This window comes from Dermacentor silvarum, chromosome 5 (genome assembly GCF_013339745.2).
Source record: "Dermacentor silvarum isolate Dsil-2018 chromosome 5, BIME_Dsil_1.4, whole genome shotgun sequence".
NCBI classification, from domain to species: domain Eukaryota; kingdom Metazoa; phylum Arthropoda; class Arachnida; order Ixodida; family Ixodidae; genus Dermacentor; species Dermacentor silvarum.
The window spans coordinates 118,244,143-118,316,231 of NC_051158.1; the positions used below are offsets into that span (position 1 = coordinate 118,244,143).

The 72,089-nt window shown below is 45.2% G+C and overlaps 1 protein-coding gene across 1 annotated transcript; it reads left to right on the forward strand.

Moving 5' to 3' along the window:
* The first annotated feature begins 2,809 nt into the window (after positions 1 to 2,809).
* LOC119454368 (sorcin-like) lies at positions 2,810 to 29,293 on the forward strand. Its single transcript, XM_037716321.2, has 2 exons — positions 2,810 to 3,181; positions 29,180 to 29,293. The coding sequence occupies exons 1-2, from the start codon at positions 2,870 to 2,872 to the stop codon at positions 29,234 to 29,236; spliced, it is 369 nt and encodes a 122-aa protein (XP_037572249.1). The 5' UTR covers positions 2,810 to 2,869; the 3' UTR covers positions 29,237 to 29,293.
* Positions 29,294 to 72,089: the final 42,796 nt, after the last annotated feature.

Here is a 72,089-nt window from a genome sequence, read left to right on the forward strand (position 1 = left end):
TGTAATTTAGTGGTGAAAAATATTGCCACGTTTAAAGATGGGAATGACCTTCGTGAATTTCCAGTCTTGGGAAAGCTTTCCTGTCGATAGCGATTGCCGGAATATATGAGACAATATTAAACTCGAGACTTATATAGTGTTTTTTTTTTAGTTTCTTTGAGTTTATATCGTCAACGCCTGCTGATGTGGACACTTTCAGATTATTTATAATGGATGCGATGCCATGGTCAGTGATGTTGATGATCTGTAAAAAAGGTAGTCAAGATCAGCCACCTCACGCACGTTTGAATTGTCTTTTATGGTGTATACTGACGAAAAGAATGAATTGAACGCGTTAGGACAGTGATGGTCTGGAATTGGAATGCGGTCGTTAACATGCAAGATGAGGTTGCTGTCGTGTCGCTCCAAACACATTGATTCCCAAAAATGTGTTGTGTGTTGTGAGTAGGGATGACAAATAGTGGGGAAAATACCTATCTCGGGCAGCGCCTACTCCAGAGCAGTAGCTTTTCAAGAAGTAGCTGTATTTTTCCAAAGATATCGGAGTGCACGCGCGTTTTGCGGCCGCGTACAATCGCTTCTTTTTACTTGGCAAGCGCAACGACAAAACCACAAATTTCGGTGGTAACAGAAAGAAATGCGAGGGGCTGATTATACGGCCTTAAAGACAGTGGCACATATTCACGCACGTAGTTTGCCCAAAGGAAAACACGTACGTATGTACTAAAGGAAGCGAAATACACCCGGCGACAAAAACAAATCTGACAAGAATACCCTCCAGCTCAAGATACGAAATCTCTTTATTTCTGAGCAGTATCGAGGTTATTAACCACTTTAAAAAGTCACAGGGCCCTTTAACGTGAAAAAAGGAAGGTCGCGCCATGCTCGTTAGTTGGGAAACTATAGCGATACGAAGGCTACGCAGATGCGCCTCTAAACGTTTTCGGCATGAAAGACTTAAAAACCCCACAGATCGGCGGAACACATCGCTGTATGACATCGAGGGCGCACACAGCGATCACGTGAATTGTCTGGAAAATTCACGTGAGCGCTGTGTGCACCCTAGATTGAATGCATATATGTTTTGCGCAGATTAACTCTGACGTTTCCGAAAAATAAAACCAGTTGTTAGAAAGCGCTTGTCCTTTTGTATTCTTTTTGTGTCCCTGTTTGTTCAGCGCAAGCTTTCGCCATAAATATGAGTACCCTAGCGTTTTTCTAGTTTTTCGATAGAAAATTTCCTGAAAATGCAAGATTTCTCCCTCTGAGTGTAGAACAGGCCCCCCCAAGCAGCAAGTGCGCGCACGAAGACGTTCCAAGAATTTCTCCAAAAAGATGGTCGTGATTGTTGGACTACCCCCTTCACCTTCCCCCCGGTAGAAAATTTATTGTTGCCACAGCCAAACGCTCCCCGTGTTGTGGGTGTGTTCAAGGTTCGGGGGCGGTAACGGCGAAACAGTTGAATAGGGACAATAGTTTGGTGTTCTGGTGTTAAGTGGAGAGTACTTTCGTTACAAAATAACTTTCTGGCGGATCCGTAGCCAAATTAATGCACGTGGCCACTTTAACCAGCAAAGTACACAAACTTTACACTCATGCAAATTTTATATTTATGTGCTGCACCTATTAAACATATGCCGAAACGCAATCTTTTAATCACGCGTACGCGCAGTGTGAGATAATGTTATAACTGCAGTGTTCTTCTTATCATTTCTAAGATGATGTTGACAGCTACACGTGCCATTGTAGGTGCATATCTTTTGTTTTCTTACTTTGTTTCCCTTCCCCTCCTTCCTTAACCTGTATTTATATTTCCACGTGCACTGAAAATAAACGCCCATTCTTCCAGCTTGTCAGCTTGTGTCTGCCTCGCCTGCGTCAAGCGCACTGTCCGACCTACGATGTAACAGTGGCGACGAGAAACAGAAAGCAAAACCCCTGGCGAAACCTTGAGGCACAGGAAGGCAGCTACGCTACGGGGCGACGACTCGGGCAGTTGCTGGTGTGCCAGCAACTGCCCGACTTCGACGACGAAACATTTCCTCACATTTACCTCCCGCGTCGATTTGAGCGTCCAAATGAGCATGCTATCCTTCATGTCTTCATCTGTCGTCCCTTGCTTAACAGCCAGTACTCTGCCGCGAAATCCCCGGGCTCCTTCTCGAGTTCATTATTATTTCGGGTTTTATTATTTTTTCCGGCATGTGCTTTGGAGATGGCCGCTTCCACGTCGCTTTCAGTTCGTTTTTTCACGCTTATTTTATTCAAAGTCCGATATACTTAGAGACCGATAGATATGTACCCTTGAAATTCGAAAAGTAGATAATGACCCGAGAAAAAGCAAGTTAGTGCTGACTCAACCCTATACTAATGGGCAGTGGCACACACGCAGATCACTGCCAGGGCGCACACCCGGTCTATTGTTGCCGTCCTTTATCCCTGTTTGGTTCCACCATACAAGTACAACTGTCAACTGCAGATGAAAGGCCTTCCATGAAACTCTTTTGTTCTGTTAAGAATGTGAGACTTAGCACGGGAACGTATTGAAGTGCCCCATTGAACACGTGATCTGCCCGGCTCTCGGTCAGCTCGTGGCCGGTTCGTCTGAACGTGACGTGGGGGGGGGGGGAAGGGGGAGGCTGCGAAGCATAGGCATTCTTACTGAGAGAGTGCGAAAGAATGAAAGAGATAAAGAAATGAAAAGAAGTATCCCCCGCGTGGTTCAGAGGAACACCATTGTGTACTCTTGCATGCGTACATGGTGCACACGTATAAAATGTGGAGTGACATTTTCGAATTGTCACTCGACTCGCTGGTTAGAGGCATACGCTTGTCTGCCCGGCTACCCACCAAAGCCCTCCCGGTCGCCATGGATGCTCTCCAGATGTATAAATCCCTGTCGCAGCTCAACGAGTGGCCCACGCAACGCCCAATCTCGCGTCTGACGGCGAAATTCGTGCTGGACTACGTCCTTACCAGCGGGATTTCTGATGATGTTGAACTGGTCTCCCTCGCCTACAGAGCCATCGAGTGCTGGGCATCCGTGTTCCAGCATTTCGATCCAGAGGACCACGGGTGGATCTCGAGTGATGTCTTCCACGAAGCGCTGTCGGCCTCCGGTTACAACGTGAGCAAGTACTACGTGAGATGCCTTCTTCGAGCGTCTGAACGCTTAGGCCAGGTGTCCTTCGACAACTTCGTCAAGGCGTGCGCTACAACTGCAAAGGTGCATCCGTGACTACATCGCATTGCTTGACTTTTTGCAACGACATTTTCGAACACAGGACCACTCTCGTAGTCGTCTTCAAGATCAAGATTTTATGTTTCTACGTGACTGTGCCTGTCATGAAGCCATTGCAACCGCCACGTGATGCTTTTTCCTCTGCATGGAGATTACCTCTGACCGGTATATGTGCGAGCATCTTTGTGAACCGCTTTCATGACCTATGCTAATTTCATGCTCTAGTTATGAAATAAAACTGGGTTTATGCGACGAAAACAGTTTGTGTGTGGAACTTTATTGGGCTTAGGAGTGGGCTGGGGTTGTTTAGCGACTGCTATACACGTTTCTGTCGCAATTTTCGTACATCGCTTTAACGATGCCGCTGAAGTAAAGCAGAAACGCTATCTCATTGCATTTTTTTCATGCACGGTACAACCTAAACATTTCAATAATGTGAAAATCCATTTTTTTTTTATTTACGGGTGCTGCACATTGCCTCACTCTGCTGAAAACGTTTGGAACGTTGCCGGAGTCTAAGCCGAGTGAGTTGTGTACTTGCATCGAGTGTTTCATGTTCCTCGATTGTGCGTTGCCAGGACGCAGTCGATTATTAATTACTTCTACGTAGGTCTGAGCGACTACTGGCTGACACTCCCTGAGCGGGATTTGTCTGCCAGCGCAGCTGCTTTGAAATTTGTAGCTGTTGATTTCTACACGCGAAGCACTCCATGTTTTAATTAATTTTGCCGCTTGTATACACATATGGCATGTTCGCGTCGAGAAGCAATAAAGCGCAGCTTTCCGCGATGCAACAAATACATATTTGCGAGCAGGATGAGTTAACATCTATAATTCTGGTAGATGGTTCTCACTTTTCGTTAACGTAATCTTAATTGGAGTGCGCATGTTCCTAGGGGACTTACTCTAAACTGGGCGCGTAACCGCTCGTTTATAGACATCAGTTTTCTCGTTAATGTCGTTGGCTTACACCATGGGCACTGAGCGAGGCGGTGTGGTTTACGCTGCTCTACTGAAGGTACCGTCACTAGCTCCGGTTATACATAAGAGCTAACTAGCAGGGTGTTGAATGAAAAAAAAAAGCACTAGTTCGGGTCAGGATTCGCGCGCTACGATTTCGTTCCTATTCGGATATATAAAAATATTTAATAGTTCGCGAATCGGTTCGCAATACTAAGCCGGTTCAGCAGAGTAAACTTTATTCTGCTCTATGGCGAAACGCCGCATAGTGCTATTGACTTGTCAGCATGGCGCAGGCTTTGTCAGGAAGTGGGACAAGTGGGCTTTCTAGTAGATGAGAGATATGTTTCTTAGATAAATTCTTAGATAGTTCAATGTTCCCCAGGTATAGCAACCATACACATAAAGACGGTCATCTTAGGCAGTGTCGATCGAAGCAAGAATGTGGAGCGATTCGACGCATCTTCGCTCATTCCCGCGATTCCTTGTATTGGCATCTTTACTAAGTTGGGGCATAATAATTGAAAATTGTAGGGTGTTTGAATACCAAAGCTTTCGAATCGAATCACGATTATGAGTATTTGAGAAAAACGAGCGTTCGAAATCGAATAGAGTATTTCTATTCTTTCGTAAAGTGGACGGAAACATTATGGGAACAGGATATCGCAAATGCATGTAGCAGAGTACTAATAAATGTATTGCACTTTGTGACCCGAAATACCAAAGTTCAATACTACCATGCCATGCATCAGTTGGAAACAATCCAAACGTGATGAGATTGGATAAACAATGAGCTTATTTGTCCAGACTGGAACCGGCGTTTTCACTGGCTGCCTAAGACGCGACATGCTTAATCAATGGCTGGTAGCAGTTAGGCATAAGCGACATCCTCTGAGTGTTTGCTGAAAAACTCGATCGTCTGCAGAAACGAATATTTGACAGCTGCGAATACCACCATTTTCGATTGAAGACTATTCGTATTCCAAATTTCGAATATTTACACACCCCTACTAAGAAATACTAGTCTTGCGATACGTATATGAGCACGGATTTGTAAACGCAAATTCTCACGGTCACATGGAATTATCGCAAGGTTTCTTTCTAAATGTATCATTTTAATTTAGTGACATAACATAGCAAGCATAAAGAAAAAGAAAACTTGGTCGAGAATATATCCTAAATAAAAGGCGTCGTTAAGTATAATATACTATTGTGTTACACGCGCAATGATTGCAAGCGACAATATTCATGTAATTTAAAGCAAGCTAGTCTAAAACATACAGCAAACATGCTTTATGTGCATCGCAATGTGCATAAGTCAACTATGAAAATTTGCATATAATCTGCATGCTGCGCTGTCATCAAGAGGAATTTATGCAATGAAAGCCGGCTATGGCCACTATATTTTTCAATCAATGTTGCCATTGTTTGCAGTGGAGGCCACAAATTCGACAAACGCCCTTGGACTCTCCCCTCCATCGGCTGGTGCAAAGCACCCAGGGCCTCCATCCCGTCCAGTCGGACTGTTTTCCACTGTTGATGGACAGTGGAAGCCAACGTTTGCTTTCACTGTGTCTCCATAGACATGCCTTCGAATGGAATATCCTGAAAAGAGTTCGCGATATCTTCAATGATTATTGGCACACACAAGGAATGTGAATTTACTGCTTAAACACTGTTGACTCCGAATAAGAGCGCATTTCGGCCTCAAGAAAAGTCGGACTCCACCGCCGTGGTTGCTTAGTGCAGTGCACGCCTGTGAAAGCGGTGTGCCGACAAATATAGTGATACAGTGGGAGAACTGCGGCGGAACAATGCATTGACTCCGAATTCGTCATGCAAATGAGAATGTCTGCGGGCTAGCAGTGGTCTCGCAATGACTCAATTCATTATTCAGCAAACGTCAAGGGTGTTGAAAAGATCGCAGTTGCGATTACAGTGTGAGTTGACGTATTTAAAGCGGACTCTGTATAGGCGTAAGGTAGATACTGTGTATCTGTTACTCGTTTAATAAATCCGCGAATAGATTACTGTGAATAATTTATTGTGAAGCGCTTTCACGGAGTGATAAGAGGTACTGTGAAGTTCGGGCCGAATTCTTAATGCTTTTGGGTCATCGGCCGGCCGAAAATACTGGGTGTACGAAAAAAAAAAAACGTCCCCGGAAGAAATATCCCCGGTAGGTACGCCATCTAGGAAAGAAAGTCTCCAGGTGGAAAATTAACCGAAGAACGAATTATGTGCGAAATCGCTTGACAAAGTTCTGCACTTTTCATTCGACACTTGGCCTAATTTTCGGCCACCTGGGATTCGAAAAAGAACGAAGTTGAAACCGAATCGTTTGCCCAATAGCCCTCAGGAAATCTTCAATTATCCTCGCCCCGGCAGTGTAGTATTCACATTGGTTGTGAACACGCTGCTGGAACTTCTCATGAACACGGCGCCCCCTCTTAATGAGCTGGGAAGTAAAAGAGTGTGAACAGTTTTATTGATCACAACAGTTGGTCACTACAATGCGGATGCTTCTGAATTTTTGCGAACCAATTACGCAGTTTTCATTCCTTGCCGCAGGTGGGAGACTGAAAGACAATCGTCGTCAAATGGGACCATTCCCTCGCATGATTCATTGAGGGAGCACTCATATGTGTCGAAATGCCGCAGCAGCCATCTTGACAAAGCATTCCCGATTTGAAGATAACTGCCCGGGAATTTGAAAACTTCCAGCGAGATTGCGTCTGTTGGGCCACAGAGATGTGTTAGGTGTGACTGATTCAATTCGTTCACCACGTTTTCAGCATTGGCAATGTGATGTATTGCTCAGGCGAGTGCGGTTTCACCAATTTCTTTTGTGATTTTGTGATCTTTAGGCAAACTTTCTTTCTCAAACCTCAAACGAGTTTTTGTGCGGAATGGTGCGGGGTACCCGCGCGTCTGTTGAATATGTTGGAGTACTTGAGGGTTTGTTAACGTGTTTGTAAACTCCCAAAGTGTCACAGTGCGAAAACGCGGTCTCCCCGCCTCTATACTTACCTTTGGGCATCTAAACAGAGCTGAGAGGAATAAATGTTGTCTACCTATCAGACTCAATAATCTGTTCGATAAAACATTTACGAGAGATTTGGAGAATGGTACTAGGTGCATTTCATGAAATATTGCGGTATAGTAATAACGCAGTATCTCAAAGCGGTCGTAGTGAGACACGCATTTATGGTATTAGATATTTTAGCAATGTTTCTGTAAGAAGTCTGTAATGGAAAATGTTAGGATTCTTCCTGTTTTCTTTTTTTTCAAATAAAAACACAATAAATGCTTTAAATTGACAGGCCTATCAGAAACATGGACGTATACATCTGAAACAATAAGTGATAAGCGAAATGAGACATTTAGTTGGCGTATCTCCGTAATAATTTGAAGATTTCGTCATGCCTCCTGTTACCTAAGGTTGCTTTAATTTTGATTGGACGCGTCATTATATATACAATTATTATGAGTGTGCAGGTGGCTTTCGGTGATTGTGAATATTCGCCCTACGCCGTATCTTGTTGACTACTTGGATAACCACGGACATGTCTTTTTCGGTTACATGATCCCCCCAAATGCCATTTTATCCTTGAACCTTAGTAAAGGGTTCTGCAGTACTTTGCAAATAAAAAAAATATACTGCCTACAAATTTTTGTATAAGTTATGCCACACAATGTACTTAAACACGTTCAGTACTTAAACCAAATGTAAGCTCGGTGTGACGTAGAATGCCTTCACAACACTTGCAAAAATTCCGGGGAACAGCCGTATATATATATATATATATATATATATATATATATATAACGATTTCTTGCATTTGATGAAGGAATTATCTTACAGGGGCTGTAATTGAACCACACAAATCTACCTTCACACTCTGATATGTAGCATTGTTCTGGGTATATTACCTATATCCACTTTTGGTGGCACTTGTACTTCTCCCAGGGCGTCGTGCTAAATTATGGGCCGTTTATAACAATAAACAAGCTTATAATGCGTAAAGCGTATAAATAGGCAATTACTTGCAAATCCCTATTTAAAGTACACACTTTGCACATTGCAGCAGATCCTTCCTAACGTGCCCCTTAAATTCGCCAAAAGTAAATAGCGTTAATGGTTGAATTCAACGATGGCGCCGGCAATATCTAATGCGGAACCATTGTTTTCAGCACAGGACCAAACTGCTATCGCTCTTAATTTTTTAAATATTCCACTTACACTACAGTTAAAGAGGCCTTGCAAAGCGCCAGGGAAAGTTTGTCGTACGGCACCGTTGGCATCACCTCGATGCGGCGTTATTGTGCACTTCGTAGACAGCACGTGACGAAAGAGGGCGCCTCGTATGATGATTGGTGACAATTTTAATGCGCGATTTACGTTCGCACGATACTGTGAGTGTACTGCGCAAAAATCTACTGCGTTACGTTTTGCAACTAATTTACTTGTTGCAGAGATGCGGGGGAAGTTTTACAACCGCGGGAACGACGCATCACGCGCCAAATACTTACGCGCGACCACGGACGCCTCGCGGAACCTGTTGAAACCGTAAAAGTGATTCCATGGCCTCCTTAATTTGTACCGCGCTGCGCCCAATCACGGAAGCCATAACAACGCCATGGAACGTCATCAACAGGATAGAAAACCATGGCGCGCCGACTTCGGCTAATGGTCTGCTGCTCAACGTTTATAGATACCTTGCTGCTTCTATCGGGTGGCACCTTATGGCATCACGGGAGAGTGAAACGTGCCCTTTAATGTCGCGAAAAGTTCAGTGGATGGTAGCTCTCATTTGCTTGTATTTTGAAATGTCTGCCCCTTTCTGGGGTTTTACGTGCCAAAGCAAGTTCTTATTGTCAGGCATGCCGTAGTGGAATTAAAAAGGTTAAGTTTCACCCCGTGGATTTCGTTAACCTGCACTACAACGCAAGCACACGGGCATTTTTGCATGTCGCCTCCATCGAAATGCGGTCGCCGCGGCCGGGATTCGATCCCGCAATCTCCTGCTCAGCAGCGCAACGCCTTAACTGACTGAGCCACTACAGCGGGTATTTTTTAAAATTTCTCTCACCGATAACTTGGGTGTGTGGGGGTTAATTTTCCTAATTTATTTTGCTCTGTGTTATGTGACACGCTGAGAATAGTTATAGATCCAACATGGTTATCCGAAAGCGGGTCACAGGGCCCTTGACAGTCACAGATAATTTATTTTATTGTGCGAAATGTAGGACTACTAGTATGGGCTTCCTACCACTCTCGATTGAGGCGCCACGAGGGATGGATGGATGGATTCCATATGATGATGATTTATTGGTCTCCTCTTTGAAACGGGACGGTGACAAATAGTCACCTAGCGAGCATGAGTTAATCAGGTAAGCTATACATGTTTTTTATCTAGCATTTTGGTATACAATTCATTATTTTATTTTCCCCTCAATATCTACCTTGTACCTCTTCTTATGACTAAAAGATCAAATCAGGTCGTACCAATCTTTTCCGGCTTTTTTTCCCCACCAATAATCTAAACGTGGCTTGCTTAAATCGACTGCTGACCGGTTGATGCTTCCGTCCACTTTAAACCCAAGCGCTTCTGGAAGGTGTACGTTACCTACTGTTCTCACTGGGTGAATGCCTTCACATTCCTCTAGGATGTGTTGAGTTGTCTCCGGTTCTTTGCTGCAGCATACACATGCCTCATCTAGTTCGAAATAATAATTTGCTCCGGTTGCTTTTGGTCCTTAGGCAACCGGCTCGAGCCCAAATAGCAATGCACTGCCCTTTGTGTTATCGTACGGATTTTCCCTTGTAATTTCTTTCTTCCAGTTCTTTTAAATATCCATTCTCCTTTTTGTTTCCATTGTTTGCATCCAATTTACTGTGTCTATTTCTCTCGCTTTCTTTCTGATGATTCCTGGCAGTCTATTTACAGTTTGAATGTTTCTGTACTTTGTTACCAACATTCTTGATCTCTTCCTGCATTCTGTGCCCACGCTTTTCAGATACAGATACTTGTACACTTCAGCCGTCTTTTATGTTAACCCATGTTCCTGGGTCTTTAAAAACTAATTTTGTGTTGTGCTTCTCTGACTTCAAAGGAGGCCCAAGCCATGGCACCTTGCACGGTCTCATTTGTAGTTTTACCGATCGCTCCCAAGGCCAACCTACTGATCGTTGGTTAGCTTCCAGCCGCGACAGGATATCCGATTGTAAGCACGGAATGGCATTTGTAAACGTTAGCGCTGGCACCATTACTACTTTCCAGATTCCACTCACCACCTAATACTCATTTTGCCCCCCCCGTGCTCCCTGTTTCATTATTGCTGCATTCCGCTTCCCCTTTAGTTTCAGAATATCTTGGTGGGTGCTTGAGTAAGTCTATCCTTCGTTTAAGTATCCGCCGAGGTACTTATATTACTTGACTATGGGTACGACTTGTCAAATTGACACCACGTAATTACTCGTCTTTTCACTAAAGATCGTAATTCATGATTTATGTGAGCTAAAGTTCAGGCCTAGATTTCTCACTGCGTCGCCACAGATATACGCAAGTGTTTGTAAATCTCTTGTATTGTCCGCTAGTAGCACTATGTCGTCCGCATACATGAGTCCAGGGACCTTCTTTTGCACCATTTGTCCACTATGAATAAGTCAAACCCTAACTCGCTGTTTTACAGTCATCTTTCTATGTCATTAACATAAAGCGTGAACAATGGAGAAAGAGGGCATATTTGCTTCAGTCGTGGGCGAATTCCCACCTCTTCATTAGCTTTTCGACCTTCCCATACAACTTGCACTCGGTTTTCTCTATTATCTCCCTCAGCAGCTCCACGAAATCGTCATCTATGCCTTTATGCCTTAGTGCTTAAGAGTATCCCATAACAATTCCCTATCTACGTTGTCATAGGCTCTTTTAATGTCTTAAAAATGCTATCAATAAAGGTCTATATGAGCTATTGAAATCTCTATGCACTGAGTTAGTATTAACATATTATCCTGAAAGCGTCTGTCTGGCCTGAACCCATTCTGTAGTTCACCCAGCACATCATTTTTCTGCACCCACTTCGACAGGTCTAATTTTATGGCTTCCATTGCAATTCTGTATCTCACCGATGTGACTGCAACTGACCTGTACGAGCTCGTCTTATCCAAATTACCTTTGCCCCGGTAGATGAGGTAACGTTCACCTTGCTTTCGCGCCATCCAACTGGAATTTTCTTCAGTCTAATCACTAATCTATGCCACTAGTCAGCAGTGCCTTGCTCTTTGAACCGAGGTTTTTCATTAGCTGTATAGGGATTTCATCGGGTCCTGCTGCTGTCTTCTTAGCGACATTTCTGCTGCCTTATTGAATACAAGCTTTCTATGCTAAATTTTTATGTCAGGCTTCTCTGTTGTTGCTGGATCTGTTGTCTGAACTACTATTTCTTTTGTGCCGAAGTGATACCTAATAACGTTTGTGATGTACCGCAGCACATCGGCTCCTTTGTAGGTGTTACGGTCTTCATCCGTTATTGCCGTTTGCGAGTTTTTAGTTTGGAGCCACGAGTGCTTTTGTATGGTTACACAATCTTTTTGGGGCGCCTTTGTCTCGTTTGCGAATGTTATGCACCCAGCGTTGACTTTCGCATCTAATTTTCTCTTGCACGAGCTCACTGACAGCGTAAACTGTTATGGGCGCATTCCAATAGCCGTTCCGGGTCGCGTTGATGCCGCCGCGTAACCGCTATCGCCGGAAACGCAAAACAAGTACCCGATTCCCGCCGTGATCGAACCCGCGCCCGCTGCGTGTTATCCAGATACTCTACCACTGAGCCACGGAAGCGCTTGCTATACAGGCGGAAAATACAATAAGGCAAACGCACGGGTAGACGACTCGAGCCTCCGCCAGTATGATGGCGCCATCTCGGTAAGATGCCTGCAAAGCAGCGTCCGCAAGCGCAGACGACGATATGCGATTGAAACGAGGCGCGCAATCAATGCGCTCCCGAGCGCCACTATGGTATGGCCTCCACCAGTATGGTGGCGCCATCTAGTTAAGGTGCCTGCAAAAGCGGCGCGTCCGACATGTAATTTTGATCGGGCTCAGCAGACTGCTGTGCAGTGAGCATTACAAGCCGCAGCTCGCCGTCGACGCCAGGCGGTCAGTTCAGATCGTTCTCTTCAAAACGAGGCGAGCAGACTGCCGCGAAGACCCTGTTGTGCGTCGTGCCCAAATTGGAGCTACGCTTGAGCCGCTCCACCAGCTTACGCTGTGACTGTGCTGCGTGTGCCGCGCAGGCGTGACTTTTTTCTCGTCTCGATGCTCCCTAGACGCCTGCTTACAGTTTTCTATAGTTTTCTTTATTTCCTTGATTCACCACTTAGATGGTTTCCTCTTTCCAATCCAAAAATAATTTTTCTGTGTCTGCTGCATTACGTTTACCAGTTCCTTATATTCTCAAACTGCTGTAAGAAAACACTCAATTTTCTTCTCAATATTTTTTGGGATCTCTGTTTTTTGCAGCTCAATTATTTTTCGGAATTTTGATGCTATTGGTTTGTGTTCTGCGTTAGTATCTCTCCCAAACTTTAATGTGAAACGTCTATGATCGCTACCCAGGCTATTTTTTTGTTCATTTTCATCTGTTATCATTTGGTCTGGTTGTTCGTAGACCATTTCTGAGACTAAGCCGTAGTCGATACTTGACTGCCTGTTTCTGCATTGCTATATTACCTGTCCATGATACTTATTCTGCCTGTTAACTACTATAAGGTTCTGTTCATCACGCAGATCCAGCACTAGAGAACCGTCGCAATCAGTATATCCGTCTAAATCGTCCATGTGCGTGTTCATATCGCTCACTAATATCACCTGGGCCGATTTCTTTAACTTTAATATCGCTTCTAATGCAAATATCTCCTTTGCCTTGTGGATCGGGTTCATCTTGCTTTCGGGCCATCCAATTGGAATTTACTTAGTGCTAATCACTTGCTCTATGCCATTAGTCAGCAGTGCTTTCTCTTTGGACCGAGGTTTTTGATTAGCTGTATTGTGATTTCATCAGGTGCTGCTGCCTTGTTATTTGGGACATTTTTTGCTGCCTTTTTTCCAAAAAAACTCTCAGGCTTCTCTGTTGTTGCTGGATTTGTTGTCTGAACTTCTCTTTTTTTCGTGCCCACGTTATCTCAAATAACGTCTGTGATGTACCGCAGCACATCGCCTCCTTCGTAGATGTTACCATCTTCATCCTTTATAGCCGTTTGAGAGTTTTTAGTTGGAGGTTCGGAGACTTTTATATGGTTTCAGAATCTTTTATGGGACGCCTTGGTCTCTTTTGCGAATATTGTGCTCCCAACGTGCTCCATAACATCTAACAGTTCTTCTGTGGCTTGCTTTATTTTCTTCTTCCACCGCTTACGTGGCTTCCTCTTTCAAATCCAATAATTTTTTTCCCGTGTGACTTATTTCCTACTGCATAACGTCTACCATTTCCTTATATTCCCAGATTGTTGTTAGAAAAGTCTTCATTTCCCAGACTTTAATGTTAAACGTCTATGATAACTACCCAGAGTATTTTTCCATTTTCGTCTATTATCATGTGGTCTAATTGTTCGTAGACAATTTCAGAGACTAAGGCGTAGCTAGTTAATACATAATTGACTGTTCCCGTATTGCCACGTTATCTGTCCATGACACTTATTCTCCCTGTTAACTACTAAAAGGTTCTGTTCATCACACAGACGCAGCACTACAGAGCTGTTGTAACCAGTATATCTGTCTAAATTGCCCATATGCACATTCATATTTCCCACTAAAATCACCTGGCCCGATTTCTTGAACTCATTAATATCGATTCTAATGCAATGAACCAATTCCTTATTTTTTTCTCTTCCATAAAAAAACATGTCCCTAGGTAAGCTACTTCCAGCCACGTCTTTTTGTCTTGGCATCTGCCGCTAATCTATAAATGCTCCTTACATGTCTCTTTTACCCTTCATGTCTCTTTTGCCACTTCAGACATCGCCTAATTAGTATGCCTACGCCTCCACCTTTCCTTGACCCGTTCATTCTGTTGCACCCTTCCCAATACAAACTTGTCAATAACAGGCGGCTGCTCAAAATCGTGTAGATGGGCTTCGTTCAAGGCGTACACGCTAATCGCTTCGTTATTCAGCTGTGTTTTAATTTCCAGCAATTTTTGCTGCTTGCGACCACCCTGCATGTTTATGTAACAAATTTTACCTTCTCTATTCAAACCCTTTGTTTGTTCTTTCATAACACTTTGTGCTCTCGTTCTGCCATTTGCTGGTGTGTCGCTACATTCAATACTGATTGACTGGGGCTCGCCTAAAAAAGCTACAGCCCGCGCCGCGAATCGACGTCCAACCATTGTTGCTACACTTCCGCTAAAATGTATACCGTCACGAACAAAAGCGCCTTCGCGGCCTGCTCGGTGCACTTCTCGGTTGATGTCAATGACAGAAAAATTCATTGCTTTGGCTTGCGTCCAAATTTCCCTGTTTGCAGCAAGGACAGCCCTTTCAATTGGAAAACTCTGCCCTTCAAACTCTGGCACCATGCACACCGCGATTTGCACTTCCTTTGAAACTTTCCAAGGTCGGTGACCCCTGTAGCTATTTGCCCCCTTGTCCGTCAAGCATCCGCCCATTATCACCACTACGTTCCTCTCCTCCATTGTGTCACATATGTGTTCCTTCGCTTTTGCTATCACCTCTTTAATCTGTTTTCCCGGAAGTGTGGTAACCTGGCCTCGTTCGCCTGCACTTACCATCTCTGTTATCGCCGGTTCTACATTATGCATGTTGGAATCCCCAACAAAGACAATGTTTGTCAAAGCATAGATAGTGTAAAAGCCTAGCGCCACCACGCGGAGAAAACGCACATCGCCAGGACCGGGCGACTCAGTGAGAGGGCAAGCCATCTGACAAAATCGAGTGAAAGGAGGCACTATGCATGCTCTTTCAATTTTCATTTGCACACGTAGCCGTACCAGAGTTCTCTAATATGTATTTTTCTACTGAAGCTATGAGGCCAATGACCGAACACAGATCGCTGCCAAGTACTCAACAGCACGCATTGGTCGCTCCCCACATTTTTCAGAACCAAAAACCAATGCCCCCATTGTGCGCGCTTTCTCTCATAACTCCAGACTTCACTTTGTCCCCCCCCCCCCTCTACTTGTCGTTTACGATGAGCTAATACACCTCTTTTTGACGTTAGCTACGCCACACCATGCCCTGGCATATTCTCCTCCTCCCCCGTTGAGGGTCGCGGAGAGTAATTTAGCAATGCGTACCTAAAAATGCTGCTTAGGAAGCAGTTGCTGTTCTGACAAAGGCAAGTCCTTGTGTCAAAACGGTGGCTTAAAGCCATTTCTTGTTCGTCTATGTATAATTTTCGTCTGTGAGAACATTTCGGATGGTATTTTATTACAACAAACCAACGAAGTTGGAAGTTTTCTCGTAGTATCAACCATAGGGAAGCTAACGCCACGGCGTTATCTCGGTGGCGCACCTACGGTGACTGTAGTACATTTGTGAACCAGGCTATAAGGTTTATGAAGCAACAAAAATCAGCACAAGATACATTCGGTGCAAAGGCAAATGCACCCAGGTCAAATTGTGGGCGACTTAATGAATATTGGTGTCTTCAGTGCATGAGACAGCATATTGTGTTACTGGCGTCGAAAAAACGACAAGCCGCAAAGTCTAGCGCTGCAGCTTAACGGGTATTGCCGGTGACATAGGAGGAAGAAATTAATCACGTGAAATGGCGGCATTCCCAATTAATTCGTGTTTATTTCCGCACAACTACAATTCAAATCGCAGGAGATCGTTTTAGCACGTCATTAATGCTGGAGTATGCCGTCTAAAGGTACCCCCACAATGTCCTCGAAGCAATTTGCTACCACGGTTGTCTTGAAACGCAATCTTCGTCGTTAGAACAAATAATGTAATGATGGTCAGGGCGGGCACACAAAATCTCTGCGACACAGTCGTAGCGCGTCAAGCGAATGTCAGGGATCGTAATGAGTCGCGGTCATGGCGCAGGCTTGAATGAACTTGTTAAAGTATATCTGGCCACAGCGTTCGCATATTTCGAGAAGACATCGCACATACCGCTTGCTCACGTTGTAGCCTGCCGAAGTAAACGCTTCGTAGAGGTCGGTGCTCCACATCCAACCCTGATCCTCGTATTCGTAAAGCTGGAAAACGGCTGCCCAGCATTGCACGGCTCTACAGCCAAAGGAGACCACGTTGGGGACGTCGGAAATGCCGCGGCTGCGCACGAATTCCAGGATGCATTTCGCCGTCATTCTCGTTATCGGGCGTTGCGTTGGCCAATCTCTGAAGTTAGACAGAGCTTCGAGCATTTGAAGTGAATCCATGGCGACGGATTGATCTTTCGTCTGGAGCTAGACAGCAAGAAATTGTCCCAGGGAAGTATCTTTAGCTGAAACCTGGAACGCGAATGACTCCTTGCGAGTGACGCGGTTTTTTTATACAGCCGCAGCACATCTGCCAAGACGGTCACACACAGATGTTCCTCTCCACCTCTCTCAATTTTCTATTGTTGCTTTTCTCTCGCTTTCAAGCCACACTATTTGGCGCGCTTTATGCCTGCCGCCCTCCTCTCCACGAGCAGTTCAATTCAACCACGGCTTGGCTCAACAAAGGCTGTAAAATCACGGGTTGTTCACACAATAGTACTCCTAATGTTAATACATAAAGTCCCTCAAAGGAGCCCACCTTTCCTCACCTCATGCAGGAGACCAGTTAGGCTGCCGTGTAAAAACCCCAGATACCGAGAAACGTTTCGTGTCTGCCTGTTCATAGCTATAATGAGGAAGCGTGCTAAATCTACAAAGGAATCAAAGGAAAATCTAGGATGGACATGGGCATTGACAGTTTATGTGCAAGATTCTTTCGTCTTTATTCAAAAGTATGTGTTCCCGGCCGCTTACCAAGTATGTCTGAGTCATCACCAACTGGCCCTCCTTCCAGTCGCTCACTGTCTCACGGGTTTGACTGAAATGACTGAAAAGTCACTGGTATTGCTCGGAAACTTATACAGCACGCGCAACTAGACACATTGCAATAAGGGAAAAAAAAGAGAAGTGCCGTGACCACTGCCAAAGCAACAGAGCAATTATACAAGTGATTATCGCTAATGTCATTCATTTTTAATCGCAGTGCTGACAGTGAACTCCCCTACGTGAGCTTTTGCTTCTACATTTACAGGGTGGTTCATTTTAGCTGCACCAAATTTTTAAAAATTGCTTGTGGCATATAGCACATTCAGAATCCTTGATCTAAACGACTCGATGAGGCGGCCATTACATCAACGAGAAATCAAAGCGCCTAATTGAATATATACCATAATTACGCTAATACCTTTTTACTTATTTATTTTGCGACACATCTTTCCATCTACGAATTATCTGCCGCTGAATTCGCAAGGCGTATCCACTCGGAACGAATTTTCAGGACTGAACCAGTTTCGAGATATTAATTTTCAATGTGTCCGACGAAATGCATGGGCGTTCCAGTTAACTTCTAGAGGAAAACGCTGTTTTATGCATTGAAGTACAAAGTTAACTGGAACACCCGGACAGAGTATCGCTGGCAGGCTTTCCTTTGCAGGAATTTCTGTTACGGCCCCTTGTGATCTCAGGTGGGTGGGTGAAATCGCTGCTGATATTAAGCAGAACTTTATGAAATCGGCTTCATTCCGCGAAATACTTATTCTACCGCTTTTCTAGAGAGAACGCACCGAGGAATCTTTGAACTTATTTGCCCTTCGAAAATAACAGTTCCCCCGCTGTTATGTCATAACGAAATTGCCGAAAGTACTGTTGGAACCATTTCCCCATTTGTCGTTGCTAAGTTTCTGTAGCCGGGGCTGAGTGTGTCGGTCAAAGTCACAAAAATGGCGGGCGGGGAGCTCTTGCTGGATATTCACGACAAGCTTCAATATGGAAATATTTCAAAAACAATTGGTAGCATTCGGTGGTGTACAAGTCACATTGACCCTGCAAAAACGACAATTGATGGTGTTATCTGCACGTTCGCCTGTCTTCCGTAGAGTGAACATATCCGAAGTAGTAATCTCTGTTGAAAATATATTGAACCTGAGCGAGGAAAAGCTGTGAAAGGGCTGGAATGAAGAGAATGTCACCCAAGTACAACGAATAAAGAACAAACGAGACAACAAGGAAATTCATACCCAGCATCTGATCTTTACATTTCGCTCCATTATTTTCCCAGAGACACTGGCTTTGACGATCAACTTTGGGCTGTCCGCCGGGTCGAGGAAGCCGCCAGTACTCAAGAAATCCTGGCCATCACCTAAGCGGGACTATTTGCCCGTCCCACAAACTCGCAGGGCCTTTCAATAAAGTTCTTTGACTGACTGACACGGGAAACGGCATACAGTAAAATCCGAGTAAGACCATATATCCCCAACTCAGGTAGGTGTTTCAAGTGCCAAAGTTTGGCCGTGGCTCGCAAAGCTGCCGAGGCCGACGGACATGCGCAGAATATGCTTACTATGAACACGCGTCTGACAACTTTACTGGCGCGCTCCACTGTCTAAACTGCGATGGTGACCATGCAGAATACTCTCGATCACGTGTTACGTGGCAACGGCTTGATTCGACCCTTCCCTATTGCAAACCCCAGTATCCAGTGCCCAGTGACATGCCTGATTATGGGCCCAGTGTCGCGCGCTGGATACTGGGACGCTGGCAAGGCGCGGCATACGGGGATGCGCTGGGCGCGGGGTACTGGTGCGAAATGCAGCTCTAGAGCGATAAATACGTGGTGCCCGGCTACCTTATATATTTTTTTCGAATACAGAAAGAAACGGAGAACGTTGTAATGCAATAAAAAAAGTAAAACAAAAAGATCCGCGAGGATTCAAACCTCCGCCCTACAGATCGCAATCCCAGTATCTTACCACTACGCCACGCCGATACTTTTTTATTTATTACACTACGCCACGCCGATCTATGATTACCGGTTCATATTTTGCCATGTCCACGCGTAGACACAGTTGTAGCTTTTTGCAGAGACGTCTCGCACAGACATGGTAGATGCGATATCGCCTTCAACTAAAACTTACGCCTCTATCAGAACGAAAAAGTTGTTGTCCGTATTGCATAGTATGCCTGGAAGTGCTGCACCACTGATTTGTTTTTGCGATGGGTATATTAACAACGAAAAAAGCCTTAAATGATCCGCCCACCTTGAATGTTGTACGGGCCGTTACTGCCGATTTTGACAGCCGTTTCTTATTCTTCGCGCAAAGGTAATGCAACATTTCCATAGCTCGACAATGCTTTTCAATCGACACGTATGTATAGGCACATATCTCCGTAAGAGAAGCGGTCGGTTAATGCGGCTGACAGCCTTCGGTGACAGCACATATAGGTATGTTTATAACGTCATATCGGCGCTCATCGCTTGTTATGCTGACACTGTACACACGAAAGAATGACCTGTTTAAAAACACCGATGGGAATAGTGAACTGCAGAGTGATTTATCCTCGTTAGACTTGTTGATTCCTCAGCCCAGACGGGCCGATAGAGTGCAGACGAACTCGGCGGGTACGTACGGTAGGCTTAACCTTCGGTTGAAATGAACGATCTCGGTGTGGGTACCGGGCTGATGCGAAAATGTTTGTACTTGAGCTTCAGAACCTTTTAACTATTATTTTTAGTACAGCAGGGAAAGTGGAAGCGCACGAATCACCGCAGCTTTGTTGTCGGTGCGATAATATCAATCAGCGGCAGGCTTTCTGAGGTCCGTTCGAACGCGTCTGAACGGCTGCTCGGTTTCGTGTCGACTGTACAACACTGCGACAACTCGGAGTCATCGATTGCGTACAAAATACTAGAAAACGAGGCGTTATCTGCGTTTGCGTGAATTCGTTCACGAATACAGCTATCCGCACAGTCAAAGGGAAATGTACAAAGCGAAAGTGATCTGAAGTGTCGCATATGCATGGGCTAGTATAACGCACCTTTATTCCAAGCTGCAACACCGCCGCCACGAAATAAACATTTATGATCCCAACTTATAGCGCTATATTTAGGACAGGAGTCTGTTTTTTGGACAGGAGATGCGCATAAAATTGTATCAAGCATTTAATATTCAACAGCGCCTATACTCCGGCAGTGCGGCACAAACGAAACCAGCGCAGTCTCCAGTACGAGCCCGCGAACTCCAGCGCGTGTACAGCGCACACCAGTGCGCCCCAGCCTCATAGCAGTGAAACCAGCGTCTCGTCCAGTGTGACCCAGCACTTCTCCAGCGATCTCAGCAGTGTCGCAGTGACTCCCAGCGTGCGCCAGCGTCCCCAGTGCCACCCAGTGCCAAAAAACGTGCTGGTTTCACACTGGAAGGCACATCAAGACGCTGGCTTTTGCAATAGGGTTATCAGCCCTTACATGTGATTATTAACCTTATCAGAATCGCTCCGCCCTTTATAAGCCATTATATCGCTCATTAGCACCGTACCATTCGCGTCGAACCGTTTTCAACCATGATGAGTCTCATATCAGCTCTCATCACTCCATCATCTTTCTTTTGAACTCCCTGACTGCTTATTTGTGTGTGTTGCGCTACGTGAAGCGCATGAGCCCTCATAGATCAGTGGCATTTCCGTCGGTTTCAGGATCCCTTTAACCTCTACATTCTTGACTAGCCTTCTCCTTTCAAACTTCGCAGGTGGAGTGCATTACGAGCGGAAGACAGGCGAACGTGCAGATAACACCATCAATAGTCGTTTTTGTCCAGTACGGAGACAAGTACGTTACCGATCGAATTGGCAAAAGCGCGAATGAGATAGAGGGCGAGATGACTGAAAAAGACTGCAAGAAAACTTTACATACTTTGGTGTTCTTGCCAATTATTTTTCCATGTTGCGTGTATTTGCTTTCTAGACAAATACTCGCTGTGTGCATACAGGTAACGAACGTCATGCACGTGATCAGCATGTCGTAGCATTCTTGATGGGAATGTAAGGCGCGCGAAGCTTTATGGAATGCTTTATATACGTATATTTGACATGTAATGCATTCGCATTATTATTGGGCATCGGGACTGCTAGCAAGCTGCCCGTGCCTTTGCGAATTGGGAAATGCAAATATCGCTACTCGCCATCCTCACTGACACAGCACCGAGTACTTATGCCGAGAAGCAAAGTTAGCACAACTGCACTAGAAATCTATGAATTTGCATTCTACAAATAATACAATAGTTATAAACTGTTTCTACAATTGTAAAATTATATCAGAGAAGACGCATACGATAATATTGTCGTTTTGTGGTACTACACAACCACTACGAGGTATGATCAGTCTTGAATAAAGAGAGAAAAGACGCGTCCTTCCTTAAAGACTTGGTTTTAAGACTAATAATTACCGTTACATTTTGTCTGTCCCATCAAAGATGGGTATAGAAGAAGGGTCTTTGTTCCCATTGCTGGACAATGGACCAAGATTTATTGCTAAGTATTGCGCTCGATGCTATCAAGGTTTAAACAAACAGGTTACTTTGATTTACAACGTCGTTTATTTATTACCTTGCAGGGTACTACAGAGCTTGATACTGGCAAGCTTGGCGGCTACAGTATAGTGGCGCATTCCATGGCAGCCCCCAACGTGCTCTTTGTATACTTGTGGACGGCAAAGCTCGGTGGAAAGAAAAAGGCGACGACGATGCTGAAGTAGAAGTTTGGGTAGAAGAAGCAAGAAATAGACAGCTATACTGAGTAAAGATAGTAGCTTTATCCGCTGTATAAACTTGGACATGCAGCAGCACCAGCACCAGCAACGCGCAGAACTGCTGTCGACACCGTCGGCGTTTTGCCCGTGTTTGCCCCGAACGCGCGCGGGGTTAGTGACTGTTGGCGGTGCCTCTGGCGGGCGCTCGGAGGTTTTCGAAGAGATCGGAACGGGACACTCGTAGAGAAGCGTCGAAGTCTTTACCACCTTCTCGCCTCGCAACGTTTTTATATATATAGAGAGAGAGAAATAGAAGCGAGGAAAGGCAGGGAGGTTAACAAGACGCACGTCCGGTTTGCTACCCTGCACTGGGGAAAGGGGGTATAGGGATGAAAAGAGAGAGAAAGAAAATAGAGAGAGCACAGTTTCGCGCACATTTGACACTTCGCACGAAGTCTACAGACGGTCGCCAAGACCTGTCGACTTGAGGTAGTGGAACAAGGCTTTCGTGGCTTTCTGTGCCATCGACGCATACGGCCATGGTCCAAGGATCTTCATTTCCGAAAATGGTCGAGAATCCAGCCGGTTCAATGCTGTCCGGAGAGCTTCACGCTCGACGTCGAACTGGGGACAGAGACATAAGACGTGTTCAATCGTTTCACTGGTTCCACAAGAGTCGCACATGGGCGTATCCCCCATTCCAATGCGGAACGAGTAGGCCTTTGTAAATGCCACCCCGAGCCAGAGGCGGCACAATACTGTCGCCTCAGAGCGGGAAATGTTTGATGGCATTTGAAGCTTCAAGGATGGGTCAATTTTATGGAGATGGCACTTCGGGTTAAGAGAAGACCAATATTTGTGTGTCATAGCTTTAGCCACGAAAAGTAGTTTTCCTGCAGCGTCGGTCCTGGATAAGGGATAACGTTTTTATATAATTACGCATTTTGTGCCGCAGCTAAATGTCGCCGCAGCTTCTTCCCTCCCTCCCGTGCCCCCCACGGCCTTTCGCGCGACGGAAGAAGTCGCGTTTGCTCTATATGTATATATATATATATATATATATATATATATATATATGATTGTGAAGGAGGAAAGAGACGCATATTTCTAGAGCACTTCAGGGAGCACGGCGCTCCCCGTAAAAGCGCGCGTTCTTCGCGCCCTTTCACTCTCACATAAAGCATACGGCGCGCAGTGACGATTTCGTCGCCGTTGACGTCATGCGGAACCTCACGGCGACGACGACGGCAGAAATCCACTTGGAGTATCCATATAACTGATCGCAACAATAAGCAGTAATGATTCACAGCACATTGTAGCCGATGATAAACGAAGCGGAGATTCACAAGCTACCTGAACTACATGCAACTGTTAACTCAGTAGTTTGGTGAGAAATGCTGCCTCTATGCCTTGTATTATAGATGCACTGTCCCAGGTATCAGGCACAAAAGACAAAAAAAAAAGACTTGTATGTTGTAAGCAGCTTTGCACGCTCTTTTTTGTGCTCTTCCTAATTAATAAGTTTAGAATGAATACTGAACTTTTGAATTATTATATTCACGGCGGTATGTCAACACTAGTTTAAAGTGCGTCCGAAATCATCAATTTCAGTTATTTGGGTCTCGCAATCTTTCGCTTGGCGCTCTTTTTCCCTCGTGTAGAAGAAGGCAAATAAAATATATTTTTGGGGGGGACAGGAGCAGATGGCTACGCACCGGCGCGCACTGACGGCAACCCTCAGTCTGAAAGTAATCCCCTTGCCTTGCTTTAAGTTGCTATCCAACACAGAACGTCACGTATCAACTGGTATTGTGTTAACCATATAGAATTGTGAGCAAGCGCCATGAGCGGCTCTGGCTGACGCTTTGGGGCTAATATTGTGGAGTTTCATAAATAAGGTACCGAAAGATAAAGAATGCTAGCGGCCAGACGTAGAAAAGGAGTTTTAATTTTTGCATCCGCAAGGCCATTCAGGAATACTACGTTTAAAGTTTTCTATTGTACATACACGCAAATACCAAAGAAAGTAGATATGACGATGGCCGCATGAATAATAGGGAATTTTAGGGTTCGGCTCCTATCTTCGGCAAGGCACCTAGTGATGCACTTTCAATACTCTTAATAATTTACTTGTCGCTTGAAAGAAAACTAAGTAACTTACGCCATAGCTTCTCGGGCTTCATTGTCTGCTTCTTCAGATGGTTTGTGACTACATAAAAATAACTGTGCAGAATCAACACACACGTTGGACTTCATGTGAAGCGAAAGTGGCTATCAGTGGAAGAGAATCATTCACTGCCAAGCTTAGATAGGTCACCCACCGCAGCATAATGTTCAATGAATTCTCGTCTTAGAATATCATGGGGTTTTTTCTATCTATTTGCTTTCCATCCCTGAATGACAGCTACAACCTGGCTTCACACTATACTCCCGATTAAGGCTGCGCCTCTTCCCGAGGTAAACCTGGAGTTGTAGCCGTGCGCTGCACAAGGTTGTTGACATGGCATCGTGTCGAATTGCAAAGCGGTATACGGCACTGTCATTCGCAGAAGTACGCGTCTCCGCGCATGCCGAATCGTTCGAAACCTTCCATGAGCGGTACAGCTCTGGGGCGTCCAGCGAGCCGAGGAAGCCGCTTCGAGACAAGGTCTCGCGTCCGCGGCGGGTGCCCAGACCCACTAAAAATACGCCGGACTCAAATCTTATCGATTTGATAATAAAGTTTACGTTCTTTTTCCATGACTGCCGAGATTCGGCACCGCCAGAGGACACTTCCAAACGGTTCGCAATTTTTCCACTAGCATTGTGCGCATGCGCAGTCGCGCTGTGAATGGCGCGGATTAGGTTTTTAACATCGTCTATGCGCTATTTTGTGCAGGCCCGTTGTTCGTCAGTCCTGCGGAATGAATACGTGTCACTGGGACACAAGAGTATAAAATCTCTAGATGTATTTACCAAAGCTGCCCTTCTTTGTGTATACACCTGCCATTCCTATTCTTCTCTCGACAAGCATCAGACATCGCCTTCGACGTTTATCACCGCTGCGTAGATATCTCACACTGTGCATACGCCTGATTAAAAGATTGCGTTTCGGCATATCTTTAATCGGTGCAGCGCATAAATACAAAATTTTCATCAGCGTAAAGTTGTCATATTTGAAGTGGACTAACATTGCAGGTTTCATGTTGTATAATAAGGATGTAATAATGTAATAATTCTTGTAATAATAACAGGATGGTTCGCGTCTGGTTTAGTTGTGGAGGAATTATTTGCCTGCTTACGAAAGCTTCACCCCCCTGAGATTCCACCACGTGCGTTCTATACGCTTAATATTTGAGGAGAACGCAAGCAGGCAAGTGAGCATCCATGCAGATGTTCCATAAAAAGACTCCAGAGCTTCTTGACATGACTGCGTTAAGTAGCTCCAGGCTCTTTGACCCTTTGGTTAACCTGCTTAAGCGAGTCATACTACCGGAAGGAATGCTTATGGATGCAATGGTCAAGACCAGTTCTCGCTTGTAGAGCACCGGGAAATTCGGTCTCTGGATGTCTAGGCAACGGGGCAGTCAGAGAAAGCAACGAGGCGCCTAGGCTTGACCTGCCTTTGTGTACTTTGCTGGGTAAAGTGGCCACGTGCATTTTTGGCTACGGATTCGCCAAAAAGGTATTTTGTAACGAAAGCACTCTCCACTTAACACCAGAACAACAAACTAATGTCTGTATTCAACTGTTTCGCTCTTACCGACCCCGAACCTTGACCACACCCACAACACGGGGATCGTCTGGCTGTGGCAACAATAAATTTCCTATCGGGGGGAAGGGTAAGGGTGTAGTCCAACAACCGCGACTATCTTTTTGGAGAAATTCTAGGAACGTCTTCGCGCTCGCATTTGCTGCTTGGGGGGCCTGCACTACACTCAGAGAGAAATCTTGCATCTGCAAGAAATTTTCTTTCGAAAAACAAGAAAAACGCTAGGGTACTCAGTTTTATGGTGAAATCTTGCGCTGAACAAACGGGGACACAAAAAGAAGACACAAGGACGAGCGCTTTCTAACAACTAGTTTTATTTTCGAAAACGTCAGAGTGAATATCTGCGAAAAACATCTATGCATTCTATCTAGGCTGCACACAGCGTTCACGTGATTTTTCCAGACAATTCACGTGATCGCTGTGTGCGCACTAGATGTAATCCAGCGATGTGTTGCGTAGATATGTGTGGTTTTTCAGTGTTTCGTGCCGGTAACGTTTAGAGGCGCATCTGCGTAGCCTCCGTGTCGCTTTGTGGGTGAGTCTCCCAACTAAACAGCATGGCGCGACCCTCCTTTTTTCTCGTTAAAGGAACCTGTACTTTTTAAAGTGGTCAATAACCTCGATATTGCTCAGAAATAAAGAGATTGCTTCTCTTGAGCTGGAGGGTATGCTTACCAGATTTCTTTTTTCTCGTTGGATGTATTGCATCAATACTTCCTTTTGGGCGAGTTGGTACATCTTGAAACTTTGGGCAACAGCGCAAACAGACGACCACAAGAAGCAATTGTTAGTCAGCGCTTCTGTGTCGCGTCTCTCTTCTTGTGGTCGTCTGTTTGCGCTGTTGCCCAAAGTTTCAGGATGTATTGCACTTCCTTTAATACGTAAGTACACGTTTTACTTTGGGCAAACTACGTGGGTGGATAGGCGCTACTGCCTTTAAGGCCCTATAATCAGCCCTCGCATTTATTTCTGTTACCACCCAAATTTGTGATTTTGTCGTCGCGCTGCCAAGTAAAAAGAAGCGATTGTACGCGTCCGCAAAACCCGCGTGCACTCCAATATCTTTCGAAAAATACAGCGACTTCTTGAAAAGCTACGGCTGTGGAGTACGCGCTTCCCGAGATAAGCATTTTTCGCACTAATTGCCATCCCTGCTCGCAACACACAAAACAATTTTTGGAATCAATGTGTTTGGAGCGACAGGACAGCAACATCACCTTGCATGATAACGACCGCATTCCAATTCCAGACCATGACTGTCCTAACGCGTTCAATTCATTCTTTTCATCAGTATACCCTTTTTTACCGCTCATCGACATCACTGACCACGGCATAGCATCCATTATAAATAATCTGAAAGCGTCCACATCAGCAGGCATTGACGACATAAATTCAAATATAGTAAAAAACATGATATAAGTCTCGAGTATAATATTGTCTCATATATTCCGGCAATCGGTATCGACAGGAAAGCTTTCCCAAGACTGGAAATTCTCGAAGGTCATTCCCATCTTTAAACGTGGCAATAGATATTCACCAATAAATTAGAGACCCATCTCACTTACTTCCACGTGCCGTAAGGTGCCAGAGCATAGAATCACCTCCCATATTTAAAATCATGTAGAGAATAATACCTTTTTTTCTCCGCAAACGAACATGAATTTAGGAAGGGTTTATCGTGCCACACGCAACTATTTGAGTTCACGACTGAATTACATTTGAATCTGGACAAAAACCTGCAAACTGACTGCTGTTAGAATCGCTAATCATTCGATCGATACCAGCTACGATGAACCAGACAGCAGGGCCTATGCCTGTCATTTACGCACGCACGTTACGTGCTGGCTACATAAGTGACGAATATTTAGTGTCAAACTCAGTGAACAAGGAACCGTACGCGGTTCCGAAACGTGAGATTGTTCACCAGACTTGAGCAGGGATCGAGATTCTCTTCCATTCCCACTACGGCGTGCATCATAATGAGATCGCAATTTCGGAACGTATAACCCCAGAATATATTTCTGCTACTACTGCGTTAGTCAGTCTATTTTACATAAGGCAAATAAGATACGCGTGACTTGATAAAGCTTGTTCTTGGTGTAGTTGGCTTCTAATGCTTAAGGAAGTGATGTTGTGCAATAAACAGACAAGGCCTGAGAGTCTATATCAACATGGGTAAACGGGAAATTTGATTGAAATAAAATTAACAATTTATTAGAGCCGCCTATTTACGAATGTTACTACGCATGCACAATAATGCGGTACACATTTACTCAATAACTATAGAAAACAGTGGTGAAACTTGATTGCAATGAATGCGTCACCGAAAGCGTGCCTTTTTCTCACTTTGTCTCGAAGGGGTTCTCTGGGTTTATTGCATAAGATGCAATCGCGACTTTTCTTCGCCGGCAGCATGAGCAGATGACAAAAAAAAGGGATGCACGGAATCTAAATAGAAGTATAACTTTGAGTTTTTTTTTTTTTTTTGAGACACGTGCTTTGGAGATGGCCGCTTCCACGTCACTTTCAGTTCGTTTTTCCCCGCTTATTTTATTCAAAGTCCCTGGCTCATTGAGGTCGCTTAAAGTCCGATAGTTATGTACCCTTGAGATTCAATAAATAGATAATGACCCGAGAAAAGGGAAGTTAGTGCTGACTCAACCCTATACTAATGGGCAGTGGCACACACGCAGATCACTGACAGGGCGCACACTCGGTCTATTGTTGCCATCCTTTATCCCTAGTTAGTCACACCAGACAAGTACAACTGCGAACTGCAGAAGGAAGGCCTTTCGTGAAACTCTTCTGTTCTGTTAAGAATGCGAGACTCAGCACAGGATCATTTTGAAGTGCCACATTGAGCACCTGGTTCAATGCTCTCGGTCAGCTAGTGGCCGGTTCGTCTGAACGTGCCGTGGGGGGGGGGGGGGGGCTGCGAAACATACACGTTCTTACTGAGAGCGTGCGAAAGAGGGAGAGAGAGATAGAGAAATGAAAAGAAGTATCCCCCACGTGGTTTAGAGGGCCACCATTGTGTATCTTGCTTGCGTACATGGTGCTCACGTATAAAATGCCGAGTGACATTTTCAAATTGTCACTCGACTAGCTGGTTAGAGGTATACACTTGTCTGCTCGGCTACCCACCAAAGCCCTCCCGGTCGCCATGGATGCTCTCCAGATGTATAAATCCCTGTCCCAGCTCAACGAGTGGCCCACGCAACGCCCAATCTCGCGTCTGACGGCGAAATTCGTGCTGGACTACGTCCTTACCAGCGGGATTTCCGATGATGTTGAACTGGTCTCCCTCGCCTACAGAGCCATCGAGTGCTGGGCATCCGTGTTCCAGCATTTCGATCCAGAGGACCAAGGGTTCATCCCGAGTGATGTCTTCCACGAAGCGTTGTCAGCCTCCGGCTACAACGTGAGCAAGTACTACGTGAGGTGCCTTCTTCGAGCGTCTGAACGTTTAGGCCAGGTGTCCTTCGACAACTTCGTCAAGGCGTGCGCTACAACCGCAAAGGTGCATCCGTGACTACATCGCATTGCTTGACTTTTCGCAACGACATTTTTGAACACAGGACCACTCTCATTGTCGTCTTCAGGATCACGATTTTCTGTTTCTACGTGACTGTGCCTGTCACGAAGCCATTCCAACAGCCACGTGATGTTTTTCCTCTGCATGGAGATTACCTCTGACCGGTATATGTGCGAGCATCTTTGTGAACCGCTTTCATGACCTATGCCAATTTCATGCTCTAGTTATGAAATAAAACTGGGTTTATGCGACGAGAACAGTTTCTGCGTGGAGCTTTACTGGGTTTAGGAGTGGGCTGTGCTTGTTTAGCGACTGCTGTACACGCTTCTATCGTAATTTTGGTACATCGATTTAACGATGCCGCTAAAGTAAACCAGAAACGCTATCTCACTGCATTTTTTTTTGCATGCGCGGTATATCCTAGAAATGGCAAGAATGTGATCATCCAACTTTTTTTTTTATTTACGGGTGCTGTACATTGTCTTAGTCTGCTGAAAACGTTTGTAAGGTTGCCGGAGTCTAAGCCGAGTGAGTTGTGTACTTGCGTCGTGTGTTTCATGTTCCTCGATTGTGCGTTGCCAGGACGCAGGGCATTATTAATTACTTATCCGGGGCCCTTACCTTCTACTAATTACTTCTATGTAGCTTTGAGCGACTGCTAACTCACACGCCCTGAGCAGGATTTGTCTGCCAGCGCGGCTGCTTTGAAATTGGTAGCTGTTGATTTCTACACGCGAAGCACTCCATATTTTAATTAATTTTGCCGCTTGTCTACACATATGGCATGTTTGCGTCGAGAAGCAATAAAGCGCAGCTTTCCGCGTCCATTTACTGCTTTACTAGACATGGTGCATTTCTTAAAGTCCGCATGGGCGGTCACCGCTGGTGTTTTCTTTCCAATATAGTGGACACGAATCGATGCAACAAATACATATTTGCGCGCTGGATGAGTTAACATCCATAATTCTGATAGATGGTTCTCGCTTTTCGTTAACTTAATCTTAATTGTAGTGCGCATGTTCCTAGGGGACTTACTCTAAACTGGGCGCGTAACCGCTTGTTTATAGACATCAGTTTTCTCGCTAATGTCGTTGGCTTACACCATGGGCACTGAGCGAGGCGGTGTGGTTTACGCTGCTCTACCGAAGGTACCACCACTAGCTCCGGTTATAGCTAACTAGCAGGGTGTTGAATGAATAAAAAAATGCTAGTTCGAGTCAGGATTAGCCCGCTCCGATTTCGTTCCTATTCGGATATATAAAAATATATAATAGTTCGCGAATCGGTTCGCAATACTAAACCGGTTCAGCAGAGTAAATTTTATCCAGCTCTCTGGCGAAACGCCGCATAGTGCTATCGACTTGTTAGCATGGCGCAGGCGTTGTCAGGAAGTGGGACAAGTGGGCTTTTTGTAGATGATAGATATGTTTTTTAGATAATTTCTTAGATAATTCAATGTTCCCCAGGTATAGCAGCCATACACATAAAGACGGTCATCTTAGGCACTGTCGTCGCAAGAATGTGAAGCGCTTCGACGCATCTTCGCTGATTCCCGCGATTCCTTGTATTGGCATCTTTATTAAGTTAGGCCATAATAATTAACCAATGTAGGGGTGTTTGAATACCACAGCTTTCAAATGGAATCACGATTATGAGTATTTGAGAAAAGCTAGCGTTCCCAATCGAATATAGTATTTCTAATTTCTCATAAAGTGGAATCAATCATTTTGGGTACAAACTATTGCAGATGCATGTTGTACAGTGCTAATAAAAGTATTGCCCTTTGTGCACCGAAATAGCAAAGTTCAATGCTACCATACCACGCATCATTTGGAAACAATATAAACTTGATGGCATTGGTAGAACCATAAACTTATTTGTCCAGACTGGAACCAGCGATTTCACAGGCTGCCTAATACGCGACATGCTTATTCAACGGCTGCTAGCGTTTATGCATACGCGACGTCCTCCGAGTGTTTGTTCAAAAACTCGATCGTCCGCAGAAATGAATATTTGATAGCTGCGAATAGCGAATTCTCGTTTGAAGACTATTCCTGTTCCAAATTTCAAATAACTGCACACACCTAATAAGAAATACTAGTCTTGCGATAGGTATAGGCGCACAGATTTGTAAACGCAAGTTCTGCTGGTCACATGGAATTGCCGTAAGGTTTCTTTCTAAATGTATCATTTTAATTTAGTGACATAACATAGCAAGCATAAAGAAAAAGAAAACTTGGTCGAGAATATATCCTAAATAAAAGGCGTCGTTAAGTATAATATTCTATTGTATTACACGCGCAATGATTACGAGCGACAATATTCATGTAATTTGAAGTAAGCTAATCTAAAACATACAGCAAACACGCTTTATGTGCATCGCAATGTGCAAAAGTCAACTATGAAAATTTGCATGTAATGTGCATGCTGCGCTGCATCAAGAGCAATTTATGCACTGAAAGCCGGCTATGGCCACTATATTTTTCAATCAATGTTGCCATTGTTTTCAGTGGAGGCCATAAACTTGCAGTGGAGGCCACAAATTCGACAAACGCCCTTGGACTCTCCCCTCCATCGGCTGGTGCAAAGCACCCAGGGCCTTCATCCCGTCCAGTCGGACTGTTTTGCGCTGTTGATTGACAGTGGAAGCCAACGTTTGCTTTCACTGTGTCTCCATAGACATGCTTTCGAATGGAATATCCGGAAAAAAGTTCGCTATATCTTCAATGATTATTGCCACACACAAGGAATGTGACTTTACTGCTTAAACACTGTTGACTCCGAATAAAGGCGCACTTCGGCCTCAAGAAAAGTCAGCCTCAACCGCCGTGGCTGCTTAGTGGCTACAGTGTTGGGCTACTAAGCACGAGGTCGCGGCATGGAATCGTGGCCGCATCGGCGGCATTTTGATGCGGATAAAATGCAGAAACACCCCAGTACTTAGATTTAGGTGCACGTTAAAGAACCCCAGGTAGTCCTAATTATTCCGGAGTCCCCTACTACGCCATTTCTCAATCGGATCGAGGTTTTGGCACGTAAAACCCCATAATTTAATTTATTTAATTTTAAAATGCAGCCTAATGTTTGTTACTTGGAGGCGGTTAAAGCTAGATAATGGATTAGTTTGAACTCTCAAACTTGTGATTGGCACAAAGAGAGGCATATAGAAAGGCATAGATACTTGAAAGTATATGTGCCTTTCAAACTTCTATCTGTGAACTTCAAAGCTTTTACTCAAACAGTAGACACAACAACATTAGGAGATAAAATCAGCAAGGGTATGATTTTAGACAAACTATTGTGTCACATGCAGAAATTAACGAGGCCTCCCAGAGCCCCTTTGCTCGTCAGGTGCATAATGACCGTAATTTTTGGTCTATAACTCACACCTTTGTGTAAGTCGCACCCCTCCTCAAAAAGGCAGTCTTTCAGAAGAAGAAATAAAATTTATTTAAAGTGCTGGCACTTTGATTTTAGTAGCCTTCAGCTCTGTGGAGGTAGATGACCAGCGAAGTTGTGCATGTGGTGATTGACCGCTGCTCCGGTGAAACGTTTCCAGTTTCCCGGATCGGGACCACATGGAAGGTTCGCATTTCTTTTTGCCTCGCGGTCCTGGCGGGCAGCACGTTTACGCCTGGCGTCCTCGTCGGTGGCCTCCTTCCGCCGCCGCCGCACCCATTCCCTTTTCTGTTAACGCCGTAGTTCTTGGATGGAAATGTGTTCTCCTTCAAACCGTACAACGCGCGGGCAACCCCTTTCACAGTCAAAGGAGAACTGAGGAAATAAGCCTACGTAGAGCATGGCGTCAGGAGACCGAAGACACTTAGATTGGTAGGCACTAGTTTAAATACGCGGTTTGGCGTACGTGTGCGAACGTAGACATAGCCGACGCGGGTCAAAGTTATTGTTGCAAGTGAGCGGAGTGCTTGAAGCCTGCTTCACCTCCGCCTCGGGTCAGCCCGGTACTGCACTATCTTCGAGATTCCTGGTCTATGGACGTCGATCCACTGGAACCTAGCCATATACAACTTCGCTGCAAAACGTATAGAAATCGCACCGGTGTATAAGACGCACCTGCTCATTCAGTGCAAGTAATTTTCCTATGTTTTCCTCGGTGGCATTGTTTGTTGATTTCTTATTGTATATATACAGGATGTTTCAGCGAACACTTTCAAAAATTCTTAGAGGTTGCCTGTGGCAGATAGACAATTCTAGTTCATGAGCTATTCTACTCGAAGAGGCGGACATTACTTGCACAAGAAATTGAAATGAATAATCGAATAATTAACAGAAGTTCAGTTATTAAGTTTTTAACTAATTATCTGATGGCACATATTGCAATTTACAAATAGTAGCCGTGGAGCTCGCAAGGCGGATCCACTTGGAACGAATTCTCGGGATGACACCAGTTTCGAGATATTAATTCCTGAACTTTGCGGAGCAATGTATTGGCGTTCCAGTTAGGTTCTTAAGAAAACGTCGCTTTATGCATTCAAGCACAAAATTAACTGGAACGTCAATGCATTTCTCCCCAAAGTTCGGGAATTAATATCTCGAAAGTGATGTCATCCTGAGAATTAATTCTAAGTGGATCCGGCTTGTGAACTCCACGGCTACAGCTTGTAAATTGCAATATTGGCCGTCAGGTAATTAGTTAAAACTTAATTAGTGAATTTTTGTTAATTATTCTATTATGCATTTCAATTTTTGTGCAAGTAATGTACGCCTCATCGAGTAGACCCGCTCATTAACTATAATTGGGGTATCTGCCACAGGCAACCTTAAATAAATTTTGAAAGTGTTCGCTGAAACACCCTGTATATATATATATATATATATATATATATATATATAATATATATTTACCGGTGTCAGGCGCCATTCCATACCTGAAAATGTAGTGGACTGCAGTGGGACTCGAAATTGCGACCTTCACAAGCCTGGTGTTCTACCTCTGCTCTACGCCACCACCTTGTCAAACTGATTCCCTCAGTTTTATTACAAATTTAGTGCAGTCAAAGACACGATCAGAACCTAAATTGTGCACCTCAATCGCTTCGTTTTATTGAGGACCACGTTCTTAGGGGTCACCGAAATCTACGCGGACGGCGGCAGGCGCACAATTGTGGCAAGTATTTTCTTCCACTGAAGACCGTTTGCTGTTACGGGTGACCACGACCTTTGGCTATTGGTGGTAGTACGTATAAGTGTGTCCGACCAGCATGAGTGAAGAAAGCTGATAATATGCGAGTGCGGAAGACAGTTTTTCATCTTATAATAGAACTCAAGAAGGGAAACAGTGAACACAAGCAACAAATGCTAGAGCACGTAACGAAAAACGTCCTCCAGCAATCTCGGAGGGCGTGATTGGAAAAGGTAAAACGGGATGTTTATCACGGTTGATCATCCGCAAACGCTTAAGCCTGGCCGAGTTTCCTTGAATACGTGTGCGATCAAAATGGTTGGCTACAAGCCCTTGACAAGGTTATTAATATGTGGCTGTACCTACGGAGGCGTAGCGAAAACATGGCATAACTTGAGAATCACGAAACAGGGCACAGTAGAGCACTGCACGGGCCGGGGCCGGCCCAAAAGCCCGGGCCCAGCCCGCGGGCCGGGCCGTCCGAAGCGTTTGTCGGCGGGCTCGGGCCGGGCCCGGGCTTAAATCCGCGGGCCCGGGCCGGGCTCGGGCTTGAGGCCGCAGGCCCGGGCCGGACTCGGGCTTGAAGCCACGGGCCCGGGCCAGACTCGGGCGTGATCATTGAATGGCCTAAATAGGCCTTCGAGCACACGCGACCGTTATGCATTTTATGGTTCAATGCATTCTGTGCCAAGCTGAAGTGACACGTGCAAAATGACTGTCAGCATCATCATCAGCCTATATTTATGTCCACTGCAGGACGAAGGCCTCTCCCTGCGATCTCCAATTAACCCTGTCTTGTGCTAGCTGATTCCAATTTGCGCCTGCGGATTTCCTAACTTCATCACCCCACCTAGTTTCCTGCCGTCCTGGAGTGCACTTCCCTTCCATTTGCATCCATTCTGTAGCTCTAATGGTCCATCGGTTATCCATCCTACGCATTACATGGCCTGCCCAGCTCCATTTTCCCGCTTAATATCAACTAGAATATCGGTTATCCCGGTTGTTCTCAGATCTACACCGCTCTCTCGACTGTATATCTTATCAGATGACTACATCTTATCAAACAAAATAGTAAAACAGATGAAGTTCTCATTTTTAACAGCGGAGCTGTTTCAGCCGGGCCCAGTGGCGTAGCCAGAAATTTTTTTCGGGAGGGGGGCTCAAGTTGCAACGCGGCCTCCTCCTTATAAAAGTTGTCGAGGCATCAAATACATGAATAATAACTGCATTGCCAATACCATTGTATATTAGGTGCTGAAAATGAATAATTTAACGCTACGCACAGTCAAGACAAGTAAATTATGTGTTTCTTTCATAAAAGAATAGCTTCGTATGTCCCAAAAATTGTGGCAGTAATAGCTGATATCAATGCTTCCGCGTTTTTTTGGGCCTATCTAATAAGCAAAGAAAATATCACGCGAACTTTAGAACTATATCAGTTCGAAACCAGCAAAGCAGTGCATGCAGCTGGTATGAAAAACATAAAGGCCATAAAATGAACAAGTTGACAAATATTTTGATGAATCTTTGTCATTTAACAACCTTGTTTACATTTTTGTACATATGCAACGGCCAGGGAAAAACCTCAATGACGCTGTCCTTCGTTGTAATGGATTGCGCAGCAGCAGATGTTACCGGTCGTATATTGTAATTGCACCGAAATTATAGTTGCAATAACGAGTACATATAAAAAGCAGAAGTTCCGCAAAATATACATTAGAAATGCGAAGATACAATGGAATATACAAATGCCAAGATAAACGGCAAGAAAGTGCCGCGTGAAACCAAGTTCACTACTTGTATACACAAAACCTCGCAACAAGATATTTAAGTATACGTATAAATCTGCAATAAATCTGCGTATCTAAGGAAGCGTCATTGTATATAATGCGTTAAACAAGACAAATAAACATGTTGCGCAGTCACAGATAGTAAACTTCACGCATACGAGTATAAAGACAGACGATCCAGACAAGAACAAAACTATGATCTCAGAAATTGTGATATGCATTTGGGCCATGCTGCGATCGCGACAGAACCATGTGGCTAGAATAAGAGAAAAAGAATGCAGAAATCAATACGAAAATGCGTATTTTAAATGCCTGCACAGCGGCTACAATTATTCTGCACCCAAAGTCAAAGAAGGCTATTGATTTGTTTAATAAAACAAGTAAATACATGCAGCTAAAAAGGAAAGAAAAGGACAAACGAAAGCCACAGATGAAGCGGCAAGTTGATTTACCCAACATCCGAGTGCGTTTTTGGGAAACGCCGCGTGTTCCGGGCTTTCAATGAGATAGGTTTGTCAAAATTGGTGATTGATGTCCCCGTAATTTTTGTATTCCCAGGATAATTTTGATCATCATGCTAACTGTTACAATAAACGGTGAAAATTTCTGTGGTTTTAAAAGCTAATGAACAGTCATACGTTATCATAATTACGAGCTTATAGAGGAACGTGAAGGAACAGATATTTTTACAGGCATTGATTTTTGCTGCTTCGCTATCTAAACGATAAACTTTACTCGGCGGGGAGGTTTAGCGATGCGTTCAGTAACTTCGGACACGTTGATGGCGACGTCTCTGTGGGCGTATAGAAGCGCCAGCATAACCAAGCGTTCCTCATTGTAAAGCGCAAGTGGTTTTTTTAGTAATTTCATGTTTGAAAATCTCTCTGCGCTGGCAGTGGCACTGGAAGGGCGACTACAATATGCAGCAGTTTGTACTAGAGCACTGCACGGGCCGATTTTTTTCAGCCCGGATCCGGCCCGGGCCCGTTTTACTTTGGGCTGCCCGGCCGAACCCGAACAAAACTTTTATGGCGAGACCCGGGCCCGGCCCGGGCCCGGAAATAATCTACGTTACCAGCCCGGCCCGGCCCGCCACCCCTTTACCTTAGGCCCGAGGCCCGGCTCGAAACCGGCCCGAACCCGGCCCGAGACCGAAAAATACATGTTTGTCAGAGTTGAGACGCCCGAGAATAACTCGCTGCACGTTACATGCACACCACCAGAAATCCCGAGCCCGGCCCGGGCCCGGGTCAAAAAGCACACGCCGTGCCCGAGCCCGGCCCGAGCCCGTGAAAAACCTCGCTACCCGGCCTGGAAGCGACAATTCTTGGTGCCTGGTACCAGCCGACGTCGGAACAAACTGCTTTAAAAGCGCTATTACGCTTTTTAAAAGAAACAGGACTTAGTGAAAAACTATAGAATGTGCGGACTGATACGTTTCTTTTAGTTTTCTTTTAATCTTCTTTTGTTTTCTAATCTTTTCTGCCCTTACCCCATCCCCCTGTGCAGAGAAGCCAACCGGAAACTTAACCTGGTTAACCTCTCGCCTTTCACCTCTTATTTTCCTTCCTTCCTTCCTTCGATATCGTTGACGTCCTTGTTTACGTACCTTGCACAAACAGTAAGCTGTTCGATTCCCGCAATATCCGTCGTTTCGTCAGCAAGTACGGCGAAGCAGCCGGCAGCGTTCACATTTGCATCTAGGCTTTCTTTGATAATTTCACCACAAATTTCTATAATTTGGTTTTGTACGTCTGGTTTAAATACGAGGCATTACTGGGGCAACTTTCCAAATGGTTCTTCAGATGTGTATCTCCACAATCAGCCGGCATGCGAAGAAGCGTTCTGGAAATACCAGTATTTTCAGCGGGGGCGTTACTTAAATCCATAGGACCAGTGTCCATAGGATCGCCACGGAGAGCAAGACCTTGCCGCCCGCAAAAAGAACTGTCTCAAATTAAATAGGCCGTTGAGTTTCTTCTGGTTTCTCTTATTTTACTTTGCCTGCCCTGGTCCAGCTTATCGATCACATTGGGCGCGCTTCCTGAAAATGTTTGGAGAAAATTATCAGATGCCAGCGGACAGCCACGGTGATATTTAATATTTTCGTTTGTGTGAAAGATTGCGAGCGCGTGCTTCCATTTCTGGAACAGCTTAGACACGCGCGTTCGAGTGCGTGCATGTTGGCCCAAGTTTGTAAAAACATTAAACCCAGAAAGTTCCAGAATTAAAAATCAGAAGCACGCCTTTGGAAATGTCAGTGCACTTTTCGCGTCAAAAGTGTATGAGAACTTTATACCCATCAAGTTTCGGAATTGAAATCCATGCGCTCCGTAGATTCCGGTGCCGCTGCGAGATGCCACGACGCGCCCGCTCGCTATCGAAAATCCCTTGGAACTTTGTGCTCGGCTGGGGCTCCTTATGTTATGTGACTCCAGGTGCATGGGCGTTTCCACGAAATCCAGCCCGAGTTCGCAATTTTCGCGCCGAAATGTCTTTTCGAGTGTCAAAAAGACGTTGTAGACAAAATCCACAATGATTTCCGGCGCTGGTGGTTGTTTTGGTCGGCGGTGCATGACAGCACGAAAAAATTTCGGGGGGGGGGGGGGGGCTGAAGCCCCCTCCGCCCCCCCCCCCCCCCCCCCCTGGCTACGCGCCTGGCCGGGCCTAATGTGTCCGCTGAATCCAAAAATGTGGGCCGATTCTGGCAGGAGTGCAGAAAGGGTCCAAGCGCAATGGCACATACACCTGTGAACTAGCGAAGCTGGGCCTGGATAAGTCTAGCTAAGAATGGTGGAGACTAATTGCCTATCGACAGACAATTGATAGACAAGCATAGCTAGCTAGGCGATAATCGACCAATAATCAATAAATTTCAGAAAATGCTGGGGATGACTTGGTAGTGCTTAGTCTAGGCCAAAAGCCAGGGCTAGCTAGGTGCCGATCATCTCCACTGTCTCTTTAGCATTGCGCCGCCAGTGCAAGCTACGGAAATTTTTTTTCTTTTCCGCGAAAACGAACATTGTTTCCGCGTAAGGAAAAATAAATTATACAAAGAACCACTCCTCAAACCATATCCATGTTACCGCTTTTGTGATCGCACTATTACCACTGTCGATACTATGGCATTATTTTAGCGCTAAGGCCATTTACTTTTGTGCTTCAATGCATAAAACAGCGTTTTCCTCAAAAAGTTAACTGGAACGCCCATGCATTTCGTGGGACACTTTGAAAATTAATATCTGCAAACTGGTTCAGCCCTGAGAATTCGTTCCAAGTGTATACGCCTTGCGAACTCAGCGGCTATAATTCGTAGATCGAAAGATGTGCCGTAAAATAATTAATTAAAAAGTTAATTCGCGTAATTATGTTAAATATTCAATTAGGCGTTTTGACCATCCATTAGGCCATCCATGCCAGAATTAGCCTGGAACTACATAAAACAATTAGCCTCCTTCGAGCGTCGTCGGATTAATGCGAGCACAAGAAATCCTCAGATATGGTCAATTCCATACTTCAGAACACTCTATAAGCATCAGTCGTTAATACATTACCTACCATACACTTTGAACAGATACAAAAATGGCGGTAATTTCAGTAAGAAAGAACTCAGCTGACACTTTGGTCGCTTGTAATGTATCTGATGTGATTATTATTCTGCCTTTGTGTATGGTTCTGAGTATATAATGTAAACCCTGTTTCGTTTTCTTAGCAAATGTTGATCTTGTAAAATTCAGTCTCATGCTATGTTGTATAGCTGCTGTTGCATTGTTTTGTATAACTAGTATTGTTATTGTAGTGTTGTTTAAAGTGCATTCTGTTAAAACTTTTTCCAATTCTGTTAACTCGCCGTGACGCAAATATTCTTTCTATTTCCGTTCATAGCTATTTCGTCTATGAGGAATTCCAGCGATAGCTGGAAATATATGTGAATTATTGTGCATGTGTGCACACTGTTGGCTGTACTATTGCCTTGCCTGGTCTTCTGGGTCACGTCAAGCTACATATGTAGCTTTTAGTCCAAAATGACCGCCCAGCATGTAAACTGGACAATAAATTGATTTGATTTGATTGATTTCGTCGGACACTTTGAAAATGATTATCTCGAAACTGGTTTAGTCCTGAGAATTCGTTCCAAGTGGATACGCCTTGCGAACTCGGCGGCTATAATTCGTAGATTGAAAGATGTGCCATAAAATAATTAATTAAAACGTTAATTAGCGTAATTATGTTCATTCTTCAATTAGGCGTTTTGATTTTTCGTGGAAGTAATGGCCACCTCATCGAGTAGTTTAAGATCAAGGATGATAACTGCGCTATCTGCCACAGGCAACCTTTAAAAATTTGGTTCAGCTAAAATGAAACGCCCTGTATATTTGCATGCTAAATGACATCATAGAACCATAACGTACAAATCAAGGTAAGTGCATGCGCAGCACCAAAAAACTAGTAGGACAGGCAATGGGCCGAATTACTGATGTTCCCGTGGGAGAAACAAAGATTTCGGCCTTTTATTGCTTATATACTGCAGCTGAATAAACCTCGAGAAGGTGAGGCTGACAGATACGGTACAATCTGTAAGTAAAAGAAAATAATTTTTTTCTTACAGGCCGGGCCTGGTCATGCACACGGGGGCCCTAGCTAAGCTTAGTAATGAACGCCCGGGCCCGGGTCGGGCCCGGGTCGGGCCCGGGCTTGGAACCACGGGCCCGGGCCGGGCCCGGGCTGGTCTCCGTCATGTACGCCCGGGCCCGGGCCGGGCTCGGGCTTTGTATTACGGGCCCGGGCTGGGCTCGGGCCTCGTAAAGCGGGCCCGGCCCGTGCAGTGCTCTAGGGCACAGGCCGTGAGGTGAGTGGAGATACAGTTTTTTACATCTTTCTCCGAGAGTTAGCTCCAGAGCTGGGACAGCGCTAAAGCCTTCAAATATAATTAGGCACTTTGGTAGAATACTTTTTTTGAGAACTGAAGGCTGCTAATATCAGTAAAATATCAGTTTCTCTTGTCTTGCCCGGTCATCCAAAAGCTACGACTTAACCTCTACTGGGATTGGGAAGTCACTACTCGATATGATCGCCAAAACTCTTCGGTTTCACTTGCTGAACTTCAACGGAAGCCCGCTGCAGCGGCGGACGTTGTCAAGCTGTAATCAGAGCTTGAAGCGACCCGATGCGATGCATATGTGATTTGATTGCTTGTTTAGGATTGTATTTTTTTGAAAGTGGAAGTTGGATGAAGGCACATTTCGTTAAGTTGCATAGACTTTATTTTAGATCATTTAGCTGTTCATTACACGCACGCACGCACGCACGCACGCACGCACACGCACGCACACGCACGCACGCACGCACGCACGCACGCACACACACACACACACACACACATTTTCACGGACGACTCTACACTTGCACAGTATTGCCTTGTAGTAGCTGTGGTAGAGGTTCAGAAGCTCTGCCGTTGCCGATACATGGGATCAGCCTTACGGGCACGACCGCGCTCCCGCTTATGTTCGCGTACGGCAGCCATAGAGAAACATAGAGTTAAACAGCGGACAATCCCGTTGGGCTACTGTACTGCCGCCAGCGCCCGGAGCGGCTGGTCAGAACGCAAATTTTGTCTTCCGAGATTTTGGACGCGTAGATCAGCTCTGTTTTTGTGTCGGTTTTGATAACAATGCTTTAGATTCTGGTTTATTTTTGGCTGTTAAAATGCTCAACTACGTCCTCTATAGAGGAGCGCGAGAGCTTTAACATTTAATTTTAGGCATGCTATACATACAGACGTAATAAGCTCGCGGATTGCAACCTTTTTGCTAATAAACCGCCAAGCTTCTCGAAGAACCTAATCAAGGCTGAATTAGCTATGCAGATTAGAAAAATCATGCGATGAGAGCGGTTTTGATTGCAATTTTATGCCATTCCTGAGCCGCTTTTCTTCAATGCACACAATAGGAAGCAGTTGTCCCATACAAAATTGCATTTGTAATTACATAGAAAAAAATACTGCATCACACACATGATAAACACAAACACACAAGCCAAAGACACAGACCACAACACGAATGTTTTAGCAATGACAAGCAACGTGTCATGCATGCGCCTGTAGGCGTATGCATTATTCACATACAGTGAGCTAAACAGCCTTCACAAAATGCTCGAGCCGCGCCAAATAAAACGTTTAGTGTGTTGATACGGGTGAGCCGCAGATAACAAGTTCTTTTCTTTAAAGCAAACGTGTTGCGAGTGACTTGTGGAAATTGACGCGTTGGAAGTAATGCCAATGCTCTTCCGCAAAAGACGGGTGGCTGCACGGTACACGGACGCCGCGGCTCATATTCTATGCTACCCGTGCAAAATACGCTCACCCAGCATGACAAACGTCTTGCTAACAATATTCTTAACGCAAGGAACCGTAAATTATTTCTGCCTATATGTAAACTGTAAAAAATTCCGTAATTTTGCAGCAAAAACGCACGTAAAATTTACGTAGACCGTTCTGTTTTATGAAAAGCGGCGCGATTCTACGTAAAATAGACGGACGTTAGCTCTGTTTTTGAAATACGTAGAGCTGTCCGTAATTTCATGTGGAGGGAAACTGAACATGTTACGAGTGAAAAATTACACGACAAACAATAGTAAAGAAAAGACACTGTCTACTCTTACCGCCAGTTACAAAATATCACCACAGATAACGCTGTTTGAACATTATTCGCCGCGAGTAGTGAACACAAACAAGCAGGATAGGTTAGAGCGGTGGCGCAGATTACCACCCGTTCATCGCGCCTACACGCTGGGTTGAATTTCTCCGGCGCATTGTACGAGTGGCTGCAAATGGCGGATGGCGAAGGTGGTATTCCCGTGGTACGGTGTCTAGCCACCGTACCCGTGGCATTTGTGATTTCATTGTGAATAGGAATGAATCGGCGCTGGATTGTTACACAAGAAAGTGATTTAAGTGTACTTTTTTCGTCGTTGGTGCACGTCGCGCGTGCGAAATGCTCCGCGATGGCCGGTGATGGGCTCAATTGTGTTGTGTGAGCACGCTCTTTAACGAGATTCCTTGGCCATGAAGATTGACAAAGCTACATTGCGAGTCTGTGATAAAGATTTGTTGTGTTAATTGCATACTCACTACAACTGAGACGCGTAGGCAATATCAGCGGCGATGACGCGTCTAGCAGCCCTTTTGCCGTCTGTATGTGGCCGCTTGTTTACTGACGTTAGCATTCCAGTTTGTACTGTGTTGTGTTGTGCTGTGTGCTTGGCGTTCCAAAATTTGTGAAGTCGTTATACCCCTTAGCAATCTCTCCCGACATGGTGCAACGCTATGTTACCAATATTCGGTGACGCATTGCATGACAGTGAAAATTTTAGCCGTTATTATTTTTCTTTAAGCTTCGGACGCCGTGCCGTGGCTGGACGTGCATAATCGCAGTGTTCGCACCAGGGACTGGAAGATTTCTCGTGTATGAAGACATCATAGAGCATGTTCCATGAGCATGCCCCTTTATTATGATGAAAGGACGGTGTAGCGTGCTTGCTGCCGTAACTTTGCTACCATCTGCAGTGTTAGGTAACACGGATGTCCACGGGGCCCTTTCGAGTGTGGTTGAGCCCGAGCAATCGTGCACGATTGCAATTGAAAGTGTCCTTGTGATACCCATTAAGGGTCGTTGCAAAGGAAACGGATTATTTTCTACCTGGCAATCTGTATTCATATTTTTTGACAGCTACCAGGCTAACGATTAACGTTCTGCGCAGTACGTGAACATTTCACGTATTATCCGAGGGAGGATTGCCTCTTTAATTCTGCCCGTATGCGGCCGTAATTCTAAAGCGAATGCATGCTATAATTTTTAACGTAACCTTGACACAGAATAGCGGTGGCCAAACGTGCATTATGGACGTTCCAAAGTAATAAATATTCCAAGGAAGTATAAAAACAAACCAAAATATATGTCAACACTGATGTTTAAGGAAGGTTCACACTGACTGCCTCGAGTTGCATAGACTAATTGTCAATTTACACGCATCACTACAATAAATATTCTAACATGCATGCGAGTGTTCTTAGTTATGCAGGGCAAAATGTCAGTTCTCTTTTCGAATAGAAGGTGCTTCATAAAGTTTTCTGGCAAATGAGTTACACGAGGCCATTAGCACTTTATAAAATACTGTGAGCTGTCTCACAGCAATAACAGTAACTCAGTGACGAGCTTATACGCAAGAGTTAATTGTATATAAAAATGTTTGTGCTTTGCTTTGTATGACCGGTAAGTAAGTAGCTGATATCAGTATTTCATTTGCAGCTGTTGCACCAGTGAAGGATGTCTGTGTGCCACCTTGCATTCAGTTTCTCAGCCATAAGGGCCTGCTTGCAACACAAGTGGCAAAGCAGTCTGTTGCGTGGTGTTATTTGTTCTGGTAAGCTGTGCCATTCTATCGTATATCTTTCTTGCATATGCAGTCCTAATGGACATTGATTGCAAATGTTGGTGGAATGACAAGGCCTGTGCAAGTAGAATAATTGCTGCAGATGCATCCAAAAGATAAATGACGTTTTGTTTTTCCTGTGGCAACCAATTGGTTCAGCATGAAGACGTCGACTTGAAAGTGGTATTGTTTCATTCTTGTCTAGGTTGCACTCGGAGTGGGGTTCAAAAAACACTAATAGTGCCGGAATTCAGAATTTGAGGCTGCAGATAAAACATGCACCAATAAAATAATTCTTTGTCTAGTGTTGCTTTTACTGCGTATGCAAAAACACATGCATACTGACCTCTAACACTGTCATGCATGGGCTCCATGGTAACTAACTGTAGCCACTGTTAAGCTCACTGTTCAGCTAACTATAATAGGTGAAGATGCCCCGACAGATTTGCGTGCGACATTGGAATGTAACATAAAAAGGTTAAAATATAGCCTGAGCACACAGCTGTGTCTCGTGGTCAGGTGACCAAAATATATGAATATGTTGAAGGGAATGAACAGCACTACTGCCAGAACGAAATGAAGGCGACGAGCACAACAATGTATTAATTTTATCCGGTCTGTAGCACCATCCAGTTCCCTCCTAAACATGCACCACCAACCAGCCCAGTTTATAACGCTCCCGCAGTTCATCTGAATGCCTCAATTTGTAGAGAAGATAAAGTGATGACACACTAGCATGTGTTGGGGCTATTCTGCGAGTTTTGTATGTTTGGAACCTGTGTCATGAGGATTCTTCATTGTTCAAAACTTGATGTAAAACTGCAGAAAGCAGCATTAATAGCTACGTTGCTTCACCATCTTATGTCGAAGGTCTGTGCATGTTTCCTAAGGTAGTCCTTGAGTCATCGTCCTGTTTGCCCTACATAATTGCTGCTGTAGGGCAGTAGGACGTTGTAAACAGCACCAACTGCACTTGCTATGATCTCCAGCACATACATCTTGGTGCAAACTTCATACCTTGGCGTGGTCCGGTTTACATTTTCGTACTTGCCCAGATTGTCTGGCCCTGAAAATAAAAAGGTAGTTCCAACTTTTTCTATCAGTTTGCTTGAATTGACAGCTTGCTTTGTGTACATATTGTATTGCAGTGAAAGGCCTTGGCTTCCTTGAAGCACTTCGATCTTAGACGTCACCTAAGTTCAACTCCGTTAAATGCTTCTTTGCAACGCATGCCAAAAGGCAGTGCGAACACACTGTTAAAAGCAACCGTACTTGGGGCTGGAAGCTCTCCTCCACTTCGTATCAGATGCGAAGAGTGTTTCCTTATGTTTCTGTAGCAACAACACGCTTCAGTGTTCAAGTGCACTAATAATAAAGGCCAAGACAGTATTGAGCGTGGGGCATAGCTCCAGCACGATGCTCACCACAGAAAATCTTCAAGCCATTTTAGATATCGGAGCTTTCCTTGCCATAGTTTTACTTCCGTGAACACACCTGGCACGGTGGAGTGGACATTAAAAAATGACTCAGCCCCTTCAGTAGCCTTGCTTGGCAACTTCTCAGACAAGAACACTGTCAGGTAACTGTAAAACACTAGCTACTGTGGGCACCAGTGTAGCAATATTATTCTGCTCCATTGGCAACTTTCTCCTCTATATTATGTGAAGTAAGGCTACTAAATGGGTAGAGTGATTTTTTTCGGTCTTCTCTACAGTGCTAGATGAGTTCATTCATGTATGGGGAAAAACTACCACTAGACAGTCATCTTCCAATTCCGTACCGCTGGGCTTTCATTGGTGAGTGTTTTGTGTGCTGGAGCTATGCCTAATGTTTGAAGGAGGATATTCTGCCTTCCGCGGCAGCACACTCTTTGGCTGCGAAGCTCGTCACAGGAACACCAAAAAGCATCCTCAACAAGTTGAGGCATCACCAAGTGGAGGAGAGCTTCTGAAGCCAGGTCTAACATTTGTTCACAGTGGGGTGGTCACTGTTAAATCATATTCACAAGGTCAGCCATAGTCTGAAACAGACTGTTGGGAGAACTGGAGCTTTCATTTTATTTTTCACAACGAGCAATCGGGGTACATTCTGCGAAAAGGTGAGTTGGACCGAGCCTTGACGCGAAGTGTAGCAGGAGACACAATAGCAGTTCATGAACTGTACGGTTGTTGTTTACATTATCCCGCTATCCTGCAGCTGCAACTACGCAGGACACACAAGCCTAGTATATATATGTTTGTCTGTAAACAAAATTCTTTGCTGTGCTCGTGTTGTCTAGCCTTCTCCAGTCTTTTTGTGCTGTCCCCAGGTAATCGCATAGGTACACTCTTGCATAACCTGCAATTATGAGATTCATGCTTTGGAATATAATCAGAAACTGTGCCATATGGATGACAATTCATTAGACACGTAGTGTAAAAGAAAGTGGCTGTGCAGTGTGGGTAGGGCTCAAAAGTGCTTCTTTATAGCAATTATTATGTTGCTTCTAAAGCTTGAGATACAGCGATTCAAGCTATGTTTGTGAAAACAGTGCATCATGTTACAACGATATGTTACAACGCTCATATGAAACAGCTGGGTATTGTGAGAGGTTGCAGAAACTTGCATTCGACTTGCTTTCTACAGCATTTTATGAAGATGCTTTTTTAACTCCTCGTGTGTCGTATTCATGTCTTATCACAAATCTGTAAACAAGTATGAGGGTAATGCCATGGCCGCTTGATAAAAACGCACAGAAGCCGCCTGCCACGTCGCGCCGCCGTCAATGGGCGAACGCGTGGAAGGGGAGTTTACAGTTGTCGCTGCGTTTCGCGAGAAGGGCGATAGATGTGAAGGAGAACCCACGCGAGCCACTGGCGGGATGGAGCGATCATTAAAAAGGGCGGGCAGCTCAGTGTATTGTTGTTATTCGCGTGCATCGTTACCGTTGAGTGTCACTCAAGACAGTTTACGCATGCGTTATCTTTCATGTTTGCGGCACAATGCCGTGCAACGGTTGCGTGCCGCTAGGTACGACGAATACTTCGAAGAACCCCCGTAACCGCTACAACGAGTTCCCTAGCGACGCAGAACGCAGGGCAGGTCATTGGTGTGTGCTCTGCGTTTTACAGAGCGCGACTACAAGGCGACCACCAAGTTGAGTGTGATTTCGCCAACGGCGGTGCCGACGGTGCTGCCTGGTTATACCAGCTACATGAGCACAAGGACCACGCCAGCTCCAAGGAAGAAGCGGCCGCGCTTGGAAAGAAGAGATAATGATCCGCAGTCACGGGCAAAATGCGCGGACACTGTTGCTGAATTCACATGACGAGCCTGTTAGTCAAAACGGCTCATCGCCTGACAGCAATGAAACCGTAATGCCTAATAACACCGAACCTGTGATGAAATTGCGTCATTTGCCAGATGCATAATGTTCAACTTCTCTCGGGTTTGAAAAAACGACAGAATAATCTCATAAAACAACGCGGCACATTCAAGCAAATGTCGCGCGTTTTAAAGGAGCGCTGCAGACACTTCTAGAGAAGGTAGATGGAGCTGAGGAGCGCGCCCAAGTTTTAACGCGATAGCGCTTGTCGCAGAAAATCCGGCATTGGCATTCGTGGCCGCGGCCAAGAAAATCATCCCCAACCACGTTTACGTATGCCACACCATTCTATCATTAATGTTGCTCATACCTTGTCTTGCATTCTTGGCAAAGCTATGCCTCTGAATTTTGAGAATGACAATCCACAAACAAATGTTATGAAACAAAACACCCACAGCGCATGCCTTTTATGTTAAATCTTCTCAGACTGAAATATTAAAAGTGCACGAATACGGAAACCTGAAAATGATGTATTTTTTTGGCGCCGTTGTGCACAATCTCGGGGATCGACCCACGCAAGAGGCCGCGTTTCCACCAGAAAGCGCCCCTACATGCATAGCGTTCGCCGCCACTGTTTGCCAGTAGGGATTACGATTGCATAAGCTGCAGTCATCAGGAACCATGAGTAGCAGTCTGGGATCTTTAAGTGCTATCGCGGTCAACTCTTAAAAGCGAAGCTTAAGCGTGCTCTGAATATTTGAAAAGAACAAGGACATTGCCGATTTTATGAAGGTACTCCATGGTGCTGCACAAGGCAACAAGACTGCCGAATTCATTAGGAACCAAGTCCGCAGTTTCTCCATGAAGAAGCCTAACTATACTGACATCATTCTAAGAGAGTGTTTAGTTTGGAAGGCTTGCTCAAGCATAGGATATGAGCAGGTATAACATCCAGAAATCTCTTTAGGCATCCTTGCCGCTCAACGCTGCAAAAATATGATGGCCATTCAACTGGTGAAATTGGCGACACTTCGTTGATAAAGGAGCGGCTGTGTATTGTATCGAATTTAAGGAGCTTGAGAAAGGACACGAAATAATCTTTCAGTGGCCTCCAAGCCGCTGTGGAATTATTGGCAATGAACGTGCCGATTAAGCTGCTCGTTCAGCTCATGAACAAGACAACCGCCTATCGATCCCGCTGTCTAGGACAGATGCTGCAAGGATGCTCCGCCTACTTGCACGCCAATGCACTTCATCAGACTGGAATAAACCACATTTTATGCATGACCGATTATACACCTTGGATCCAACCTTAAGCCTTCGACTTCCAACAAGACTTCCTGGAAGAGATGCGACCCTTCTGTGTAGGTTATGGTTGGGCGTCGCGTTCATCAATGCCTACGCGTTCCGCATAGGGATGGCCGACAGTGCAGCTTGTGACAATTGTGGAGATGCGGAAACGATTCGTCGTGTTCTTTGTCAGTGCCCACAATACAGTCTGCAGAGACAATCGCTCTCCGTCGTGCTGAACCAGTTGCACTGCATTTGGACTGTTGAGTTGGACTGTTGAGTCGCGTCGATGTTGCAGAATTGCAACATCGACGGGACTCAACATCGCATCAGAAGGCCGCGCAAGCACTCTTGCGGTTCCTGAAGTCCACTGGCCTGTCTGAATGTCTGTGATTGGAACGCCGCCTTTGCTACCTGTGCCTGTGTCTTTGTGTTTTTTCGCTCTCTCTCTCTCTCTCTCTCTTTGCACTCTCTCCAAACCATTTATCCCCCACCCCAGTGTAGGGTAGCAAAGCGGAAACTTACTTCTGGTTAACCTCCCTGCATTTTCTCTCTCGCTTGCTCTCTCTCTCTCTCTTGTGCTCCCTCATCATTTACGAGGTGGTCATACAGCAGAGGGTTATATACGATCGACAGGTCGACAAGCTTCTCAGTTTCACTTTTCGAACAAGCTTTTCGACGCGCTGTACAGTCTAATCTAGAACATGAGCAACGGCAACTTCAAATACCCGAAGATGGAAATTATTGGCATTCGCAAGCTGATATGCGTCTTTATAAACAGGGTAATGAAGATACCGGAAGTGACATGACAAGAAGTGGCAAAATTTGCGACCTCCTATCGTCAGCACTTCTTCCGCACCTGTTGCAATACCGGGAGCTGACTTGCGGAGCGGAGGGCCATGCCAAGGAAGTGTGCAAAGTTTTCCTGAGAAAGCTCTGGCGACCGGTTCTTGCAAACTGGGAAGGAGATGTTAACCTGTCATGTGAGCGACTTGTACGTCTGGCGCAAAAGCCTCTCACCAGGAAAATACTGCGCCTGTGATTACGACAACAGCGAGTATTCTTTTTCCTACACGGTCCATAAAGCTGTTATAACTACCCTGTTGCACTCAACATCTTTTTTCTAGAGTGAAAAACACAATGCTTCAGTAAATACAAACGCACTTGTCAACGAGCAGCTGTGCTGTTGCATAAATAACTGTTGCATAAACAAACGTCTTCGAAGGTGTACAGCGCAACGGCAACAAAAGAGGAAACAGAGACGCGGACATTCCGAACTAGCCCACGCAACCACTGTAGTAAACGAACAGTTGCTATATTTTGGTGGAAAAATCGCCGACCTGGTACATACGATACTCACGCTTACGAATAGGATTACCGCTATAAGAACTTTATTGCCACCCTTTAAATAAATACTGGCGAGAGCATGCGAGCTGTGCTGTCACGCCGCAATCCGCCGCAAATATCTCTGGCTACTCTCCCCTACCGGTGGCGCCGCTGCGGCGCCCCGGAACACTAGGCGAGCTACGTCGTCTCCGCCGCATATGGTAGGCCGCACATGTGCGTTTTCATCGAGCGGCCGTGGGTATGCCTCGAGTTTCAGTAAAGATTACATGAAGATGTTTATACCTTTCAGACGCTATGTACACAACTGTGTACAGTAAGATAGTGCATCAACAGCAATAGCATCGGTTAAAGTGAGGATATCTTGAAGCGCTTCTGATTGAAATAGTGCTGGAAGTTTGAATTACACAGGCAAATTGTTTTAGTAAAGCGAGTATGAAGGTTGATGTTTGGGTACTTTGATTGGTGTGAGTATGTCATTGTACATAGCGGGTTCACTTTTCATTGTTTTTCACAGTGTGTTGCGCCAGTCATAATATTCGAGTACCTGGATAGGTGCTTTTCAAGCCTGGTAGATGTGAAATAGTAGATGTTTGCAAATCTGATGTACTTGCAGTGAGTTTTTGCATGGAACCCACATTCTATAAACTTGACAAAACTCACTAAACAAATAAAAAAAATGTCGCAGTTTCGCCCTAAGGGCGAAGCAATGAATGCGATAGCAACACAGCAATGTCATACGAAGTAAGGTGAGCGGCTTTGGTAGCAATATGAATTGTAGTAAACATGAGCTGATTAAGTAAGCAGGTGTGCTGCGGTGTAAGTAGACCGACATGAAGAGAGACTCGATGACCACGAGAAGGCGCGTGTGAAACGATGGTGTTGATGAGAAGCGCTTCCCGTGGGCAGCGCGTGCGAAGAGACACACCTGTAGCGCTGCACTGCCGACCCGGGCAGCATTGCATGTGTAGCGTGCGTTGGAAAATGTGGCCCGACTATTACTAACTGATTGAACAAGCGTGGTGTGAGCGCGCACAAACATGAATAGATCACACTGAATGACTGCAGACAACGACTGTCAAAACGCTGGCAGCAAGCGCATACGCCGCAGGAGCGGGCGAAGGTACGTGCGGTCTATCGCTTCAACGGAAACTGAGCGGCGAATGCACGGCGCATAAAGGTCAGAGCCGTGTGGAGATAAGCGACGGTGCGAGCGAGCGACGAGCGCGGTTGTTAGCAGAGTAGTAGTGCGCCCCCCCCCCCCCCCCCGTTCCCTCCGGCGCTGGCTTCCCGCTTCCTTGCTTGCGCGTGGGATATTGAGTGCGTTCGCTCTCCGCGATAGCGCGCGTCCCCGCACGCTTCCGCTCGGGCGTACGGCGCTCGGCGAAGATTTTATCTATAGGGAACCTCACGGCGACGGCGACGACGACGGCAGAAATCCGGTTGAAGTGTCCATATAATTGCTATCGCAATAAAACTCTTAATCTATTGTGCTGTAAGCATATTATGATTTTGAAGATGCAAGATATGCAGTGAGAGTAAGTTTTCAATGAACACAACTAATTGCCATGTGAAAGGATTAAGGAGAGACTCTCCTTGAAACAATTGCTCGAAACACCGTGACATACCACTTAAGGGTCTCCCATCTTAACCACTTACATCTACTGTTTTGCAAATAACAATGGTGACTGAAAGCAATATTTTTCTGACCAGTCTTTCGTGTAATATAAAGAAAATGAACACGCCTAGTCTTACATGAAGATAAATTCGAAATCATTTATTAATTGCACTCATTTGGCGGCAGTTCTAAACTTTTCTTTATCAGAATAGTACTTGCAATTCCCATTTGTGTTGCTGAGTAAAGGTCGAGGTATGGTTAGTTATTTACCAGAAAAGATCCCGAATTTTCCACCTGATTGTAGCTTAGACAGTCATTTGTTGCACTTCACCAGGAGTAGATTGTGGTAGATAGGAAATATAGTTTTCCTGATAATTTTGATACCTGCAATTTCGATTATGTACAGCACGAATTTCATAGATTAGAGGCTCCATAAAAGTACATTCTGTCATTGAATGTCTATGAAGTGGTGAAGCAGTTTGACTGTATCTAGTTAGAACTCCCCGTGTTCTGTGGCAGTTGCGTGTGTGTGGTTTGGTGCTGTCAGTGTAAGCTTAACATTACTTTTGTTCTCCCAGGAAGGACACACGCATTGCTGAGGAGCGATTTGATCTGCCACTACACTAATACTGTATTAAGTAAGTTCTGTTACAGGTTTTTGGTGGTGGCGTGGAGCAGAGGTAGAATACCCGGCCTCAAATCTGAAGGTCGTAAGTTCGAATCCTACTCCATTCCACTACATTTTCAGTCATGGAGTGGTGCCTCACACCGGCAAGAAAAAATATATTGCCGAGAGCTAGTCGGGCTATACTAGTTCAGGTGCAACCAAACTAGGAAGGCCCACTAAGCTTCATCAGTCACTCCCTCACCAGAACAGGAATTGGCCTACCTGGTGCAGTATTCGGCCACTACCTCCCTAATGACTACGACAATTAACCGATGGCCCTCAGTCCTCAGTGGCTGTGGAGCACCTTACCAAGGCGATGGTCAGACCTGCTAGGCGGCAGAGGGTGCTAAGAATCTCTGGGTCCTGACAGGCGGCCAATGAAAACTGAATCTGGCAACGCTCAACACGCGCACCCTCTCGAGTGAGGCTAGCTTAGCAGGACTATTTGTAGAATTATCAGGCATTACCTGGGATATTATTGGCCTTCGTGAGGCTAAAAGAACTGGTGGGGCTTACACAGTGCTCACTAATGGCCACTTCCTCTGCTACAGAGGTCTTCGAGATAAGAGAGATTCCAGGGTAGGATTTCTAGTCCATAACAACATAGCGGGCAACATTGATGAATTCTACAGCATTAACAAGAGGGTAGCAGTCGTCGTAATAAAGCTCAATAGGAGGTACGAAATGAAGGAAGTACAAGCCATCGCCCATACCTCTAGTCACGATGATGAAGAAATTGAACAGTTTTATGAAGAGGTTGAATTAGCAATGAGAAAGGTACAAACTCAGTATACTGTAGTCATCGGCGACTTCAATGCAAAAGTGGGAAAAAAAGCAGGATGGTGAGCAATCAATTGGCAGCTACGGCATCGATTCTAGGAATGCAAGAGGTGAGATGTTAGTGAAATTCGTGGAAAGGAATAGGCTCCGAATAATGAATACCTTCTTCAGGAAGCGCAGCAACAGGAAGTGGACCTGGAAAAGCCCTAATGGAGAAACAAGGAATGAAATAGATTTCATACTCTCTGCCGATCCAAGCCTAGTGCAGGATGTAGAAGTGTTAGGTAAGGTAAAGTGCAATGACCATAGGTTAGTGGGGTCTAGGATTTCTCTCAATTTGAAGAGAGAAAGAATAAAATTAGTCATAAAGGAACAGGCCAACCTAGACGCAGAAAGCAGACCAATCCAGGCTGGCGCTCGCAATCAAATATGCAGCTTTAGGAAAAGGAGGTAAAGACAACATAGAGGTAATGAAAGCAACCGTAAGTAGGTTGATCTGAGAAGCAGCAATTGAAGTGGGAGGTAAGGCACCAAGGAGTAGGAGGCACCATTACCAGTAGGTAATCTCTCTCAAGAAACAAAGGACCTCATAAAGAAACCACAAAACATGAAATTGTCCAACTCAAGAGATCAGGTGGAATTCGCTAAACTGTCAAAACTGATCAAGAAGAAGAAAGTAAGGGATATTCGAAATTATAACGTGGGAAAGATTGAGGAAGCCGTAAAATATGGACGCAGCATTAAATCAGTAAGAAGAAAGCTTGGCATAGGACAAGGCAAGATGTATGCACTGAAAGATAAGCATGGCAATATCATCAGCAATTTCGATGACATAGTAAAAGCAGCGGAAGAATTCCATACTGACCTGTACAGTGCCCCAAACAGCCAAGCTACTTTAATTCGAAATAGCGATGAACCGGATACACAGGCTCCTTCTATTACTAGCGATGAAGTTAGAAGGGCCTTGAAAGACATGACCAGGGGAAAAGTGTCTGGAGAAGATGGAATAACAGTATATTTAATCAAAGATGGAGGATATATCATGCTTGAAAAGCTTGCGGCCCTTTATACACAATGCCTCACAACTTCAAGTGTACCAGAGAGCCGAAGAACGCCAACATTATACTTATCCATAAGATATGAGACGTTAAAGAATTGAAGAATTACAGACCCATTAGCTTGCTTTCAGTATTTTATAAAATATTCACCAAGATAATTTCCAATAGAATCAGGACAACACTTGACTTCAGTCAACCAAGAGAACAGGCTGGCTTCAGGAAGGGATATTCTATGATGGACCATATACATGCGTCGTATCGGACTGTCCCAATTCCTCCTGCTCGCCCCGTAAATTTGCTCTCCGCTTGTGTGGAAGGTGTTTCTGTCGACGCCCTTGTAGATAGATACTGGAGCCGCTATTTGTGTTATACATCGTCAACTGTGCTTCCTTCTGCGAAAAGTGCAAACGCCGTATGTTGGTCCCATTAGCTTGCTTTCAGTATTGGATAAAATATTCACCAGGGTAATTTCCAATATAATCAGCGCAACACTTGACTTCAGCCAACCAAGAGAACAGGCTGGCTTCAGGAAAGGATATTCTACGATGGATCATATCCATGTCATCAATCAGGTTCTTGAGAAATCTGCGGAGTACAGTCAACGTCTCTATATGGCTTTCATAGATTATGAAAAGGCGTTTGATTCAGTAGAGATACCAGCAGTCATAGAGGCATTGCTTAATCAAGGAGTACATGAGGCATACGTGAATATCTTAGCAAACATCTACAAGAATTCCACAGCTACCTTGGTTCTCCACGAGAAAAGTAGAAAGTTACCTATCAAGAAAGTGGTCAGGCAAGGAGACACAATCTCTACAATGTTATTCACTGCATGCTTAGAAGAAGTATTCAAGCTCTTTGACTGGGAAGGCTTAGGAGTGAGGATCAACGGCGAATATCTCAGCAACCTTCGGTTTGCAGATGACATTGTCCTATTCAGCAACAATGGAGACGAATTACAGCAAATGATTGATAACCCTAATCGAGATAGTGTAAGAATTAGGTTGAAGATTATTATGTAGAAGACAAAGGTAATGTTTAGTAGTCTGGCAGGAGAACAAGAATTCAGGATCGCCAGTCAGCCTCTAGAGTATGCAAAGGAGTATGTTTATCTCGGTCAATTACTGACAGGGGACCCTCATCATGAGAAGGAAACTTTCAAAAGAACAAAATTGGGTTGGAGTGCATATGGCAGGCATTGCCAAATCCTGACTGGGAGCTTACTACTGTCGTTGAAAAGAAAAGTGTACAATCATTGCATTCTACTGGTGCTAACATATGGGGCAGAAACTTGGAGGTTAACAAAGAAGCTCGAGAGCAAGTTAAGGACCGCAGAAAGAGCGATGGAACGAAAAATCGTAGGACTAACGTTAAGAGACATGAAGAGAGCGGTGTGGATCAGAGAACAAACGGGGATAGCCGATATTCTAGTTGTAAAGGGTTTATTAGAGATCGGAGCCGCGCAGCGTCAACAGTCAAACGAGACACAGCTTTCAAGCACGAGCGCCGTTGCGAGCAAAAGCGCTGGACCCACTAAACGTCTGGGCCCACTAGAGCGAAACACTCTCTTCGCTACAATTACCCCGGGGGTGATAAGGGAGCCGTCTGGTGACCTAACAGCTGGTCAGGATGACAGGATCGTAGTACGGCTTGAGGCGGTCGACGTGGACTATGTCTCGTCCACGACGGCGCTGGTCCGAAGACGGTTCAACTGGTTCGATAACAAAATTCACGGGAGACGCACGTTCCACGATGCGGTAAGTGCCTTCATACTTCGGGAGTAGTTTCGATGAGAGGCCAGGGGCAGTGAACGGGACAGAGAGCCACACAAGCGTGCCAGGAAGCAAGGTGACCGCGGAAGTGGAGCCGCCGCGAGTGCTCTTCTGGCGCTCTTGGTCGTTGGAAGTAAACGCACGTGCGAGGTCACGGCTTTCTTCAGCATGCCTTGCTGTGGCAGAAAAAGGCGAGCCCTCGGATGCATCCGGCCGGTAAGGTAAAATTGTGTCGATGGTGTGTGACGGGTGCCGACCGTATAGTAAGAAAAAGTTGCAGTGGCTTTGCTCGGCTATGCCAGGATATACGTAGCGTTAGCAAAGGTTCAGCTGATTATTCTTAGCTTTCCTGGTTGTCTCCTACGCTCAACCGCTAATTGCCAGGCAACTACTTCGGGATCCGATGAGTCAAGCTTCTCCGTTCTTCTGCGCTGTTGAGCAGCATTTGCGCTCTCCTTCTCCGTGGCTATACCACACTGGCAAACGCCAGTCAGAAGCGCAGCGGCTCCAGCGCAGTGTCAGACGGCGACTCCACAGCGAGCGCGCGCCGGCGCCAGTGCGTCTACCACGGCTACGACGTCACTCCTCTGGAATGCGCAGACCGGCGGCGGTGAGTCGCGCGCGGCGGCGGCGGAGTGCACGAGAGGTGCCGGCTCCGGTGGCTCCGGTGCGCAAGCCGTGTGACATCACTGATCCTTGCGCATGTGCAGCACGGCTCTTGATGTGCCGCGCGAAACGGGCATGGCTAGGCCAGTGTAGCTAACGCTACAAAAGGGCGAAAAGCCAGTGGTGCTCTGAGTAGCGGTGTTGTACGCGTAGGTGACGAAGGTCAGAATGGTGTCCCAGTTCGTGTGGTCGGATGCGACGTACATGGAAAGCATGTCGCCGAGCGTGCGGTTGAAGCGTTCTGTGAGGCCATTGGTTTGGGGGTGGTACGCCGTAGTTGTGCGATGAATAACGTGGCACTCTTTAAGAATGGCTTCAACCACTTCCGACAGGAAGACACGTCCGCGATCACTGAGCAATTCCTGGGGTGGACCATGCTGCAGGATGAATCGGCGAAGCAGGAATGAGGCAACATCGCGCACTGTAGCTGCTAGGAGAGCGGCGGTTTCGGCGTATCGTGTGAGGTGATCTACTGCCACAATGGCCCAGCGGTTGCCAGCCGACGTTAAGGGAAGTGACCCATACAAATCAATTCCAACGCGTCCGAACGGCGGGGTAGGGCAGGGTAGAGGCTGCAGACCAGCCGGCGAGAGCTGGGGTGAAGATTTCTGGCGCTGGAAGTCAGGGCATGAGCGAACGAACTGTTGAACGTACTTGTACATTTCTCGCCAGTAGTAGCGCTGTCGAAGGCGCTGGTAGGTTTTGAAAACTCCCGAGTGGGCGCACTGGATCGGCGTGAAAGGATGCGCAGATTTCGGAGCGCAGACTGCGAGGAACCACTAACAACCACTGGCGGCCGTCTACGGTATAACTGCGTCGGTGAAGCAGGTTGTCGCAAACCGCGAAATGACGAGCCTGATGACGCAACGTACGATTGGTTGACTGTGGTGATGGGTCAGCAAGCAAGTCTGTAATCGAAGCAATCCACGGGTCCTTGCGCTGGTCGGAAGCGATAGTCTCAAGGTTGATTGAAGAAACAGCGAGCTGGGATATTGAGCAGCACATATTGTCGTCAGGCAAGGGAGAGCGTGATAGGGCGTCGGCGTCAGAATGTTGGCGTCCGTTGCGGTACAGCACGCGGATATCTTAGTCCTGCAGGCGAAGTGCCCAGCGGGCAAGACGACCTGAAGGATCCTTCAACGATGACAGCCAACATAGTGCGTGGTGGTCCGTGACGACATCAAATGGGCGGCCATACAAACTTAAGACGGAACTTAGAGCCTAGATGATCGCCAGACATTCTTTTTCCGTGACAGTGTAATTGGTGTCGGATTTTGTAAGGGTACTACTGGCATAGGCCACGACATATTCAGGAAAGTCAGGTTTGCGCTGCGCAAGGACAGCGCCGAGGCCAACAGCGCTGGCATCTGTGTGTACCTCTGTAGGGGCCGTCGGGTCGTAGTGGCACATAATTGGGGGAGTCGTCAGCAAACGACGGAGATTTGCGAACGCTTCCTCGCACTCTGATGACCACGAATGAAGGGGTTCATTGCTTCCAAGGAGCTTCGTCAGAGGTGATATGATGGCGGCGAAATTGCGAATGAAGCGTCGGAAGTAGGAACACAAACCTACGAAACTTCGCAGTTCTGTGATGGACGTAGGTTTATGGAATTCGGTGACGGCACGAAGCTTGGCTGGATCGGGGAGAATTCCATCTTTCGAAACGACGTAACCCAGTATCGTCAGCTGCCGCGCTGCAAATCGGCACTTCTTTAAATTGAGTTGTAGGCCGGCGTTTCGCAAACACGTCAAGACATGCCGGAGGCGTTGAAGGTGCGTTGAGAAGTCCGGAGCAACAACAACGACGTCGTCAAGGTAGCGCAAGCACGTGTGCCATTTCAAGCCGCGCAGAACGGTATCCATCATGCGCTCAAAAGTTGCTGGCGCATTACAAAGTCCAAACGGCATGACGTTAAATTGGTATAAGCCCTCGGGCTTGACAAACGCTGTCTTCGGTCGATCGTCATCTGCCATAGGTACTTGCCAATACCCTGAGCGCAGATCGAGAGATGAAAAAAATTCTGCTCCTTGTAGGCTGTCAATAGCGTCGTCGATTCGCGGAAGCGGGTAAACGTCCTTGCGAGTGATCTTGTTGAGGCGCCGATAGTCGACACAGAACCGTACAGAACCGTCTTTCTTCGTAACAAGGGCGACGGGAGATGCCCATGGACTGTGGGAAGGTCGGATCACATCGCGGCGGAGCATATCGGTCACTTGTTCATTAATCATGCGACGTTCAGTAGCCGATACACGATATAGGCGTTACCGCAATGGCGATTGGGAGCCAGTATCGATGTGGTGCGTAACAGTTGAAGTCCGGCCTAGGGAAGGTTGCCCGATGTCGAAAGAAGCACGAAATTCTTGTAAGATGCAGAGTAGCTGTGATCGCTGGCCCGGTGCAAGGTCATCGGCAATAGAAGAATCGAACACATCGATAGGCAATGGGCCAGACGACGTAGAAATCGAGCCGAGCGTACTGTAACGGGCACAGTATGGGCCTTCGGGAACGTCCGTAATTTGTACGTCTGCCATAGCTTCGACACTGCCCAGACATTCACCTGGGAGTAGCAACACAGAGTACGGGAACGGTTTACAAATAAATATAACAGTAGAGCCCTGTCTGGTGTTCACCGTCGCAAAAGGTAGGAGTAGACCTTTCAAGTGAAAAAGCGGCCAGACGGAGAAAGTAGTGTGACGGCGTCGGAGAGGCTGCTGCAGTACATGGAGACAACCACTGACGAGTTGGGAGGAACGGTGGTGTCGTGTCTGACGAGTAGGTTGTTCGGAAGTGAAGCATTGTCGGCGAGCGTCAAATCTGAGAGTGGCGATAGTTCTAGTTCGGCCCGTGCGCAATGAATGACGGCATTGTGGCGGGAGAGAAAATCCCAGCCGAGGGTAACCTCATGGGAGCACGACGAAATTACAATAAATTCGATGGCGTATACAACGTCCTCAATAACAATACGAGCTGTGCATGCCGCTAACGAGTGAATACGCTGTGCGCCGGCTGTGCGGAGGGACAGTCCAGTAACGGGCATCGTAACTTTCCGAATCAAGAGACAAAGTTTTGCGTCCATAACTGATACGGCGGCGCCGGTGTCCACGAGTGAATATGTGTGAAGACCATCAACAAACACGTCTATCACATTCGTCGGGCTATCCTGAGGACTTTCGCGTTTCGCCGGCGTCGCAGCCCTTGCCTCGTGGACTGCGACGATTAGTTTTCCTTTTCCCGAGCTGCGGGACGAGGCCGCATCGGTAATAGCGAGCGTCGGCGTGGAGAAGGTGAGCGGCGGGTATTGGGCGTTGGGCGGAACGTAGGTCACGATGCCGAAGGGTCGTCGTAATATGGGCGGGGAGAACCGAGCATATGACTTGGCGCATATGGTGTAGCGCTAGTCGACTGCACGCGATTACAGTAGCGAGCGACGTGGCCGGCGTAGCCGCACGCAAAACATATAGGTCGATTGTCAGATGTACGCCACCGATTCGCTGTGTTTGGCCCCGTCCATGTAGGAGGACGCGCTGTGCGGGGCGGCTGGTGATATGGTGGCATGGCGGGCTGTGGTCGGGGCAGAGCCAAGACGTCGGCGTAAGGGAGAGGCCCACCTTGAAGGAAGGGGTGGGGCCTGGCGACGACGTCCGCGTAGCTGAGTGGTGCAGCCGGAGGGATCCGTTGGGGCCTGGCGACGACTTCAGCGTAGCGGAGAGGTGCGGCCGCAGGAACATGTTGGTGGCGCTCAGGCAAAACCTCGTTGAGTTCGTGCGCAATGGCGCGGCGGAGCGGGGGCTCAAAACTCGACGTGGGTACGGGTTGCGCTTGTGCAAAGGACATCAAGGAGAGCTGGCGTGCGATGTCCTCGCGCACCAATGCCTTCATTTCTGCCATCAACGCTGACTGCTCAGAAATGGCCGTCAAGCCAGCGAGGTGTTCGTCCCGCGATGTACACTGTTAACAGGTTTTACTCTTTTAGGGAGTTTTAGGCTCGTTGCATAACTCACACCCTAATGGGAGCACAAGAAACTCCATCAGAATGGAGTTTTTATTCACACCCTTGTTGTTGGGATTTTTTGGGGGTACCGTGGGAGTTTTGTATAGTTCCTTTAAAAGATATCGCTGCTGGCGTCTTTATGAGGAAAGTTAGGAGTTTTTTATTACTGCTTTGAACACCGGGACTGTGGGAGGTTTTATGAGGTACCCTGGGTGCCTTTATAGGTTTGCTTGGGTATTTTATTTTGCTTCTTTTGGGAATTTAAAGGAGAAACGATGGGAGCTATTACGAACGTATTTTCCGAGCGGCATAGCTTCTTGAGGGAGTTTTTAAGGATGCCTTTGGGAAATTATTTTTACTTCTAATGGGAGTGCTTAGGTGTAAATATGGGAGCAATTGCTTCCATATTTTGGGAGCTTTGCTTAAGGGAGCTCTTATGGATAGCTTTGGGAATTAATTTTTAGCTTTTTATGGGAATATATAGGAGAATGTCTGGGAGTTCCTCTTCACACCTTTAAGGAGTTTTGTTTTAGTTAGGGAGTTTTAAACAAATGTTTTGGGAGTACTTTTTAGCTCCTTTTCGGAGCTTTTACAGGAAGCTCTGGGAGTTTATTAGGCTCCTTTTGGGAATTTTATGAGGCTGAAGGGAGTTTTTTTTTGTATGTGTGTTTAGTAGAATGGGCCCTTTGAGGAGCTCCGAGATGTATGACAAAGCAATAAAGTGTCTGGAACTTTATTGTAATTGCACAAGCAAATGTGCCAGCATGATAGTACAATCAGCAATTGTTGGCATAGTGAAAGTGAATTGATTCAATAAATTGGATATAAACAAGTATGACAGAGAATTCAAGCATTTGACACGCTTCAGTACACTTATAAATCTACAAGTGCAGCCAAGACCAAAAGTGAGTAGCTCAAGACAACACCATGAGCTATTCGGCAATCCTTGTATCTGTTTGAACAGGTCACACTTCTTTTTGCAAGTAAAAGAGCATGCTACAATGAATGATGCAAAGTAGGTCTGACAGCAGCAATGACCCGAAGGAAAATAAACAAAGTACTTTTGAATACCTATGCTATTTCGAATTGATATCTACAAACAACTTACTCCCACGTACTATGCTCGCATGTAATATGCAGCTGCAAAGAAAAAAGAAGCCAAGGGCGCACACCCCACTCTGAATCAATTTCCTTAGCAATGTGCAATAGCTGAAATACAAACTACCCAAATAGTGAACATGACAAAAGTTCACAGCAAGATGGTCACAATGTAACAGTAGTCAAGCAGGTGATGTCTCAGGCTGAGGTTAACAATCCAACAAGGGGACTAGTAGACAACTCCAGCTGACAACAATGCATATGTAGATGTCACTACATAGGTGCTTGTTGCGATGCCACCTGACCCTAGGTGGCATCAAAGAGGTTCATTAAAGATTGGCACATACACAAGTTGGTGTCAAAGAGGTTCATTGAAGACCTGCATATGCCGATGCAGTGGCCCCAGGGGCACATAACCAGTGGCCTCAGTGGTGCTAACCTATTGCAGCTCAGGGGCACATACCGAATTTGCACAAATATAAGGAGTTTTTTCAAAAATTCTTTCCTCAAAATGTGCCTTGCGTTATGTAACCAACACCGGCACAAAGACCAACACCAATGTCAGCAATCTGAGTGGTCTGAGGAAACTCCCCTATTTCTCCCACACACCTTACCTTCCCAACTAAACCATCATGTTGAGCATTTCAACTTACCTCACCCTACTCTATGCAACCCTGCTTATTCTCCTAGATGTCTATGAAGTGAGGAAAAGTGAACTATATAAATGCTGCCAAGGAAAACAGTTGTTGCCCTAGCAAAGACAACTCCCCCTGTTGAAAACAATTTACCACCTCATACAACACCTGTTTCACCACTGCTAATCACCTTCAGCTGTATATTGCATATCACAAAAAGCAGCAATTCAACTATAATTTTGCTTTTACACTGAAACATGAAAATTTCTATAGGATGTCAAACATTTAACACATGAACCTTTAACAGTGCCCATAAGTGTGAAATTCTCTCATAGGCGAAGCGGGCAACACTTTACCACCAAGGCTGTACACATATAGCATCATTACGAACATTTTCTCTGCATAAAGTTCTAGCACCCTGACGGCAGGGAGTGCTGCATGGAGCCAACCATGTATTTCAGAGTAGGCATTTTGTATTTTCTTCTGCCATATGGAACATGAAGATCAAGGAAGGTAGGCTGATGATGCTGTGCAAGCAGTGGTGGCCTTGAAAAGTGAAGGAATCCACACGAAAAGCCTTGGTGTATTGAAATGGCAGTGCATGGTATGGAGCACCCTGAAAAACAAAAAAATGGATTATATACTACTGTACTTGCAAACTGATACCATATGAATATTTAAACATAGCATCACAAATTGCAATAAAGTAGAAAGATGGGCGAGTTGGAAAGGATGCACTTATTGGTCAGCCCGAGAATTGAGAACACAGAGGTAGAGTGACACAGGATGAGCGCTAACAAAAAACTGTCAGCACTCGTCCTGTGTCCCAAGTTGTTCTCGCGCTGACTGATAAGTATGCCTCGCAAATGATTTGACAGTGCTTGGCTAACCAATGCCACAACACCAAGTGTACTTTGGCTATCTCAAGTTAAGAAAAACGACAGGCAATCACTACAGTTGCAGACTGCACACAGAATATTGTGAAAATTTCACATCATATGAGCATCATTATTATCTTATGGTCTAAGGTAAAACATTTGGGGTGTGCGAATAGCGATTTTTGAGACCAAATTGAATACTTTTCAAATAATGAACAGCCGTTATCACAATTAATATAAAACGATGTTCGCATCCTACTATCTGTCATCTGTTTCTGTCATCAGTATAGTAAATAATGAAGTGTTGCTTCTTAAAAGCATAAAACAGCAGTGGAAGCAAACAAGTAGTTTCTTCACATGCACATGACTCTTCAGAGTGCGAATGATCGTTGTATAGCCTGTAAAGTATGGCTACCTAAGTGACGTAACCTGGTTTGTGCGTATTATCAGGTTTTGTCTATACTATGCCCATGGGCATGAAAATTTAACGTACATTTACTCCAATGTTATGTTCAATTGGCCGCAGTTCACATTTTGAAATATTCGAAAAGTAATAAAATATTCGAATTTATGAATAGTGACTATTCGATTCGACAACCGAAGCGAATAGGACACTATTTGATTTGTTATTCCGAAAGTTTCAGATATTCGCAAACCCCTAAGACATCTTGGCGCACTAAAAGCTACAAACAAGTTTTTTAATAACCATGAAAATTTGCAGAACATTTTATTAACTGATATGAACCGTAATATTTTTCATCTGCAAAGGGTGTTTCTTCGATTCTGATTTCACTGAAAAATAAATTATGGACCTTGGAACAATTTGTGAAGTGTTTTCATCAAGCTAGAGTGGCTTACAGGAACCAATAATGAGATTTAGGAACCCCTATTTTGTAGCGAGGAAAAGAGCTTATGATTAAAGGAATCTATAGCTGCAGTAATTAAAAGGTTCTGAATTTTCTAATTAACTGTTTACATCAGCGGAAGCTCTTTAATTATGTAATAGGATGCCTAGCAACGCTGAAAATGAACGAAATCAAGACAACACATTCAAAAACTAATAAAATGTATGCGCTCTTGATAATAAATGCAATATGTTTTATTTGTGACCGGATTATGCAAGGGCACCAGAATGTGCATATCTTCGCAGTGCACATACAGTTCACCAACTAACAATAATCAATACAGATCAACATCGTAAAGCAACACATGGGTACTGGGGCTTTCTTCACATTGGCCTAAAAAACCATCACGAGCATTCGACCATCTCATTAACACAGCACTCATAGCTTGCTTCAATTCAATAAACTTTCAGATGTGCAGAATTGCTTAAGAGCTTTTAAGCAATCGGCATGGTACTTATATTATGGTTAACTTGTTGCCTGTAAAAGTGGTTAATCAGGCGAACTGCTAGTTCTGTCCTCCCACTGAAAATTTCAGCAATCGCTGCTGAAAATGTGAAGACAAAAGCATTGTAGGAGCTATTTGGAACCTATTAATGTTAGGAAAGAAGATAATATGCAATATTACGATTTGCTTAAGAAGGTTCAGAGACCCGTGAAAGATGTCGCTATGTGCATTGCCATGCTGACATAGCAGGCAGTTAGATAAAAGAAGGGACAATGAAAAAGTGGCATGTACTTCTTCTTTCTGGGGTTTTACGTGCCAAAACCAGTTCTGATTATGAGGCACGCCGTAGTGGAGGGCTCCGGATTAATTTTGACCACCTGGGGTTCTTTAACGTGCACTACAACGCAAGCCCACGGGCGTTTTTGCATTTCGCCTCCATCGAAATGCGGCCGCCGGGGCCGGGATTCGATCCCGCGACCTCGTGCTCAGCAGCGCAACGCCTTAGCTGACTGAGCCACCCCGGCGGGTAAAAGTGGCATGTAGATTACACGGATGCAAGAATTCTGCTTCACTTTATAGCTGCAAAACCTAACAGTTACAGAAGTGCTTCACTGCAAAAAAAATATTTAGCAGCGTGTTTACCAAGTCACCCATAGCCTTCAGCTTGTAACAAATTCGTATGCTATAAGTGGTTTGGGCTCTTCAAAGACAGACATCTGGCAAGTAAATGCAAGAGCACAGTGAAATGCCACCAGTGCTCCAGAAAAATGCTAATGTGGTAAGGGAAATTACAAAAACAAGAATGCGGATGAAAAGAAGACCAAACTGCCCCGAAGCCTTATTTTAGCAATGTGTGTAAAATCTTATGAAACATGATTACAGTACTAAGAATGACAAAACACCAAATGCACAGAATGGTTGCTAGAAATCAACTGACCTCACTACAGTGATTACGCACATTAAAACCTAGCATTCACAATAAAATCTCACAATGCACACATATCATACATCAACAAGTAATTTCTCTATTCCAGGCCCTTGTGGAAGGTGTGTTAATGCAGTTATTGCTTTCTTGTACGGTCTAGTACATCAATTTGCACTTTTCTGCCTTGCATTTTCGAAGTACATGTGTAGTCATATTTTGGCATGCTTTGGCATCTTTTACAATGTTTTGTGAAATCCACATGCTGTTAACGCCTAAATCTTGCTCGATGCTCCTGCAGCCTGTCATTAACGCAACTCCTGGTCAGCGCAATGTAACACTTGCTGCAGAAGAAGGCATTAAAGGCACTCAAAGGTGCCTCAATGACAGGCTGAGGGAGCCTTCGGTGTAGGTTAGGGCGTTAGCAAGGTCGGGACAACTTACAAAATGTGGCAGCACAAATACTCGGAAAAATCTAAAGCTGAAAGTGCACACTGATATATAAGTCCTTTTCCAAACAAGAAGCCAATAAATGCAATAGCAAACATATTGGTATCTTGACTAGAAATATTGATTACTTGAACAATATGTCTAATGCATGCATCATAGGTAAAATGAGTGATATATCTGATATGTCATGTATAGTCAAATATTGCCGCAAATGTGAGCCTTTCATGCATTTATGTAATCACTTGTGTTGTAAAACCAGTTGATGTGCAGGGCCCGTTCTGTGCATTCATATGTATTTCATCTGATAGTGTAGTAACCATGTTTCCTAATGCAGGTAACCAACTCTCCCAGCTTTCAGAAATTGTATGCAGGGTATGATGGCATGAAAAACAAGGACATTGAAACACATATCAACAGGGCAGGCCCCAACTACCGTATTTACATGATTGTAAGTAAGTCAACCCCCCAAATCACATGTGTTAGGAAAAAAAGGCATACCCATGGGTACATTCCATAACAAAAATTTATAAGTAACACATGGCAGGCGGTCAAGTAAAACGTAGAGCTATAAAGAGAAACACATGAGTGGCATCTGCTTTTCCATTAACTATCGATACTCCCCCGGAAGCACCGGCATTCCGAGAGTCGGTGCCGCCGCAATTGGAACAGCGGCCCTTCCATCAACTATCAGCAAAACCATTAGTGCTGTGTGCGTTGTAAACCTGCTTAAAATGTTGAAAAAAAACCCTTCCGAACAAACGCGCAGAATAGCTGAATGCTACAAGTAGACCTGTAGACAAAACATAAAATTGTATTTGTATTGTAGCGCCCGTGATAACTCATTTCTCTCCTTATTGGCGGTGCCATGCTTTCGTTTCGATCCCCCACTTCAGATTTTCAAATTTAAAGAAATAGGTCACCTTACAATCGTGTAAATATGGTACCAACTGATTTTGCTCCTGGATGGAAACAAGTATGTATAATCATAATCACTATCAATGCTTCAATGAGGAAGTATTTGAACTCAGAACTTGCATGAAGAATGACTACGGTAGCCGCATGGCTGCACATGTCAAGAGCTGATGGTGCATTCCTGTTCCTGCACACAAGGTTAGTTTCAAAAAGCCATAATAAAGCTGAGAGGGAAATGATTGAGGTTTTTTTACACTAGCAAACAGGGATTGACATGTGTCCGCAAACAATCACTGTCTCTGTGATAAAATCAGGTCAATTTTTTTATAACGTTTACCCGCAATTCATCACTCACATTCTGACAGGTGCATATTTTGTTTTGCTACTGATTTTTGTGCCCCATATAATATTAACCCTTTCCGTCCTGAATTTTATTTTCAGAAAACCACTGAAGTTTCCCAAATTTTTATGAGTGATTCATTGTGAAGGTTTTATTACTGCAATATCTGCTGTTCATTTATTATTTTCTGTATTCTTTTACTAGCTGTCAACTATACTTTCATGTTTTTAAGTTGCAAATAGGCAAGGGCACAGAAAGTTTACATGAAGCACGGTATTCCTACGGAGCAGTATTTATGATGATGAAGAAGCCAGTGATGTGAAGATGACGATTGGAGGCTAGCGTGGGCTGTTCCCTTTTGGTCAAGTGCGGCATATTCATTTGTAAATATACTTGTATATAGCTTCTCATCTGCGTCTTCCCACATAACATGTTTGGTGTGGGTGCTGGGTAATAAGATGTGGAACAGGGCGGGATCGAAGAATTCGAGCAGGCATCAGGGCGATGGGCCGAGCAGGCAGAGTGAAGACCCATGTTGGCGAACTCGTGGCATAAAGCATGACATGTTGACCGCTAATCAAGGACAAAGACAGAGAAAGAGAAGCACGAAACGATGACACTGGTGGTAACATGCAGTAAACAAAAATAAGGCCAAACTCAAGTTATCCTCTTGGCATGCAACTGCCTGAATCAGGGAAACCGTGACTGCAGGTTTGTTGGCGGAGCTGGATTAGAAGGCAGCTGGATAGGCAGCTTCAATTTCTCGCCGGAGGTTCCGGGAAACATCGCTAGTGTTGTTGGGACGGGGAGCGTCGGCACAGGAAGATGTTGCCGAGGTGCTTGATAGACGAACAAACTGTTGGTTGACATGGCGGCTTTTTGCGGGTTTCAGCCAGCAGCACTCTTTGATGGCTGCATCCACCGTCACCTCGTTGTTGAAGACGAAAAAGTTGAAGGTGTCATCGACGCTAACTTTGAGAATGTGTGAAACCATGTCTGGTTCAGTTGCGTGCGTCAACTTTGCGGCACAGAGCCAGGACTTGTTGAATCCATGTGACATACGGCTTTCTTGACGTCAGCACACGGCTGGATAACGCCTTCTTCGTGGCAAGTTGGTGACTGTGAGGGTTGCCGAACAAGTCTCAAAATTTTTGTTTAAGCATATCTCAACTGGTGAGCTCATCTTCGTGTGTCCGTAACCATACTCTAGGTGTGCCAACAAGGTAAAATACTACGTTGGCAAGCATGACAGTAGGGTCCCACCGATTATTGGTGCCTCGTTCGTGCAGTCTGATCCAGTCCTCCGCGTCTTTCCCATCTGTTCCCGAGAATATGCCAGAGTCACGGGGAGTGGAGTGCGATGCAGGTCATCGAAGTGGCAGCTGGTGTCAGAACCAGTTGAGTCGAGCTGTCGTCTCAGGGAGCCATGATGGAAGGCTCAACGTACCAACCACTGCAGAGCTTCCGTGACAAAGACAAGGAATGTCCATCTCGACTTAATATGTTATGTGGGAAGACACAGACGACAAGATACATTCAAGTATATTTACACGTGAATAATCTGCACTTGACCAAAAGGCAACAGCCTGTGCTAGCCTCCAATCGTTGTCGTCTTCACACCACTGGCCTCTTTGTTATCGTAACTACTGGTCCATAGCAATATCATGCTCCATATTGTTACATTTAATACCAATATAAACTGTTTTGGTGTTCTTGCCTATTCGCAATTTAAAAACATGAAAAAATTGTTGATAGCTAGTAAAGGACAGCACAAAATAATAAATGAACAGCTGATATTGCAGTAATGAAAGCTCTTCACAATGAATCACTCTTAAAAAATTTGGGAAATTTCTGTGGTTTTCTGAAAATAAAACTGAGCTCAGAACAGTAAGGATACAAAATATGCACCTGTCACAATTTGAGTGATAAATCGCAGGTAAGTGCTCTAAAAAGAAATGACATGTTTTTTTGGAACAGAAGTCAACCTGCTTTTGTTATCCCCCATGAAATGTGTTATTGCTAGCGCTGCATGGAAAGACAATTGCAAAGGTGTAAGCAAAAAAGCTTTTTTCTTAAACAGGTCGCCAGGGGCTCAAATTTTCTTTGCAATTGTTAGTACAATGTTGATGCTCCAACCATGACACATTAGAGCTTTCCAGCTCCAATTCTTTACTTCAGATCCAAAAACATGAATTCCGGCATTGAACAGGCAACCTTTGTCACTGCAGCCACCTCACTTTGCACTGCTACTTTTAAACAAGCCAGACTTCTGCTTCGTTTCCTCCCACTGTGACCTCAAAACATCTGTTTACTGCAAAATTGGTGCCTCTTATTAACACAGTCTTCACAACAAAATGATGAAAACATTGCCACTTGTCCATGGCACTCAGTAGGCGAAAATTCCCTGGACAAGTGAGACTCGTTACTGGCACAAAAAGAGCGATTGGGGTTTTAAATGCTTGCCTGCCTTCACGAATAAAATCAGTTGGTACTTAATGCCAGTGCTGTCGATGTGTTTCTTTGTGCTGATTCCTTCGTGCCATTATATGTCTACCAGTGTGTCTGACCAAGAAGCTTAAGCAGAAGCCGTGCTATATGTTATCCATTGTAATTTTATAAACACAAACAATGCCGGTAATGCAACTTGAGCTGTAACATGAACATAAAAGTTTGTTGCACCTTATATGTTTGTGGCATATAGGGCAATTCTACTTGTTCAGGTGGGTTACTGGAAGATGACATTGCTTGTCAAATATGACAAATTCACTGTTTCAAATATATTTCCCAAACTTCCAAACAATAACATTCTAATTATTTACATTAGGGCATTTGTTGCAATTGTGTAATTGCAGCTGGGCAGAAGTGAAGTCAAACACATCGGCTAAGCAGAATTTAAAATTAGCTCAAGTGTCAAGATATCTGCAATCAAGATTTCGATGAAATCCCCTCTGGTTGGGAAGTAACTGCATAATAGGAGGAAAAAAACAGAACGCCGACCAAAATGTTTTTGTCTAAAAATTCTTAACGTTTCAGCTTCCACATGAAAGCCTTGTTCACCAAGCTGAGAAGCAAAAAGCACAAAAGGTTCTTTTCTTGGGCAATGACTGAAGCTTGGCCCCAGTTGAAATCGTGTTGCTTGGTTTCTCCGTGTTCAGCGAGTGCAATGGAAGTGACTTTTTTCATTTTTACATCGCTCATGTGCTCCTTCAGGCGCGGCTCGAAACTGCCACTTTCACCAATGCAGACATATTTGCACTCGGTGCTCTTATATACAACGCCAGGGAACATTTATTTTCTTAGTTTGTCCTTGACGTTGACAAGCTCGTAACGTAACTTGCCGCTGGGAACATGGGCGACTTGCACACTATATTTACAAAGGACACGTGCCAAAGCTTCGCTGATGCTAAGAACATATGAATGGCGGTGCGACGCTGCACGGGGGCATTACGTGGTTCCGTAGGATGCGAGGTTCTTTATCTGAGGAAGCAATAAAAATTTTCGTGTAGCTGCACACGCCGAGCTCGCGTCGAATGCAGGTCAAATCGGAGTCCTAGTCTTCCGGCTTACAACAAATCCTTTGGGCTCTTTGTATTAATGAGAATGCCACGGACCACTTCTGGCACACAGGGTTTACAGAAGTGAAATGAAGATACCGCCCTGTGTGCGGGTTCTTCCAGTGAACTTTGAGGGAAACCACATCAAAAGACACCATGACTTCATCATCATCCACCGTGAGGTGTCCCGTACCTTGTCACTGAAGTCCTGTGAGTTCCGAATAAATGTGGGGCCACTCACAACAAGTGGAGCACATGCACGGTGAAGGTAACCGAACAGTTTGCAGAGGGGGGAACGCATGAAATCCACAATGGGCAGCATCGGAGTACCTGACTTGTGGATTTTTGGAAGAAAACATAGTGCCGGAGCTGAGCCGTTGTGGCAAAGCAGCGAATAATAAATGACTTGTGTTCTTACGGCATGTCGGCTAGAAGCTTTTCCAAATACCGTTCCACCTTAAGTGTGGGCTCATGATTGAGGATGGTGTAGGCGCTCGGAGTGATCGACGAGGCCAATGGCATGCTCCACGGCACAAATAACATTTATTTTTGGGTCAGGTACAGAACTCATGTTGAAGTTCAGTCCAAGTTCGAGACCGCCTAGCTCGAGCTGGCTAGGTGCGTGTGAAACAAGTCACACACCGCTGACTGGACCCGATTCGACATGGTGCTCCTGTGGCGCGGCATGAGACATGCCAGTTTGTTTTGGTATGTCGTTTCACAGTGACAGGACTGAAGATGAGCCTTGAAGTTGGCATGTAGCTGAATGCTGGCGAATACATCAGGGAACTGGTGCTCAAGGCGACGGCGAGCAAAGAACAGATGATTCTGGAAGTCTCTGATGGTTGCTTTGCAGT

What these genes read in the sequence shown, in the direction of transcription:
- LOC119454368 (XM_037716321.2), top strand. Translation starts at nt 2,870, where the DNA reads ATGGATGCTCTCCAGATGTATAAATCCCTGTCGCAGCTCAACGAGTGG. An exon ending in CGTCTGAACGCTTAGGCCAG is followed by an intron (nt 3,182 to 29,179) that starts GTGTCCTTCGAC and finishes CGTTTAGGCCAG; the next exon opens with GTGTCCTTCGACAACTTCGT.